We start from the raw sequence: 72,089 nt of genomic DNA on the forward strand, positions 1-72,089 counted from the left end.
AAATGAACTGGATTTTTAAAACTACTTTGCATATTTGTTCACTGGCATCCTCCAGGACACGTTCTTGGCATGTCTTTGGTCAACGCACAAGAACAGGAAAGCAGAATTCAGATTGCAGATGCTACAACCTCTCTGCTTTCTGCACTGTACTGAAATGACTAGAAATGCCAATTGTAACAATCTGTAAAAGCCATAGGCGTGCACATAGGACATGCTGGTGTGCTTAGGCAGAACCTATTTTTTTTTTATAAAAAAACAACAACTGGATTGTGATGAGGATAGAGTATGGAGTGGCAACCCAGCTCCCCCAGCTGCCACAACCTGTGGGGAAGCAGTGGGGCAGGGAGAGACAAAGGTTGAAGAGAGGAGAGTAGGGAAGCGGATAGGAGGAGACACAAACAGGATTAAAAGGCTGGAATAAAATTGGAATGTATATGCAGTTTCTGCCTGCGTTTGTCTCTAGAAGCGGGCAGGTAGAAGTTGCATATCCATTCCAGCCTTTTCTTTCTGCTTGTATCTGTTTCTATTTCATGGCTCTGTCTCTGTCAGAGCTCCATTCACCACCTGTTACTCACACCTCGTGGGCAATGTCCCATTCTACAGGACAGGAACATGAAAAAATCTTAATCTGCTTTGGTCAATTTGGCTTAGCTCATTATACAGATCATGAAAACTGACTGTATTTTGTATACACCTGGTAATCACTACACCACAGATTTGGTATTTTGTGCCTCCTTTTCTACGTTTGCATATTTAAAGAAAGGTTTAGTTAATTTAAAAAAGTAAGTTTAGTTAAGTTTTAGTTTCCTTAGTTAGTTTGATAGATAAAAATAATGTGACTGAGTATGAGTATATATTCAAGAAATGTTCACCTTAAAAATTAAAATCCCTGGGTGCACACCCTAATGAAATGTGTTGTACACGCCTGTGGTAACAGTGCAAAGATTACAACAGTATTTAGCTGAGAATTATTAACATGTTTGCAAGCCAGCCATGTTATTTTCCCCAAAGGGCAGAAGCTCAAGCTATCTAGAAGGTCCAAGAGAAACATTCACTGCTTCCCAGCCCCGTTCCCTTCAAGGTTGGGCAATGCTCCTCATGTGCAAAAAGGTATTTCCATTGCACAAAAAGTGTATTCCCCAGAGAACTAGGCCTCCCCACAAAAGCCTCCTCATGCTGGAGCCACTAGATAGGTGCAAAAGCCCTCTGTGAACACAAGGCATGTCAATTGACTGGGCTTGTTTTATTGTAGTTCTGTGAAGGATATTTTAAGAAGAGCAGGCTTCTGCTTGTGAGGATGTTCAAGTGCACAGAGTTTATTGTAAAAACCCAATGTTATGTTGGAGCAACATATGTCAGTTAATACTGAAGACTATACACTGAGTCATGCAATATAATTGCTGTTTGAAGGACCTGTTTTGGACATACCAACATATGACCTTTTTAGATTCAATAAATGATACATCCATGCATAAGGTATGCACTTCCTGTAAAATGCCTTTTTCAAAAATCCCTGCTTTAAAAATCATTAAATACTCATATTTATTATACAATCTGCTTTTTCAAAATGCTTCATGCATATTTTAAATATAATCACTACAATAATATACAGAATTGTATACTGCAATTAAAACCTTTTAACAAATAGAGCATATCACCTGTCTTTTTTAGAGATCTCCAAAATGTACAGAATTTTCAATTATCTTTAGAAATTCAAAATGAAGGCTCTTTTTTAACGTCCTGTTCTCAATTTGGCAACAATCATAGCTGCCAACTGTTGTGCGTCTGTCATGTGGGGATTCTTCTCCATCACTGAGAGGACAACGCTAGCTGGAAAAATATTACAGAGATTCTTATAGGTTTGATACTGATGCTCTGGGATTATGTGTGGTTCTTGTGGGTCACCACAGATTCCAACCCAAGGATTCCTCCAGATCTGCTCCATCTTCTCTGGCACACTTCTCACCATTACAGGCTCATAAGATGGTTGCATGAGGTTGTTGCTCAGTGGGTAGGGATGGTAAGGGTAGGTATCAGTCGGACATGGCAATGGATCCCAACTGGCATGCTGCTCTCGACAGAGCGGTGGCCTTTTTTGTCGTGTGGGATTGCTTTCATAAAGACGCGAATCAGAAACGCTATCCATTCTCGTCATAACGAGGGCACGACTTGGCTGGGTAGTGGCTGATGGGTGAACGTTTGGAGGCACAGGATAGTCCCCTGGGCAACTGGACCTAGCCCCAACAACTGGGTGTTGGATGTGCAGTGCTAAATGGGAAAGTGAATGCTTGTGAATATGTTTAGACCCTTCAGGGCTATAGCTCTGAACTCTTGTTAAGGACTCATGATAACCATGGGAGAAAGGCTGAAGGCGGCTTTGAGGTGGGAGTCGATGAACCTTCACATTGTCTTCTGGGCTCCCATCCCCTAGACCCATATATAAGTCTGTATATGAGGAGTAAGAATCATTGCTTGTATGGCTTAAGCAACTGTCTGGACAGGGGCTTGAATTTCTTGAGTATAAACCTTGGTCTACATCAGCCCCATAGTAATCTGTGCTATGCATGCTACTAATACTCAAATTGGAGAAGTCACTGAGCATTGAATAATAGCCATGGTCCCCCAAAGACTCATACTTTGGGTACTGATCTGCATAGTTCATTGAAGAGCCATGGCTATTAGTGACCAGGATCGGAGGATACTGTACACTGGCCATGTGTTCTAGTGAGGATTTCTGATGTGTGAATTGAGATGAACCAGGTACAGGACTGCTTGCTGACCGGGTATTTAATGCCCCAACAGCGTGACTTTTGGAAGGTGGAATGGTTGGGACGCTTAATGCTGAAACAAGGGAGGGGACAGAATTAGCCTCAGACTTCCGCACCATTGAAAGCCTATCTTCGGGTTCCACAGGAACAGACCGAATGCTTGGATCTGACTGACGTTTGGGAGCAATGCGCTTCACTTCTGAAGTTATTTCCCCTTTGGAAAGGGCTGCTCCTGTGCCACATTTAGCCAGTGCTCCTTCACTCATCGTTTTCACAGCGGATAATTTGGCACTGATGCGAAGCTCATCAGCTACGGATCTCAGGGGCTGGTTTGCTCGTTCCGGATGGTAATATTTACACTTGTGTCCATAGGTGCATTTCTTCCCTGTTGGGGGAAAATCTCCCATATTAGGCATGGTCTTTGCAAGCAATATCTAGCTAAGCATAGGAGGTTGTGTCAGTCATACTCAAGACTAGACCAGGCACCCCCAAACTTGGCCCTCCAGCTGTTTTGGGACTACAAATCCCATCATTCGTAGCTAACAGGGCCAGTGGTCAGGGATGATGGGAATTGTAGTCCCAAAACAGCTGGAGGGCCGAGTTTGGGAATGCCTGGACTAGACCCACTGAAGTCAAGTTAGTAATGAGTAAGGGTTATAGCCAATGCTACCTAGCCCTACTCAAATTGCATTAATTGCAATTAATGAAAATGATTAATTTGGGTCCATTAATTTCAATGCATCTACTATGATAAATGTAGTTGGATACAATTCGTAACTTGTTCACTGATTTCAATGTGTCAATTTGGAACATGACATAGATGGATACAACCCAAGGTCCTTTAAATGCATTGTAACAGTCAATGCTAGAATGAACTATTAACAGCCATCACATTTCCTTTGTCAGCAGACCCAAATATGTGGTATTTATGTTCTACAATCCAGTCACTGTATCTATTTATCTTTCTTAAGTGATATAAACCTCCCTGAAGGTAGCAAGAGCAGGTACTGGTGTGAGTCTAATAAAGATTCAGGTTTAAATTCCCACTCATAGAAGCACAGGGAATCACCATATACAGAGTAGGGCCATTAATCTATCAAACCTAACACTGTCTGCTATGATTGGCAGCAACTCTCCAAGATCTTCCACATAATCCCTGATTTTATTTTTAAACAGTCAGCTTCATGCATTATCATATTTAAAAACGTGCACATGATGTGCCTTTGGGTCACCATCTCTCTACTTAACTTTTGACACAAAGGTGTTATGAAAGTGAAATGCAAGTGTGAATATGTAACTCCCTTAGGCTACAGGTCTATGCACAACGGGGAGTAATTACCATTAACTCAGTGGGACTTGCTTTTGAGTAGACATGCACCTTAGACTGTGTAGACTGTGCAGTAAAAGTCTCTCAGTCAAGACCACATAGTGTTACTCATTAGAAATTTAACAGAATGGATCTGCTGACTGTGGATGTGCTGAGAGCTTGAAAATGAGGTTTAATTGTCAAATATCCAACTGGGTTTTAAAACTTTATTTAATGTATACTGCCCTTCAATTTAAAAAAAAAATCAAGGGTGGTTTACAGCTGTTAATTGACTCTCTGTGGCCATAATACTGGATTAGTTAAATGACTTTTTGAGCACAGGAGAGCTTTGGAAATATTTCCAAACATCGAATTAAGTTCCAACTGTATTTTCTTCCAGACTTTCCCCAGAAATGCTAATGCATGTAAACATCCCTCTAAATCAGTGGTTCACAATTAGCTAAGTACTGCAAATGCCAAGCCATAGACCCCCTACTTTTGAAAACTACATCTGATACATCTGATACATTGATACATCTATGGTAGTTTTCATTATGTGATTGTGGTCTACAGATTGGGAACCACTGCTCTTAATAATAGAGCCAAGATGTGACATTAAACACATGATTGGCCCTTCCATTCTTAGTTTCTGCAAGTGCAAGAGAAGGGAAGGATGGTTCTGGGTCACATGTGGCCCAGTAAGAGGAAATTTAACTCTTTGCCCAAACTGCAGTCCCTCTCTTGAGTCCTCCTCTTTCTTCCCCACCATGCTCCTAGCCACACGTACGCAATGCCAAGATCAAGCAAGCAAGAGCCAGTTACCTACTTAATACCATGTCTTTGGTTTAACCATGAAAGCCTTTTTTTAAAACTTAGCAGTGCACTCAGTAGAGCCAAACAAAATCTTATTTCCCCACACTCCTAGAAGCATGCTACACCTTTCTGTCCCACTCAAGCTTCTTACATGATTTCCAATACAGAAAACACCTCAGACGACCCACTATGATTTTTTGCTTTTTATCAAGGTTATTAATTTTATTATTCTGACTCCCAAAATAGTCAAGTGTGACACACTCACCATAAGGACAAGGTTGCTTTTTGTGTTCAGGAACAACAGGCCTTTTCCTTAAGAAATTTTCAAGGCTGGGGCCATGGCGTCCTAATGGGTCGTCTGGTGGCATAAACCTAGAAAAACCAAGAGACCAGTTTTACCTGCTAGTATTAAATTTACGTGACAAGGTAGACTGGTAACAATACAATGGTTAGGAATGGGCTGGGAAGTACCCAGTTTGAACCTGGCCATAGCTATGAGCTTGGTAGGGTGCCTGAAGGCAAGCTAATCTCTATCAGCTCCCCCCACCCCATCTCAGAAAGGAAACTGTAGAGTAGGAACCTGTGGAGAAAGGCTGATCAAAATCAACAGGGGACTGGGGTCCCTTATCTGTGCAGAAAAATGAAATAGGTTTGTGGCTTTCTAGTTTAAAAGAATAACAAAAGGGAGTCACTAATGGTCCTACCAGGCAGCTACTGTTTAAGGATCTATGAAAATGTAGACAAAGTGCTTATAATACTCAAATCTCACTATATAAATATTAAGCATTCCACTTGTAAATAAAGAAACCTACTTATCATTCACAAAAGAATACATCAGGAGCCGTTCCTCTACAAATTTCTTCCATTCTGGCTTTTCATTTTGAAGGTCACGATAATTGTCATTTGACACAATGATGCCATCAGACTCACACGCCAGTTTCACTATGAAACGGTCATCGTAACAGACAACCCGTCTCCCTTGAACTCTTCGAGATGGGGTGAAAACAAGAATTTTTTCCTTTTCCAGTTTGTGTAAAATATCTTGATCTGAAAAACCAGGGTTATATAAGAAAGTGTTAATAGCAAAGTCCCTTATATGGAAATATTTGTTGAAGTTTCTCATTCTTTGCTACAACTATAACAGTAGTTGTAACTATAATAGTAGTAGTAGTAGTAGTAGTAGTAGTAGTAATAATAATAATAATAATAATAATAATAATAATAATAATAATAATTCTATCCTGCCCATCTAGCTGGGTTTCCCCAGCCACAGAAAGGAGTACTTTCTGAATAAGTATTCAGATTGTCCAATTAGATCAGCCTTCCCCATCTTAGTTCCTTCTAGATGCAATTCCAATTGGCTTCTGCCAACCACGTCACGGGAATTGTACAGTTTCATCTAAGCTGTATTAAAAGACTGACAAGGTATTTTATAGAAAATGGGCAGGATTCACAACACCATCTAACGTGTAGGTAGCCGTGTTGGTCTGAAGAAGTGTGCATGCACACGAAAGCTCATACCAAAATATAAACTTAGTTGGTCTTTAAGGTGCTACTGAAGGAATTTTTTTATTTTACCATCTAACGTGGTTAGCTTCTGCTATTTATTTAAATTCATTTTTTTATTAAAGAATTTCTTGGTTAGTTTTGTTATTTACCTACAGAGTACATCTCATGTGATTATACTCACACTACAGATTTTGGTACACAATTGCAATACCTGTTTGAAATAAATACTAAGAGAAGTGAAGTAGTATTTCGCCTGAAGTGAATCCCATAACACTAATTTATTTTTTTTAAGGTAAACCACTTTGAGGGGGGGTGTTTTTAAGAACAAACAAACAACCAAGCCGAATATAAATTTTATGAAATTTTAAAAAACGTAATAAATTATTACACTACCCTTGGGCGATCTGAAATGTGATTTCACCACCTCTGTTTATTCCCCATTTTGGACGACCCAAGACAAAAAGTTCACCACACGCTGAAAGTATATATAAACTCTCTGCAACAGGAATCTGGATGTCAGGGAGAAGCATTATAGCTTAACCAAGTCCCTCCCCGAAATGCTTGCTCTCTATGTTGATCTCAGTATCGTGAGATATTCTTCAAGGATTTTATAAGAAGAAGTGTTTGCACACTTCCCAAAAGCATAAAATTTGGTGTGCCAATGCTTTGCTCTGTAACAGTGGACTTCAATCTTGGGTCCCCAGATATTTTTGGACTGCAACTCACATCATTCCTAGCCAGTGCCTAAGATGGCTGGACATGATGGGAGTTTTACTCCAGCAACACCTTGGGGCGCAAGGCTGAAGAGTCTCCCTTCTGAGGAATCATCTCACAGTTAGGCTTGTTTCAGTTTATACACCATGCCATTTTATATTATTGTTCAGTCTATGCAAGAAAAAACTGTAAAGCTGCCTTGTATGGAAAGACATTGCAGACACAGGTGAGGGGAAATGCATGCAGGTGAAGTGGAATGGCAGAGGAGGAATGGAGCATTCAATCCCTCCCATCCTTGCCCAGAACAGAAACTAATAGGCTACTAGAGGAGGGAATCCCACTCCTCTACTCCCAGCATAGAAAAGCCAGACTTTTGCTCCTTTGTCATTCCTCAGAAAGATAGTTAGCACTTCTGCAGGCTAGTAACTTTGCGGGCTTATGTGCAGCACGGATGTAAAGTATAAAGTGTAAAAAAATTAAGATGAAATAACAATCTAGTGGCTTAGAATATGAGCAACTACCATGTGTGTGTGTACAGAAAATGCCTTGGCCCCATTCCAAGAAAAGCCAGTGTCTAGCACAGTAATTATCCTCATCCTAGTAATGGCAATTGAAGAAAACAAATGTATGTTTGATTTGCCACCTGTAATTGGTGCATCTGGTCGAGATTGCTCTTTCCTCCATGTAGGCACAAACACTGTAATATCTTTATGACCTTTCTCCAGAAACCAGTCGACAGCTAACTGAATCCCTCGACAGGAAAATGCTTCTTTATTCCCATGACTGAAAAACAGAACAAGTTAGTTTAGCGAGTACTGGTCATAAGTACTGCAATGAGATTTTTTCCTTTCTAAAATACATAAAACCAGAGAAGCTAGTGTTATGTAGTGGGACAGAGTGTTGGACTATGACTAGGAAAATCTCAGTTAAAGCCATTCACTGTCTCTCAGATTAACCTACCTCACGTCAGACTATGTACACCACCCTGAGCTCTTTGGAAAATGGATGGGACTAAAATGTAGTTTAGCAAACTGCGTTAAGCAGACTTATAGAGGAAAATAAACCTTTTCTGAAAGTTTAGTACCCACTTTAGAAAGACACAATTTTATTTCAATGGTTTGTAACCACCCCCTGCTACAACTCTTGTGCTCAGCAAATTGTCTGTAAATTTTAAACTGCTTTTCAGATATGTATTTCAGAAAGAAATAAACCTCTGAAGAGAGTGAATAATGCCTTGAGAATTTACTAAAGTGATTCCATTCTTAACTATAAGAGTAGGAATTTAAATTCCATTGAACTTTAAACTAATTACTAAAGTAAAAAAGAAAGATTTTCCATTCTGTGGTACACTGTACAAGATGAACAGTATAGTCCTATATATGTCTACTCAGATGGAGCCCCACTGAATTCTCTCAGAGAAACATATATAGGACTACAGCCCTAAAAATCCATTAAACAGATCAAATTTCAGTTTTTAAATACAAGTGTGTAGAGACTTAAGGCTCATCTTCTTCAACAGGTCTTTGAGCTCCCATGGTTGATTAAAAGGGCTATCTCAGTTGAGTTACAGATGCTCCCTTTTAAAATCTATTATGCTATCATTATAATTTTTAATTGGATGTTGTTTTTAATAACAGACTAGCAGAGTGTGTATATTAAATAAAACAAACAAATGCATATGCAGCATAATCAGTGCATTTCTTAAAGGTAAAGGTCAAGGGGCCCCTGATCATTAGGTCCAGTCGTGACCGACTCTGGGGTTGCGGCACTCATCTTGCGTTATTGGCCGAGGGAGCCGGCGTACAACTTCCAGGTCATGTGGCCAGCATGACAAAGCCGCTTCTGGCAAACCAGAGCAGCACACAGAAACGTCGTTTACCTTCCCGCTGTAGCGGTACCTATTTATCTACTTGAACTTTGAAGTGCTTTTGAACTGCTAGGTTGGCAGGAGCTGGGACCGAGCAACGGGAGCTCAACCCATCGCAGGGATTCGAACCGGCGACCTTCTGATCAGCAAGCCCTAGGCTCAGTGGTTTAACCCACAGCGCCACCCGTGTCCCTAGTGCATTTCTTAGAAGTATTCTATTACTGCTAAAGTACCTCATTGCGACATTACTTCCATCAATAACGATTGGCCTTAAGTTGTCAGAGCTGTCTACCACCTCATCTTCTAGAGACAGCTCAGGACTGGAAACCTCCTTTGTACCAGCAGGAACAGTGGCATTTCCAGTACTTGCTTGTCCTTCATTCTCAACCTTGTTTCCAAGTCTCACAAGCTCAGCCAAAATGTCATTGGTAAGAGCATCTGCCCCCAGCTTGTTCAACACAGCTTGAATCTGATCTCCAGGATATCCCAGTTTCAAAGCAAAATCAAGTTTAGATTGATATTCTTGACTCAAGTTTGCTTTATTCTCTTCCGGTTTCAAATCCTGAAGGAGGCTACTCTGTGAAAAACTCGGACGATCCAAGCAAGGAGAGCGGCAAAGTTGCCGATGTGGTTTGTAGGAAATCTCTTTATCCCTCAGCTGTGCGTTGCTGCAGCTGTTCCTGAAGCCAGGCTGCTCAGGTTCACTCTCAGAGCTTGTCCATTCCTCAGATTCAGTGCTACGATCCCCACCATCTTGCTCTTTAGTCCTCTCTTCTTGGGAGCGGCTCTTCTCCATTTTCAGCCTTTCCACCATAGACCAGGCCGTCATCACGTTCACCTTCTGGCCAGATTTCTCTTATGGCCAAAGTAGCCCAGAAGTTGTACACCACTGCATCTTGTTGACTCCACTAGGCTGGGTTTGATCTGTGATATACCCCAAGCCAGTAATATGTTCCTGCATTATGAAAATACACAACATGCATAATTAGATTTTACTGACTAATGCAAAATAATTAAGAATCTTACAAAACACATTTTTAGATAATTTGAATACAATAGAGTTTGTAGTAAAGGAAAAGGGGAAGTGACCCCTGACCATTAGGTCCAGTCGTGACCGACTCGGGTTGCGGCACTCATCTTGCGTTATTGGCCAAGGGAGCTGGCGTACAACTTCCAGGTCATGTGACCAGCATGACAAAGCCGCTTCTGGCGAACCAGAGCAGCACACAGAAACGCCGTTTACCTTCCCGCTGTAGCAGTACCTATTTATCTACTTGCACTTTGACATGCTTTCGAACTGCTAGGTTGGCAGGAGCTGGAACTGAGCAACGGGAGCTCACCCCATCACGGGGATTTGAACTGCTGACCTTCTGATCAGCAAGCCCTAGGCTCTGTGGTTTGACCCACAGCGCCATACTTCCAAGTAAATTGTAGTACTTCCAAGTAAATTGAATTTACTTACCCTCACCCTCCAAAATAAATGCATTTAATATAGAGGCTTGGTTTGCACATCACATTAAACTTTAACTTAAAACTAACATTGGTTAACACTCATTTTGTTTCAGGGAAAGAAACACAAACATGACAAGACTCTGGCTTGTTTCATCTGCAGAGGAGCACACTTGGATTCCTGCATTGCAGGAAGTTGGACTAGATGACCCTCAGAGTTCTTTCCAACTCTACAATCCTATGATTCTGTAATTCTGAGCAGCACGATGCTCATTCATATTAAAGTTTATAGTCTTAAATATGGTTTAATGTGGCATTTGAACTGGGCCAGTGATTATACCAACACCACCCACACAGTAAATTCACTGTTTCAAGTTAATGCCCTGTCAGATAGCTACTTGTCACAGTGGCTGTTGTGAATAAGAAACTGTACTCACAAACCAGAAAAAACGAAGAAGGTTCACTTTCACACACTGAAAAAGAATGCATAAAGAGGATGTGGGGGTGCACTGAATAATCCTACTACCCCAGGACAACCACAATACCATGCACATTTCTGGTCACCACATCTCATAAAATATACTGTGTAGTTGGAAAAAGAGCAGAAAAGGACAACCAAAATGAGCAAGTCCACTAAGGTGAAAGGTTACAACATTGTAGACTTTTTAGTTTAGAAAAAAGGAATACAGTACAGTAGTGGAGAATAAGATATACCATAAGTTTATAAAACTATTCATGGAATGGAGAAAAGAGACAGAGGGTTTTTCCTCACTCATAGTACAGTGGTGCCTCGCTTAACGAATGCCCTGTAAGACGAATTTTTCGCTAGACGAATGGATTTTGCGATTGGAGGTTGCCTCGCAAGACGGCGAGGTTTTCTATGGCCGCCGCTTTGTCTTGCGAAGCGTGGCCATAGAAAAACAAACCTCCAACTATGGCGGTGCGGGGGCTGCGAAGGCAAGCAGCTGTGTGCCAGGCGGCTGGGGGAAAGCAGCTCCCGCACTGCCGCACTTCGGCTCCGTCCCCCAGAGCCGAAGTGCAGCGGTGCGGGGGCTTTTCGCTTTCACACCGCCGGGCTTCGGCTCCAGGGGACGGAGCCGAAGCGCGGCAGTCCGAAAGCCCCCGCACAGCCGCGGGCTTTTTGCCACCTGCCTTCCCCTTGGCTTGGGGACCTGGCTTGGGCACTTCGGCTCTGTCGGGCGGGGGGAGAGAGAAGTGGAGGATCGGACCGGTCCTCCGCTTCTCCCTCTCCCCCGCCCGACAGATCCAGCATTTCGCTCTGTCGGGCAGGGGAAGGGAGAAGCGGAGGATCGGACTGGTCCTCCGCTTCTCCCTCCCACCACCCGACAGATCCAGTAACCCCGGGATCTGTGCTTTCTGTCGGCGGTGGGGGGGGAGAGGAACGAACGGGGAGAAAGGGCTGCTTTCTCTCTGTTCGTTCCTCTCCCCTCACCGCAGACAGAAAGGACAGATCCCGGGACCTGTCCTTGCTGTCAGCGGCGGGGGGAGAGGAACAAAGGAGGAGAAAGGGCTGCTTTCTCCTCCTTCGTTCCTGTCCCCCTACCGCCGACAGCAAGGACAGGTCCCGGGGTTCGGAGAAGCGCTGCGCAAGCGTTTCTCCGAACCCCGGGATGTCTCCTTCCTGTCGGTGGCAGGGGGAGAGGATCGAAGGAAGAGAAAGGGATCTGTCCTTGCTGTCGGCGGCGGGGGGAGAGGAACGAAGGAAGAGAAAGCAGCCCTTTCTCTTCCTTCATTCCTCTCCCCCTGCCACCGACAGCAAGGAGAGCTGCAGGGCTGTTGCCGCCTGTCTGCCTGCCTTCCAGGGAGCCAAGCGAGCAAGCGCCACCACTGCCGCCAGTCCCCCAGAGCCCATAGGAACGCATTAACTTTTAATGTGTTCCTATGGGAAACAGTGCCTCGCAAGACGAATTTTTCGTTGGACAAATTGACCGGCGGAACGAATTAAATTAGTCTAGCGAGGCACCACTGTACTAGAACCTGGAATCATTTAATGAAACTGAAAGGCGAGAGATTCAAGACAGGCATTTAACTATGTAATTTGTTACCACAGGATGTGATGATGGCCACTAACATGGCCAGCTTTAAAATGGGATTGGTAATAGCTATGTGTTGTTTGTTTAAATTCAAATTCAGAACAAGCAGGGAACTGCAACCACAGATTGGTCCTGGCTTGTTCTCACTAACCATAATTAAGGCAAACCACACTTCTTCAAGTTTGGACATCTTTTGAAACCATGTAATTAGTTTAAAAGGAGAAGGGGGTGCGCTTCTGCTTTTCTCCTTGTGGGTGCAAAAGAAAAGAGGGAGTGTAACAGCCCACAGCTTAAAACGATTTGTTCACATAATGCAGGGAAGGGAAACTTGTGGTCATTCAGGAACTGTTAGAGTCCCACTCTCATTAGCCCTGACCATTTATTTAGCCATGCTGGCTGGTGATGATGAGAACTGAAGTACAACTACTGCTGCAGGGCCAGAGGTTCCCCATCCTTGACACTGTAAGGCTTATCATGGTACCTAAGCATGGCTAATGCTGCACGATAGTGTGCAGCATCTCTGTTCAAAGAAGGAATCTGAAGGTTGGCCCATAAGCTATGCAGTGATCCGTATGTGAATAAAGCATTCCAGATTCTATGGCTGATGACTGAAATGCATGAGAAGGGCCCCTGCAAGAAATCCCAGCTGTATTTCTAGAGTACTTCTCCCAAACCTTTTCGTATTATTTTCTTTCCTGTACGCTCTGAGGTATTAAGAAACAAAGACCTATTTAGGAACTCAGAACATTTGTATATTTTATATTTACTCAGCAGTTCATTATTTTTTAAAAAATAAATGAACTGTTCATCCACACTGTTAAAAAGCCAAATCAAATGTTTCATTTCAAAGTATAAATCTTTGTTCATTCTTCCTCCAATGGAGAAAAAGAAGGCACACACTGCAAAATCAAAGCAAGTCACTGGAGTCAAGAGGAAGCATGGTAAGAATGAATTCTGCTAATGCAAATGTTCCTCCCTATAGTAAAAGCATCTTATTTACTGTACGTACTACTGAATATCAGTACAAGGGCAAATAAAACATAATGGCACCTTTCCTCACTTTCCTTGCCAGAGAAACATAACTGGAAAAATAACTGTACTTGTGGAACCTCTTCAAAACTGACATTAATCTTTTGAAAAACTTCTTTTCAATGGCCACTTTACATCCATTATATGTGGAAGCAGATCTTTGGCAAAAACAACCATAAGAGGGGAAAGGTAGGGTGCTCTGAATGACCAATGTTATATCATAACATGTATTGGTAGACACTGTTTGTTTTAGCCCTGTCTGTTTTAGCAGCAGACCAAAAACCAAGAAAGATAATTGCAATAGCTGTTTAAGGGAACACAGAACTATCTGGGAAATGGCTGCTGAGGGGTAGCCAAATATGCTGCCACCCTACCTGCTACCTCTCCCCCCACCCCAGTATATGCTCCCCTACTCCCTCCTGTTCACACAGGAGATCAAAAGCATCTGTTTTGTGTTTAAGTGTCCTCCACAAAGAACTTACAATTGACTTAGGTTTTTTTCAAGGGATAGATAGAACATTCTGAGCTGCCATGCTTTAAAATGACTGACACAATCCTATACATCCCACAAAGCAGCAAGTCGCATTGAATTCAATGTCATAAGAGTACATGGCACCTTGTCCCCATATGCCTAGTGACTGCTTCCAGGAGCTTTATATATTTACTAAATAGTATTAAGGATAAAATAGTGCCATGCACCTTCCCAATGCTCCTCTCCGGGGTTGGTGTCCCCAATTTCCATTCCACAAGGATACCGTTAATCTGGGGTTCCAATCAGCATCAGTGCACACCATTACCACAAACTGGCCAATATGCCAATACTCATTAGATTCTAGTCAAGGTTTGATTTTGCTCAGTAGCAACCCAATGGAATGGGGGACTTATGACTGTAAGAAATCACTCAGCTTATTGCTATAAAATAATATGAAATGGAATAATGAATGCTATAGATCTTATGTAAAAGTTATATAGAAAATGAAATCTATAAAACCAACACAAAATAAAATATTTGAACATGAAGCAACATGCATAATTAGATTTAAAGCAACTTAAAACAACTGGATATAATTTGCATATGAACTACTGAGTGGCACTTCATTTTCATTTCACTTTTAATTTGTATACTACCTTTCTATATTGGTATGCAGAAGGCAATTTATAAGCTGTAGAAACAACAAAATATACAGCAAAGATCACACATCATAATAATCTGATTTAATACAATTAAGTCATATTTAAAAATGACTTTAAAATGAACAACTTATATCAAATTAAATAATATTCAATAATCCATATAGGATATAATAATGCATACTAAAATTAACTTTCAAAATACCATGAAAAATTAATTAAACAAAAATAAATCATGACTATGCTGTAGTCAATAAAAACAGCAAAGTGCCAATACCTAAAATATAATGTAAAAATACTGAACTGAGCAATGAAGTCACATAGCTTATAAAATCACAAGATAACTGGTCCCCTTTCCAGGTCCAATATCTAACAAAGCTGCCAAAGCAATCAAGGTAAATAGCAAAACTGTAGCCCATCCAGCCATGAAACATTTTTTAGCATATTGAGTCAATAAAATTTCAGTCACCAGTCTTAGGGAAGTCAGATAGGCCTCATAGTAGCTTAAGCAAAGCCAAGCAGATAGCAGGCAGCAAGGAAGAAGAAGAAAACAAGCAACCTCCTCGCTCTCCCCAAAAGAAGTACTACCGAAAAACTGACTGCACCTTTTATATTTTTCAGCAATGGTTCCAGGGGGGTGGACCTTTGTGCATAAAATCTAGACTATGAGTTACTATCATAAACTATCTGGGAGGGAGAGGAACTGGGACTCTGCTTTATCAGGAGTTCCCCATGCAAGGCACCGTGACACATTTCCAGCATTGGTTTGCCAGAACAAGTTATGCTCTCACTTTTGTTTTGGCACAAAAGTTGCTGTTTTTCCACTACTCTGCTGATAATACCAAGGTTTCCAACAGCCTTATCTAAAGAAGCAGTGTGTACGAAGATCCAAGAATCTTCCACATTAAAGATACAGGCATGGAAGTGTCATTCATTTTGATCCATCATAGCTGCTCTATTCGTGAAACCTACCAAAACTGATGGTTCTGAATATGTAGTCCTAGCAGGGCCCATATTAACAGGTCAATGGTGTCAAAAGTCACAAAGGGATCAAGAGGCAGGAGCAAGGTAACACTCCCCTTGTCCCTTTCCCTGTAAAGGTCAGAGTTGAGGATCAATAGTTCAATTGGATCAATTCCAATCCAAGAGGTCCACAGTAAGTTTCTTTAGGAGTGGACACACCATCTATTTCAAGGCAGCATGCTCTAGTCAAACTAACTCTGATAGGTTGCATAAGCCAGCTGGGACTGAGGTCAAGAGAGCAAATGGTCAGACGTACAACTGCTAGCACCTTGTCCACATCCGCTGACTGCATAAGTTCAAACTGATCCTACAGCACATCACTGACTGTGGCACTGGGTACCTTCATCTGGAACCACAACTGCAGGTCAATGGTACTCCATGTGTTAAATTGCAAGCCAGCCTGTGATCCTCAGATGAAGGGCAGTGTAGACATTTAATAAACATCAACAACACTCTGAATTCGAGCCAATTTATCATCAACATGTGTAACTAGTTGGTCACAGCAGGTCCTCAAATGCTCCAGATTCCTCCTCTACAGTGGGAGTCATCATCATCATTTATCCATACAAAGTTAAAACATCTGAAAGGGTTTTTAAACACAGGCAACACTTTAAAAGGGCTAAACAGATAGCCCCAAATCAATATAGTCAATTTTAGTCTTACGACGCTTGAAAGCTAAAAAAAGAAATTTGGCCACCAATGAGGCTGTATTTCTAGTAGCATTATTCAGCAAGTATAAAACCTGATTTTCTCTGGGTAGAAAGCTAAACTGGAGTAGAAGTGGAGCTATAAGATTTTGCCTAAGCTCTGAATAAGAAGGGCAAGTTAGGAGAATATATTCGGTGGACTCGACCGCCCCATGGCACAATGACAAGTTCTCTGGGCGTATGGTACTCCCCCATACCTTCCCCACAGTACCGCAGAATTGAGGGCATTTAATCTAGCCGCTGTAAGAAGTCTACGGTATTCCACAAAGTGGATTTCCGCAAGGTAGGGGGCTGGTATGATCTGGTAGATCTGGTCCCCAAGAAACATCCCTGGTTTTAGCTGAGCTATATATTCTTGCCTAGCAATATCACTCAGTCTCAGGGAGATCACAGCTCTGGCTTGAATGTACGTCATAGACTGGAAGTAAAGGTGTGACAATCCACAGGACTGAACCTCATTAGTGACTTCCCTTTCCCACGATGATTGAAAATCATCCCTCAAAATCAAGGGTGCGATACCCACTGGTTTAAAGGAAAGCTTGAGCCATAGCCAAACCTTCGTCTTCAGGGCCACATACCGTAGGGCTTGCCAACCGACCTCCAGTCTCATAGCCCCGCCCGCTACAGAAGGAGGAATCCTAAGAATGGCTCTGAGAAAGCTTGTTTGGATAGAATCCAGTTTCAGAAAATCCCCACGGGAGCCCAAAGAGATACCCACCAAAAGAAGGACTTTCATTTGAAAAAGTCTCAAAGCTACCTTCACTGATTGCGCCTGGTTCTTAGCATATAGAGATCTAATCTGCCTGGCTGCTTTAGATGCATTGGTAGTTATTTGGTCTCTATGGGCCAGAAAAGACCTATTTAATTGAATTACTTGCCCCAGATATTTAAAGCAGTTAGCCTGCTCTAGGGGGATCCCGTTCATCGACCATTGATGGGGTCTCGGACGCGTGGTCTTGGCATAGTTAGGTTGGAGCTTATGTTGAACACAGTATTCATGTAAAGCTTGTAACATTCTCCTCAGCCCAATGGGGGATCTAGCGAGAAGGGCGGCATCATCTGCATACAGGAGAACATTCAGAGAACGGCCTGCTAATTTGGGAGGATGAAAAGCGTCATTGGCCATATGAGTCACCAGTGAGTTAATGTAAAAGTTAAACAATGCTGGAGCCAATAGACAGCCCTGTCTTACCCCCCTAGAGGTGGTAACGGGTTGGAGACTAGGCCATTATTGTCTAGCCTGATTCTCAGCAAGGTGTTAATGTGCAGGTTGATAATCAGGTGAAGGAGGCTGCGATCGATTGTTATAGCAGCCAATTTTGAAGAACTTTTGGGGCTTTGTCGGCATACTTTTCCGCCAGATGGTACAGAGTTAATATTTGGTCCATTGTAGATCTCCCAGGGCGAAAACCCACCTGCTCATCAGCAATGATTTTGTCATCCTCCATCCATTTTGATCATTTGTTTAGCAAGTACCCAGAATAAATCTTCAGTGGGAGTCATTAACCTCTGGACTATTCAAAATAACTGTCTGTTGACCACTTGAGGATGCAATGAAAAATGTGCCTTCCTCGTAGCCCACACTGGAACATGGTAGGCATGTTTATGCATACTAGCCAGGGTTCAGTCAGCTTTCAATAAAGAATTGTATCACTTGAGCTCTAGCCTTCATGTAGTTTGCTTCATAGCCCAAAGCTGCCCAAAATTCTAAGGAACCACATGAGCACCACTAAACTGGAGAGGAGGCTGAGGAGTGATTGTGTCAGCTACCCATTTCATTTCACCATTTTATAGCTAGACAGGGGCTTTGATAGGATCATCTGCATTCTCCCACTAGCAAAACATTCAGGAAAACATCATGTTCCAAGGCAGGCCTTCAAAATGGGCCCACCACCCTTACAATATACCTGTTTGTTCTAATTTTAAAAGTATCCTGTTGCTCTTGTTTTCTGAAACAGCAAGTGAAATGCTAAATTATTGAATAAGTGAATCCCTTCTTTAGCAATTCAAGCTAGCAATGCAAATAAGGGGGGGGGGATTCTAAACAAACTTCCACTTGCAGTCAAGTTACTATGGGACTCTTCTCATTTCCTAGACACAAATCATGCAGTATTCCACACACCTCTGGTTGTACGAAGGCCCACACCCAAGTGTACTGGCTATTAGAATAGCAGTTGTAGAAGTGTGATAATAGCAGCAGAAAAGGTCACTGTGCACAGCGTTCTGTGAATGGATGTAACCTTCACATTACTGATTCTATCTGTGACAGCAAAAGTCAGCATATGCAGCAACTACCTTGCTCCAAGTATGACTGTGTTCCAGAAAGTTTCCTTCCAAAAAGGAAGACACAGACAACTCTGCTGTAAAATTATTTATTCTGCAAATCCAATGTCCTAAGGCAGTGGTGTAGAACTTGTGGCCCTCAAGATGTTCAGTGAGACTGATGGGCTTATGGACTCCCTCCCCCCGATTTCTGCATTTGGTATAATCTAAGTAAAGGTAAAGGGACCCCTGACCATTAGGTCCAGTCGTGACCGACTCTGGGGTTCGGCGCTCATCTTGCGTTATTGGCCAAGGGAGCCAGCGTACAGCTTCCAGGTCATGTGGCCAGCATGACAAAGCTGCTTCTGGCAAACCAGAGCAGCGCACGGAAACACCATTTACCTTCCTGCTTGGAGAGGTACCTATTTATCTACTTGCACTTTGATGTGCTTTCAAACTGCTAGGTAGGCAGGAGCTGGGACCAAGCAATGGGAGCTCACCCCGTCGCAGGGATTTGAACCGCCGACCTTCTGATCAGCAAGCCCTAGGCTCTGTGGTTTAACCCACTGCACCACCTGCGTGCCTATAATCTAAGTACCTTGGCTCATTTGTGATTCACATTTCACTTCAAGGCCATTTGGAAATCAAACTCAAGAAACTGGACAGATTGATGTAACTTATAGAAGTGTAAATATTTATTTTATGACTTTGAGATGCCTTGGGGGTCCAAAGGTTGAGGGTGCATATGCTTCTACGAATATAAATTTTAAAATGCTGAGGTTCACCAAATGGATTGTTTCAGCTAAAATAAAATGAAATGTTTATTTTCACTGTAACGGAATCCTGTCAGTCACCATGAAATTTCTGAATGCTACTTAAGTTTGTGACAAATCTCAGAAGTATTTAAAAAGCATCATAGAAGATGTTTACTTCTGGGTCAGCCTTCAGGAAGGTGCCCATCAAATGTATGTTTTTATGTATTGATGTCTGTTGATATCCTCAGCCTGAGTGATGTGAAGACCCTGCCACCTTTGGACACTTAGCATTTTATATTGCCCAGACCTGTTACACAAGGACACACTTCCAGGCAGAACAGAAGATACAGCTTTGTGACCAATGAAGACACTACAACAGAAAAAAGAGAGCTGGGGACAGGACTCTACACCATTGATCCTCATGGCTCATTTACCTTGAGTCAGAAGTACCTGAAGCTCCCTGAAGAGATAGAGAAAAAACTGGTTGAGAGAAGTGACTTTATTGTGCACGTTGCTAGAAGGGTGGGGATGCTGGTTAATGATGATCAGTAACTGATGAGCTGACATACGACTAGAGTAAGATATATTCATTTAGTCATGAATAGTTCTGTGTAAGCAAGCAAACTACCTTTTTTTACATCATGAAACCATTGAATAGCAATTATAGCACTGAGGGTCCCTTCCATCTCAGCCTAGCAGAAATCAGGGTCACATATGACCATACAACTTACTAAGAATCAGAAATTCTCTGCCCTGGAAATTTACTTTGCCGTTTCCTCTCCCACATGGGCAGACTTATAATAGGCAATGTGGTGTAGCCAGATATCTTTTTAGAGAAATAAGGGCACATGGTTCAAGAGGAAGCATAAAACAAGCATGCGTGTACAAATCAAAAGGGCTGGGCAACTCCATAAATATCATGATAGCCATGAAGCTTTGAGCTGTTGACCCAAAGTTAATGGCCTGGGCATGGACAGAACAATCTGCATTAGTAGGCAGCCAATATTCAGCTTTCTAAATGGGTTACAGCAGACAAGTAGTCTTCAGAAGGGGTTTTCAGTGTGATATGTCCCTGAAAGTAGTTTAAGTGTTATCAGACTGGACCTAGTAAGTGTTCCAATTCTTACTTTCGTCCTGTGAAAGTTTGGGATGTTCCATGTGCTACCAAATTCTTTGATGGAAACCACTTCCAAGTAGGCTACAGTAAAACTTCCACAAGTAGATTGTAACTTGTGAAGTGCCCATTACATGTGTAGATCACTGAACATACAGAATGTAATATACAACGCTTTCTGGAATTTTGCTACAGGGATCTGGTAGCACGCAGAGCATCCCTTAAAGAGGAGTAACTTTTACACAAATTGGGCAAGTTATCTCCAGGTGTTTCTTCATTCAACTCTAGATGTGCTTCGTCCCAGTTGTTATCCTCCTTTTTTAAAAAAGCTGATTTTGTGCAAGTCCTACAGTCACTACAGACCTGTTTCCCCAGCACATTTATACTGGGTGTAGAGGAGAGGCTGATGTGTGACCCTACACAACTCTTGTTATTTACAGTCACCCTCAGGCTTCTCCACCTTTGTTTTGTAGACTAAAATAAATTACTTGTGTTTGCTGCAGGGATGTAAAGCAATAACTGCACAAATCCCATATTATTAAAATAATTTAAAAACCTAAACACATAATTCTTAGCTGAGGAAGGAGACAAACAGAAATGAAATGAAAAGCAACAAAAGGATGCTTGCACAAACATAACCTTAAAGAACGATTTAGTTGCTACCTCACCTGCTCACTCATTTACTGTTCTAGTTTTTAGTAAAGTATCACAGCGATGTAAAGTTTGAAAATTTGTTGAACACCTGTAACATGTACCATCCAATACCTTGTTAAGTAATCATATAGTATGTTTTATCTTTACTGGTGAACTTTCCATTTGACATCCTGTACCATAAGCTATACGGATGCAGATTGACCTAACCTAAAATAAGGGGTATAAAGCGCCGGAAGGTTGCTTGTTGAAAAGCAATCTCAAGAAGGGGAGCACTTATCCATTCCCCTGTCAGCCATATCTCCCCCAAACCCTTTCCCCAACCAGCTTTTATCCTTAAAGAATATCAAATCTCTAAGGTAAACAATGATAATGAATACAAACAATTAAAAACACTGTGAGAAGGGTACAAGGGTAAATACTTGACAAGGAAGGGTTAAAATACTGTTTTTCCTCCTGTCTTTTCTCTTATGCAAATTGTTCTTGCCAAGTGTTAACTTGCCGGGCATTAGATTCTATACACTCAAAAATTAACAAAAGATCCTCTTTTTTCAGCATTAATCTTATGCACATGTACATTTTATTTTATTTTTGCATCATGCACACTTTCAACTTGTTTCCATATTTTAGGACATCAAGCGTGGTGCAACAATGCAAATCTCTCTCTCTCTCTCTCTCTCTCTCTCACACACACACACACACACACACTACTTACTGAACTCTGCCTCCTTTGAACCACAATATTATGAATAACAGGCACTTAAGCTTTGTCACATATCAAAAACAAGATTTGAAAAGCAAACTACAGGGGGGAATTCATCTCCAAGCACATGTTGCCATTACTGCTAGCATACTCACTTCCACTTGCCTCTAAGAAAGCAGCAGCTTAGCTGTAACTCACATTGGTAGTAAAGAAGATAGCTCTTTGCCAAAGCAGAGCCTGTGTGCAGGGGTGTTCTATTCTTTCGACTCTGGTGACAGATTGGTGGATTGGTGTTACGAAAGCTGCTCTCTGCAGAAACACACCCACTTCCATGACTCACAGGAGTATCTTGCTTCTTCTTTTTTTAAGTGATTGTCAACTGTGGTTGAAAGACTATTAACAAGAAAATTCAGCTGTGTCATTTTTTCATTAAAAGGCGACAGGTGGGGGGAGCACTTTGATGTGAGAATCACAACTGCCTCTAAATCAGTGATTATGAGGGAGTAATTATTTAAATTGTTTTTTTTAAATGTTGCTATAGTGCTACGACATCTTAATAAATAGGGGGAAGTTAGATCCACGCAGAAAAGACAGCTTTATCAACCTGATTTAACATATTGACTGTATAACAAAATCAATAGGAATTTTCTAATGATAAGTTCTGAGGTGGTTGGACAGTGTTCTCGAAGCTACGAACATGAGTCTGACCAAACTGCGGGAGGCAGTGGAAGAGAGGAGTGGCTGGCGTGCTCTGGTCCATGGGGTCACAAAGAGTCGGACACAACTAAACGACTAAACAACAACAACAACAACAAGTTCTGAGATGTAATCTGTTGCTCCCAAATGTTCTTCTGGAGGCAAAAACATTTTTATTAAATGAAGGGGTTAGAATTTTTACTCAAGCTGTCTACAACAATAGAAACCCATCACCAGATTCAATAGTAACTGCATGGAAGATCCCTTTGCCTGGATCCCACATGGTTCCAAATATCATGTAAAGGATGGAATCACATCGAAATCATGCACAACAGAGTCAGCAACCTGTATTAGCACAGTGGTTGTAAGGATGCGGCATGGGTATCACTCATGTGACCAGCCTGTCCCACATGGAACAGAAATGTGCTTTTCTCTAAAATGCAAGAGTTGAAAAAATATCTGGAAACTTTAGTTTAACTATTTGCACCACAAACTTCGAAAAAGCATTGCACTTCAGATGACAGTTAAGTCTCTGTCACATCTAAGCTTTAGCCTTAACAAAATTTGATCAAAATTATTATTAGCTATCATAATCATACTATTATTTGATGGTAGTAGGGAATCCCCCAAACCTCAGGTAAAATTGACACCATCAAGGGTAGATATACCAAAGGGGATACTTGATTCCAATGGGATTTTAAAATCTATTATTATTATTATTATTTCTACTACTACTACTACTACTACTTCAGGGCTACTAAAAAGCCTGGGGTAGCTAACACAATGCTCTTCAGAGGTTGTGAACTACAACTCCTTGATTACTGACTCTGACTGAAGGTGATGGGAATTGGAGTCTAAAACATCTAAAGGGCATCAGGTTGGTTATCCCTACCATGACTATTTGTTTTTAAGTAGTCCTCAAGAGCTTTGCAAGAACTTTTGGACTCCCTGGAAGAGAATGGTGGGGGGAAGAGATTCTCTTTCTCCAAGTCTTAAGCACCTGCTTCTGTCCAATTTTTCCATGGCTCTCCTCTGTCATCAGGAACAAATACACAATTTCTCCAAGAGAACAGAAAGTGTTTGTCTAAACTAAAGGACAATATGTGTCTTAATATAGCTGGTGTGGGACAGTGGAGAGAGGGCAGGAAGGAGCTAATCAAGAGTGTACCATTCTAGCTTTAAAATACATTTCTGACTTCTAAGTTTGCCTATGCTGATTCCCTACTTTCATGAATGGTTGTCATCACACTAAATTCCTACCTAAAACTTATTTACATAATTATATCCCCAAGCACTAGCAGACAAGTGTAAGAACATAAGAAGAGCCTGCTGTATCAGGCCAGTGCCAGTTGCCCATCCAGTCCAGCATCCTGTTCTCACAGTGGCCATCCAGATGCCTGTGGGAATCCTACAAGCTGGATTCAAGCACAATAACCCTCTCCCCTCCTGTAGTTTCCAGCAACTGGTATTCAGAAGCACTGCAGTCTTAAACTGCAATGGCACAGCACTGTTATCATGGCTAGTAGCATACATGCTGCATGCATGACTCAATGGTTCCTGAAATATTAGAAGCCTTGCTCTCCAAGCCATGCTACTCAACTATACTGTAATTCTAATGCACATGACATATTACAGAACAATATAAGCTCCCAAAGGGGTGGGGCTCTTCCCCAGTGAATCTACTACCTAAATTTCAAATGGGGAAAATACAGAGGAATAAAATGTGAGCAAATGCACCCTACATGTAATCAAGGTGTGTTTCTTCTGCAGATGAGACTTCCAAGCCAAAGGATTTACAGAAAAAGGGGTGGGCTGAAGAGCAGGGGGCAATTAGATTATCAAACAGGATGGGCAAAGTTGGTTAAGGAAGCAGAAGACTTTTTGGCAGGTGTTAAGAGTTAGAGCTTGCTATAATTAATCGTCTGACAGGCAAGCCAGCATGATCATGGCGCCTTTCGCTTTGGAAATACAGCATTATATGGCAGTCTACAAATATACTACATTTGCTTACAGAATAGAACAGATAAAGTGCCATATTTTTCCATCTATAAGACGCTGCCATGCACAAGACGCTCCCTATTTTGGGGGACTCCAGTTTAAGAAAATGGGGGGGGAGATACTATCCGTGTATAAGACGAGCCCAGATTCTGAACATTATTTTAGAGTAAAAAAAAAGTCTTATACACAGAAAAGTACGGTAATTGTTTTGTTTACCTCTTGCTTGCTCCTTCTTCCCATACTGATTTTATCTATATGGCATACCTAATGTTCAGCATGTTTCTTTCTCCCTTCTCTTTTCATCAAGGTAGAGAACCTGTAGTCTTCAAACTAATTTCATGTCTGTGGGGGGAGCCCAAAGGAAGAGAAGGGTGAAGGGTGAAGAAATAAAGCCAAAACAGATGGGGATGGAAATAGAACAGGGAAGAAGCCCTGTGTAAGTGGTCGGTTGATATTTCTGGCCAGAACAATCTGAAAAACCTTCTATTTCCAAACAGAACTGCCCAGATGTTGAGATTTTCAGGAGAGGCCATGTGAGCAGTTGCATCACCATGCAAAGCTCATGGTAGGGCTGTGTGATGTCTGGTATTCAAGATGGTGATATATCAAAGGCTAAACATCATGATATCACAATGTCTGAAATAAGGTTGGAACTATGTAAACACCAGAAAACAAAAACATTTCTCTCTCCTTTTTAGCCAGTGGGGGTGGGAGGGAAGAAAAAGGAAGAAGCACATAAGGAAGTATAGGATTGGGGGAACAAATGTGTGAGAAAGCAAAGGGGTGAGGGAAGAATTGGGGAGAGTTCGAGGATAGGGAGGAGAAAATAGGGAACATTACGAGGGGGGTGAGACACAGACACCCACACAGACACAGAAGGCAAAAGGGGAGGAAAGGGGCTTAAACAACAGGGCAAGGTTTATTTTTATTTTTTTAAACTCAGGGGTAAATAACCCGTGTATTTTTCCACAGGACAAGCAGCTGTTTCCAGGCGCTGAGGGCATCAGCTATTCAAAAGGCAGGGTTGGGCAGCAACATGGGGGTGGGCTCTGGGGAGGTGAAGCAGAAAGACCTTCCTGCTCTTCAAAGACCCCCAACCAGAGCTTGAGTATCAGAAGGCGCCCTCAGGAAGGTTCTGCTGGCAAAGAGAGTCCAAAAGGAGAAAAGAAAGGGGGCTCCCAGAAAGAAGCCCAGAACCAGCTTGGACCAGCATCTCCCTCAAGCATGTACCAGCCTGGCACCTGTGCTTTAAAAAAGAAGCTTGTGGCATCTACTGTACCGGTATATTGCTAAGTTTCTGGGTGGGCTGCTTTCTTCAGCGCCTGCTCTTGTGGTTTGCTGCCCCCTGCAGGAGGCAAGGAAGAGCTGAGGCAGCACAGCAATGGGGCGACAAGAATCATGAGAAGTGATAACTAGCTTCAAGGTTTTCCCCACATCATGATTTTTTACAGCGCGCACACACACACTGTGTTTCGCGATATATTGCCATGTTGAATATTATGAAAATGTTAACATGATGTGGACTTCAAACCCGCTTTGAACTACATTGCCCAGCCCTAGTTCATGGGATAGCAATGTGTGAGAGGGACTTCTCTGTGTTGACCCCCCCCCCCAGACTGTGGGATGCCCTCACCTCTGAGGTGCATCTGGCCTTGTCATTGTATATATTTCAACAGATCAACGCACAGGCCTTTGGGACTGGAAGATGTTACATAATTTAATTGTACTGAGCTCCATGTAACTCATCCTGGGATCACAATGTGAAGGATGGGCTATCAGTGCCCAAAAATATATATTTTTAAACACCTTGACCTTTCAACTGTGACAAATTAACTCAATCTTCTTGGGTGCCTTGTGCAACATAATGATGGTACTGTTGCTGCAGTGGACCCTCTGCTAGTCTTGAGGCCCAAGCAAACACCTGACATCACTCCGGAGCCTGCAATGATTTGAGGCATCATAAAGCTGGATTAGAAGGGAATTCAAGTATTTTGTAGAACATTTTATTGGTCAGTTGCGTTCAGAGGTTTGGACCATATAAGTATTTGAGTTTGGTTTTAAAACAAACAAACAAACAACAGTTCCATCAGACAAGTGTTCAACTGCATGACATCATTCTGGCCAAAGGAGGGAAAGGCTAGAGCTTGAGAGACCAACAGGACACCCAATAGGAAGTCCTGGGGCTGAACAAGTCTTGAACACTGTAGGTAGGCCCAGTTGGGCCTCACTGAACAATGGAGAATATTCCTAGCCACCCTACATTTTCATATTCTTTCAGCAGTAATCCATTCTGACCTGGGACTTGGAGTTTTTTTGCAATGTGTTTTCTTGACACAAAATTTAGTTGCTAGCTAATGGATCAACATATTTGAATGACAGGTCAGGGGAAGGATAGAGATTTCCAGTTATTTCCCTAACCCTACTTCCCAATTTCTCATTCATCACTGAGGTCCCTGCCACAGGCAAGCCAAGTCTACTTTTCTTTTGCAAACCTGGTCTTGCTCACCATAGCACATTATCCAGGTCCTGAGAAAGAGATCAGGAATATGTGACCTGTCAAGGCACAAAACAACCCTCTTCTATTTTTCTTTTTTCTTTTGACCAAGACAAGTAGAGATTCTCTGCTCCCTCTTGCTGACCCATCGAGTTATCACCTTCTGCAACTGAAAATGTGAAGTGAAATAGACGTGATCAACTTTTGCATTATCTCTAGCATGAGCTGCCAAACAATCCCTTAGTTTCACCTCCATATTTAATTGTTGCTGCTATATATTGCTTGCTAATACTGAAATAAGCAGAATTTTTAAAATGCCTAAATTTACGCCAAAACTTGGGTAAATTTTCCCCATCTGTAAGCAACAGACTAAAAGATAGTAGGAGACAGTAATAAAAATAAAATCATCTCCAATTATACAAAATTTCATAACTTTGGTGCTATTATAGTCTTCCTTATATAAAAAACATATTTAAATAGCAGTTTAAGGAAGAAAAAACCCAGTATTAAAACCTTCCAATTTGTAACATGAAAATATCTCACGCAAAGGGAGAAACTTTGCACTACAGCTTTAAACGTTTAAGCCTCTAATGTCCATTGCTTAGCAACCGGGCATCCTTACCTAAACACCATTTTTCAGCAGAGTCACGACTGACTGGTGGGGCTGATAATGCAATTCAAAAAGAACAAATGTTCCCAAAGTACTTGAATTCTGTTCACATAGTACTGTATTTCAAGTATCAATACACCTTTCTGTGTAATAAAATAAAAATGCTTTCCCAGTAATTATATACCACAACAGGATTTTAACAGGATGAAAAATAATAATTTTTCAATTGCACAATTTCAGCTTCAGTTCTTAGAAGAATTAAGGGATAAAGGCAGATAATCATTATTCACAACACTGTTTTATCTTGATGCAAAGTACATTTAAAAAACCATTTTATGAAGAAGGCATTTGATTTAAACTTTTGATTTAAACTTTTTAAATGATGATTTAAACTTTTTCAGGCAGCCCATGATCACTCAGAGTCCAGTGAAATCATTAGGAATTTTTCAGTCACAAATTCTGAGCAACCAGTTTCTGTTTCAAAAGCAACCAATCACAAGAAAAAAGAAATACTGTAATGTGAATATAAGTTCTTCGCAGGCCAAAACTACCGGTATGTATTAAATTATAGGTTTGGAATTTCATTCAACAACAGAAGACTATGACCAGAGTCTTATGTTACTTGAGCAGCATTGCTAGCGTCCCTTTGCAATATGGATCCCACCTTGCCGAAGTAATGTGTGAAGGATAGAATCATCCAAAAAATGGATGGGGAACCTGTGGCACTCCACATATTGCTGGATGACAACTCCCATCATCTCTAACTATTGACCATAGTGGCTGGACTGAGGGGAGTTGGTGTCTAACAACATATGAAGAATCAAAGGTTCCCCACCTCTGCTGTAAGAGAATGGCCAGGCACTGTCAGGAGTAGTGCCAGCAACCTGTACTGGGACAGCAATGGTTATAGGCATGGAACATGGGTACATAGTTGCCAAGTCTCCCGTTTTTCACGGGAAACCCCTGGATTTTAATCCGTTTCCCGCTGTTATCCCGAATAGGAAAAAATCCCGCAATTCCCCTGATTTCCTACCTGCCAGGGAGGCTCCTTCTGCGACTTCCGGTGCTGCTCTGCCCTGCTCTGTCTGGGCATCGGAAATTGGGCAGCACCGGCACCGGAAGTTGCTTCTACGCATGTCCAGACATGCATAGAAGCGACTTCTGGTGCCGTGCCGCTGCTGATCCCAGATTTTTCAACGGGAGACTCGGCAGCTATGCATGGGTACTACTTATGCAACAGCCTGCCCCACAGGACTCCATCGCTCAAATGTTATTGGAGTGATGTGGGATTCTGCCAGAGAACTGGCAATATCCTTGAGACAGAAAGAGTGTAAAGTTGATCAGAACTTTAATCAATTATCTGCATCACAAATTACAAAAAACATTTCATTCCAGATAATTCTTATTCCTTCATTTAAAAAAATATCTATGCTTTTGCTACTACAGAATTTGCTATGTACTCCTTAATAAAATGCCTATTCCTGCCCCCCTAACCCTCAAGAATTTTGCAAAAAAAATGCACTTCTTAAAAGAAGGGAGGGATCTATTTCTTCAGTCTAATTATCTAACACACCTATCCCCAATTGTTGTATCAGGAAGAAACATGATTCCAAGAGAATTGAAACGGTGCATGTCTAAAACATGAGGCAATGGCTTGAGAAAAGGGGCAATTCATGACTCATGTGGCGTACAGAAGGAGGCTAGTCAGGAGCAAATATTTATTTATTGCATTTATATCCCACCTTTTCCTCCAATGAGTTCAATGTGATGTACATGGTTCTCCCCCTCCTTGTTTAATTTACTCTCCTAGCTCTAAAATATTACTTCTACCATGCAAGTTTGCATTTGATAATTTCCTACTGAAGATGGCATCACACAAAAATTTTACCTAACACTTATTTGCATGCTTGAAACTGCTAGCACTAAACAAACAACTGCTACACATTCCATGGTTCATGTCTCAATGGGAATTCTAAATTAAAAAACAAACAAACCTGAGAGACACTCCTAATATTTGCATACCAACTTCAATGGACATGAAGCAACCATTTTTTTAAAAAAATATGCAGTTTTGTTTGATTTGTTAAATTGTCTAGCGTTAATAATGCAAATAGCATAATCCCTCTATCCAAATCTTTTGTTCCTTAACCAGACAGGTGGTAACATATGTATTCTCTTAATTCATTTTTGCCCATCAAGGAAAAAATGTATTTAAAGGATACAAGAACACTGACAGACTACAAAGGCTGCAGTCCTACACTGCATTCAAAGATGTTTTAATTATGTGATTGAATCCCCCATCTTAACATCACTATTCTACATCAAGCTGTCCCCTTGGCTGCTTGGGAAAGGACAACAAACTAAAGCCTACTTCTCATAAACCTCAGATAAGGCATTAAGCTTATGTCTGTACTGCAACACTTCCTGCTCTAGCTGCGGGCTCATATGATTGAATACCACCACCACTCAATAAATAATTCTCTGCACTATATACTAGTAGCCAAAATTGTAGAAACCTTTTGGAGAAAATGTATTTCCAAGGTTTGATGCCTCCACTTTTTTGGAGTAATACCATAAAATTATATATCAATGGAAATATAATTTAATGAAGAATGTAATGAAACAAAGATCGTTCAATTATCTATATTATATCAAAAGTTATAGCCAAATAACCAGAAATAGGAGTGTTTAGAGAGTCAATCAGGTGTCATCTTGTTTTGGCAATGATGGCTCATAACACCACTTTTTTTTCAGCAATACCATAAAATTATATATCAATGGAAAGATAATTTAATGAAGAATGTAATGCAATAACTGTTGTTGTAATAAATAATCCTTCATAAAAGTTATTGCAATACATTCTTCATTAAATTATCTTTCCATTGATATATAATTTTATGGTATTACTTTAAAAAAAAAGTGGTGTTATGAGCCATCAGACCTCGGAAATACACTTTCTCCAATAGGTTTCCACAATTTTGGCCACTAGTGCAGAAGGGTTCCAGCCTAGCCTTCTTCCTGGCATGCTGTGTGTTAATCCTTTTTTCCAAGACCACCCCTATTCCCCTTCCATATTTGATAGTTATATACCAAAGCTAGTTAACCAGAGGTGTTGCCATACTCTGGTATGATCAAGCAACAGAAGCCAAAGCCGATCTTAGTTTAAAGCTCCCAATGGCTTCCATGAAGTTCTAGGAATCAAAATATGCTTTCTTTAATTGACTTTACTTCACAATTTTACAAAAGACTGGCAACTCAATCATGGAAATCTCGGCAAATTTGGGAATATTGTTTCTTGTTCTACTGGATGAAATAAGAAGCAATAATAAGTATATTTACAAAAAAATATGCAGGCTATGATCAGGGTATATTTAAGGGAGGCTAATAGAGAAGAAAGAGGTAAAAACATGCTTTCTTCAAGAATTGGAATCATTAAGAAAATACTACATTTGTCCAGGGTGGGCACAATGGTGTCTCAGAAAAGAGAAGAAAAAGAGAAGAGAAGAGAAGAGAAGAGAAGAGAAGAGAAACACACTCCCCTTGGAGCCCTCACAATGAAATCTAGGCCTGTACTGAGAGCGGAATTTAAGCAGAACCTGCCTCCTAGTGGAAAGAAGGGAGGGCATTTCAGTACTGTATCTAGACCACTGGAGAGGGACAAGTAGGAAGATCAATTTAAAAGTTTAATTTCTTAATATATCATTTAAAGTGTTCATACATGCTGGGAACAGATGGTACAGTCAACATCTTGCCCCAAGTGGCATTCCTACTTGTGGCTCTTTAGTTGAGATTGTCCCAAGATAGTCATTAGTACCTTATTAAAGAGAGAATACTTTCCCAGTACAGTACATCCTGTCATGATTGCTAGACAGATATCATGAGATGCACTGGAGCTAACAAGCTTGCCATGAGCAAATTTACTTCACACTAGGTGAGCCAACTCACCATTTTAAGCAGCAAGTATTGTGTCTGCATGGATATAAACTTAAGTTTCAAGTAGAAAGGCCAGCTGGAGTGTCTACTAACAGATAAAAAGTTTGTTTGCATCAGACTTGTAGTTAAGAATCAAGTAATAATCAGTTATTGTACATTTTCAAACGAAATAATTTAACTTACAGTTAAAGCTGGTCTCTTATATTTCTTAAAGTTCCAGAATCATATCTTGGGTCTCTATACTTCAGGCTCACATGGCGGCTACAAACATTCCTAATTTAAAAAAAGGAAAGGAAGTTTAAAAAAACACAGACCTAACTAAACCAAACAGCAGATATTGGTAACAGCACATATTTAGATTTGCTTTCAAATATTTGTTGAAAATGATATTTTGAACCACTTCATTGCTCCCTAAATGTTACATAGACACAAGGGGAGAAACCTTTAACTAGAATATCATAATACAGTATACTATATCAATAGTATATTCTATCAGCCAGTCAGTGCCAAACAGCAAGCCAAGTTTTCATTTCCAGGTATGAGTTTCAGGGGGACACTGCCTTTATATTTTGCTCTCTAAAAATAAGCACAACTGTAGAGATGATCCTTGCTGCCTTTCAACTTGAAACTAGAGTGTAAGGCTAGGAACTATCCCAAATTGTCACTTGCCAGAGGGTGATAAAACACCTGCCATAGTAAGTGGAAATGCAGACCTCTAAGTCAACAAATATATGGACTGTGTGCCACAGACTCTTGCCATGGTGAGAGCTAGTTTTGTCATGAGGAACTACAAATTGGGAGGGCTGAAAAGTGGCAATTGTTTTAATCATCTTGCCAGGGAGTTAAGTCTGGATTTTGAATTTTGGAATTCTGCTTATCCTATTCCTCACAAAATGTCTGTTAAACTTTTGCATTTGTATACAATCAAAGTATTACAAAGGCACAATAAGTCTTCAGTTGCTTCTCTTCCAAAAGGAAACTGATCCTAAAAATGCTACTTCAAATTTTCACCCTTAAGATGAGGAGAAAGGTGAAACATTTTGAGTTTGCTCAAAAAAATAAAAATTCTATCACTTCAAATGTATGACCCTGAGGTCAATGCATCATCTCTTTTATTCTGTCCAGAGGATGTGGTCTCAATCTTTTGTTAGAAAGCATCCTATTTAATATTTGCTTTTGTAATTACAATACGTAGATATTGTGACACATTTTGAAAATTTTACAGCTTTAGTTAAGATTTAATCTGAATCAACCATAGCTAGAACAGGCTACTCTCAACACGCCCAAGGGCAGTTCAAGGATATTATTTCTGCACAGACTTTTTTGAGGCAGGGGTAGATTTTCTTTTCTCAACCACAAGCTATTCAAACAAAACAGGTATCATAGAATGTTTCAACTCCTTGTTTTACTTTGTGGTGTAGAAGACTGCGGACTGTTATAAATTGCTTAAGAGTTTTTAGGTTAAGCAGGAAAAAACATTTATAGACAACCACCTCCACCCAACAGCAAACTATACAAATTGTAATAAAGAAGAAGGCACCTCAGGTTATGCCTGCTCTTAGCAATTTGCATTCAGTTTGTCTAAGAGGAACGTCTTCTTCAGCAGGACTCTCAGATTAAAGTAGTTTGTTAAAGTACATTTGGCTTTGGATGAGTTTTCGCAACAGCTACTGATTCTTATTCTCCCACAACCACCTCCACAGTAGAACAATAAAAATATGTGCCTTAGCACTCCCTTGATAAAACTACAGCAAGAATGACAATGAGTCAGTTGCTGTTAAAGGAGTTACAGAAAATGCTTCATAATATCCAAATATCGGCAGGGCTGCCATTCAGGAGGATGCAACTCTATGGAAGCAGTTCCACATGGAAAGACTCTGTGAAAGAACTCATTGTGCGATTCCACAATAAATAAGGGTCGTAGTACATAGCTGAGGTTATCAGAATTACTGAAAGCCATTTCACAAAAATGTCTTGCCGTGTGAGCAGTCTCCCACACAGATGCATTTAGAAAAAGCTGTCACACCATCACTTGCTGGTAAAATATAGTCCTTTGATGCCAGAGCACTAGTAAGCCAATTGCTTCGGTAGCCAAAAAACATAATGTGACTAGCAAATTCAAACCATGTTTATTATGTTTTTATATGTGTTGGAAGCCACCCAAGGTGGCTGGTGCAACCTACCCAAATGAGCGGGGTATAAATACTAAATTATTATTATTATTATTATTATTATTATTATTATTATTATTATTTATTCTGAAAAATTCAGTTTTCCAAACCTACTAAGGTAGACCTCAACATGGAACCAGCCTTCCACACATATGAGATGAGCATATGCAAGGATGGAGATCTACATCACTAGGCCTGACTGGATGCCCATCTCCATTCAGAGCAATTAGCCATAACAGGCCAATGTGTCAAGTCAGAAGTACTACGGGTGCAAAGATCACAATAATATTGCTATAAAACACACTGCTGAACAGAATAATATACAATTGCCCTACAGAATTGTCAGGCATATTATCTACATGTCATTTAGGTACTAGGCACAATTTCATTACTAGCAGAAAAGGAAGCAGGTTGCTTAGAAGACATCAAAGGGGTCCATAATTTTTTTTTAATAAGAAAAAGATAAACCTTTTAAAGAGAGAGGGAGAGGCATGGCAAAAGTCAGGCAACAGAAGGCAGTCAAAACACACAGTCTTTGTGTTGGAAGTGCTAAGTGGAACATTCAATTTTGCTCAAGTTACAGTGCGACACCTTTTCAAATTGGCTGCCTGTAGTTTCAACTGCAGATTCAGAGCATTTGGAATAAAATAAGCTTCCTCATTAAAAGGCCAAAGAAGAAAATTCATAATGTAGTCTTGGCTTTCCCTATACTGGAGGTTTGGTTCACTCACCAGGATATATGGATTGTTCGACTAAATTGTTCTGGCATTATTAAAAAGAAGAAGTGAAACAGCACAATTGTTTTCCTGTTTCTCTTCTTCTGGCACACCACAATCGCTGGAAAAAGTGATATATCAGTCAGGGTCATGTGGTTTAACGTGTGCAAGTTTCTGTCTGAAGGCAAAGATATGGATTGCATTATATTTCCATCCTTTTTAGCCTTCCTCTTCTAAAACTGCATATGCATACTTATTTGGAAGTAAGTCTAACTGAATTTAGCAGAATTTAGTTCAAAGTAAACATGCAAACCAATGGAAGTTGGAAACCAACAACATTTGGAGGGCACAAATTATACATTCCTATATTAAGGCACTTAACACTGTGCCATCACTGCCAGTTCTGTGCTTGTCAAAATTTCTTTAAAGTTCTGGGTAGAGTGATGAAGAGGTGGGATACCAAACACAAAGCCCAAGATTCTACTGCTACACTGGACCTACACTAGTTTTGTAGGTACCATTCAACTACAAACCAAACAACTATTCTGACTAAGTTAATTGCTCTATGGATAAAATTCTAGAAAAAATTTCAATTCAAGTTCTGCAATTGCAGAACTTTTGCAGGAAGTTACTGCGAAAAATACAGCAAAAGCACATGGATAAAATTCATTTACCAAATCACCAGGTTATATTTGACCTAACTAATAACAGACTCCAAAAACTGATTCTTCCAGGTGACAGTGTGCCACAAGAAGGGATTAAGAAGGTATAGATTAGAACAACAAAGGTAAACAAAGGCTTGTGGGAAGAAAAGCAAAGTGGGAAGAAACGGAACATGTGCTGTTTATACTGTGTACTAGTTCTCTGAATTGTTCATATTGACCACAAATTGTCATTTGGATGTCAATGTGGGCTACGTAGGCTTGTGAAAAATTGTAATTCATGCTTATGACAAAACTACTTCACTCCACACACAAATGCACTCTAATGAGCTTGCTAAAGAGTAAAAAAAAAAAAGCATACAGTATTTTAAAATGTGATTGAAGTAAGTAATCAGGTTAAATCTTTGAACAATACAAAGTATTAACACTGGGGTTCTTTTTTAATGTTGTATCTCATGTTCTGAAACCAATAAAAATATTGTCCTGCAAAATTTTTGGGTAACTGCACACAGCAGTGTTTATATTCTCTCAGTTACAGGTAGGTAGCTGTGTTGGTCTGACGTAGTCGAAACAAAATAAAATTAAAAAATCCCTCCAGTAGCACCTTAAAGGTAAAGGTAAAGGGGTTCCTGACCATCAGGTCCAGTCGTGTCCAACTCTGGGGTTGCGGCGCTCATCTCGCTCTATAGGCTGAAGGAGCCAGCGTTTGTCCGCAGACAGCCAACATGACAAAGCTGCTTCTGGCGAACCAGAGCAGCGCATGGGAACGCTGTTTACCTTCCCGCCGGAGCGGTCCCTATTTATCTACTTGCAGTTTGATGTGCTTTCGAACTGCTAGGTGGGCTGGAGCTGGGACCAAGCAACGGGAGCTCACCCCATTGCAGGGATTCGAACCGCCGACGTTCTGATCAGCAAGCCCTAGACTCTGTTGTTTAACCACATGCACACGAAAGCTCATACCAATGACAAACTTAGTTGGTCTCCAAGGTGCTACTGGAAGGAATCTTTTTATTTTATATTCCCTCAAGAGTCCTGTTAGTTGACACTAAAGATGTATCAAATCCAACAGACCATTTTCTACAGTGGCCATGCAAATGCTTCTAGGAAGCACACAAGCAAGGAATAAAGGCCATAACTATCCCCTGGTGGGATTTAGTATTATGGGAGAGTGAGAAAAACCTCCCCTCTGCACCATTCAAATTTTTTATAAACCTCCATGATGGTCTCCTTTCTAAACTAAGTTCCAAATGCTTGTCTTTCTTTTTGAGGAACTTGTTCAAACCTGAATCATTTGATCATTTCCATTCTGTGCTGTCCACTTTGAGATGTGGTGACCTGTACAAAGTATTTTAAATATAAGTTTTATAAAGGCATTGTGATACTATCGATTTTGTTTTCAGTTTCTTCCCTAACAATTCCTAATAAAGAACTCACCTTTTTCAGTAACAGACCACACACATTTGTTGTTTACAGTAAGTGTTCGACCACTGCTCAAAGATCTCTTGTCTAGGGACAGATTGAATAAATGAAAGGACACAATTCAGGGCAGGGGGTTGTGTCCCAAGATCAATCACTTTCCGCAATCTTATGTTGTATCTTATATGCCATTTGATGCCCATTCATCCGTTCTTGAGAGAATCCTTTTGGAATTCTTCATGGTATACTTTGAGCTTCTTGAATAATTTGGTACCCCTTTAAGATTTCTAATGATTCTATGTTCTGTAGCATGCAGAGAAACAACTCCTATAAAATAACATTCCTTGTTCTTTCTATAGATTTTGCATGCAGCAATAAGTGGATATCATTTATTTTCACCATTGCATCAGCTGAAGGATCAAGCCAAAAGCCCATCTAAATGACACCCCATTTTCCAGAGGCTAGACAGATGATTGGGGACAAGGCATGATTAGATCAGTCCACTGCTCCAGTGTTTGGAAAAATATTATCTATGAACCTAGGTTCTAAATAGCTACAAAAGCTAATAGCTGAACCTAGACTTATCCCCATATAATTATCATAGTTGGAAGAAACCTTGGAAGTAATCAAATCCAATTTTTATTGTTATAGTCCATGACCAGCACCCTCTAAAACAGTGATGGCGAACCTATGACACGTGTGTCAGATGTGACACGCAGAGCCCTCACTGCTGGCACACGCCCCATCGGTCCATTCACGCTTTTGTTGTTGTTTCCCCCCCCCCCCATTTGTTGCTACAGCTTGTCTCCGCTGTTAAAACCTGGATCCTTTTTTGTTGTTGTTGTTGCTGGTAGCCAGAGATTGGTTTTTTAACCCTCTCTGTGCTGTTTTTTTCTGGTGCTTTGGCAGACGATGATTGGATGTAACAGCGTTCGTTTTTTAACCCGTTCTGTGCTGGGTTTTTTGGCGCTTTGGCAGACTATGTCGATGCTGCATGTTAGTTCCAGTGAAGGTATTATTCGTCATTTACTTCTGTTCTCTTCCCCCCCCCCCAAGAAATACAGCAGCTTTGGCATCCCCCAAAAAAACCCAGCAACTTTTGCACCCCACAAAAAACCTCCAAAAATTTGGTCAGTAGCTCCCCCCAAAAAAGCTCAACAACTCTGGGCACTTTGCAAAAAATAAGGAGTTTTGGGTTTGGTTTGGTTAAATAATTAGTTTTTGGTTTATTAAATACAGTTATATATTACAATTATACATTTTTGTTATTTAAACTATAAATTTCATGAAATTATGGGTTTTTTCTTGAGGTGACACACCACCCGAGTTATGCTAGGTTTTTGGGCGAATTTTGACACACCAAGCTCAAAAGGTTGCCCATCACTGCTCTAAAATAATCTAATCCAGTGTTCTTCAACCTTGGATCCCCAGAGGTTGTTAAACTACACCTTCCATCATTCCTGAACACTAGCAAAAAATGGATGGGAATGATGTAGAGCAGCAACAACTGGAGACCCAAGGTTCAAGAATACTGATGTTGTTTAACCTTCTACTCAATGCAGAATGCATCCACAGCATCCCTAATAGATTGGCATCTAGCTTCAGCAAAAGAGTCCTGAGACAATGTATTTCACTGCTGAAAAACTCTTACCATAGATTGTTTCTCCTAATGTTCTGCAAAAATATGCTTCCCTGCAATTTCTACCCAATAATCTGCCCCAGAAACACATGGCATTCACCCACCTCCCTAAAATCTCCCCATGGCAGTTAGTCATGTCAATAACTCTGTAAACAAAAAAACAGCACCTGGTTTTTCTTTTTCCTCCTCCATCACAATCCTGCCTTCTTTTGTGCTGTGTCTGTTCAGAATGTAAGCATGGACTGTTATGACTGACATTTAGAAGCAGAAATGACAGCAGGGGTTATGGATGAAGAATGGTGTAAAAGTACCTTAAATAAAATACAACAAATAATGCCTGACATTTGCTAATTATTATTTTTAAGTCATTTAAAATCCCAGCAGCACCCAGCAGTATACTATATCTAACCCTAGAGGATTGTGCTGAGTTATTTGCTTTAATCTCTTACACCCTAACCAGCTTTCCATACATATTTCCAGCTTGCAAGCTGAAGACAGACCTCCATTCTGCACCTAAGAATTTACTTAAACATATACCGGTAACCCAACATTTCCATGTAAAAATTCACAGGGTGATTAGCAATAAAATATATATATAATTGGCACTATTACAGGTACCACATAATACCTACTCTGCATTTGTAAGAACTTGATTGTTTAGTGTGGTGGCACCTACACTTTGGAACTCCCTGCCTGTTGAAATCAAGCAGCTGCCTTCACTGTACTATTTTCGGCACCTGTTAAAAATATTCTTGTTTAGACAAGCCTACCCAGATGCTTAGAAAGTTGAGGTAATTTGGTATTTTAACGTTTGCATATTTTAAAGTGGGGTTGTGAATCTTTCTTGATTTTACCATTTCATGTATTTGTAAACCACTTTGAGGGTTTTTTTAAAAAAATTGAGTGGTGCACCATTTAAAAAAATGAATAAATAAATACTGAACAACAAAATTTAAATAGCGTTGGGGGTGCATGGCAGAAGGTAAGAGACCTTATCATCATGAATATATATATATATATATATATATATATATATATATATATATATATATATATATATATATATAACAGTAAGCCTGCAAAAAGGGGGGGGGTTCCAGGGATCGTGCTTAACCTTAACGTCAAAATCGTGTATAGTCAAAACACATTGGATTCAATGGTGTGTGGGCTTGCCAAAGTTTTTTTTCCCAGGCGCCTGCCCTTCTTTTTATTCCTTTTTGGGGTTTGCTTGGTTTAGTGTGCGTTTTTGCCAAGTTGCGGGCTAACAGAAGAGAAATAAATGAGCAACGATTACGATATCTTAACACGCGCAAGCAAGCACACAAAAGCCTAAATAAGCGCGGATAAGCTCCCTAGCCCCTTAAAAGGAAAATGCTGTTTTGAAACCCCAAGTGCTGCATGTGGGCAGGCAGGCAGGTACACTGCCCCTGCAGCGGGAAGCTCTCCCAAGCCATGAGGAAGCCTCGACGCCCTCCTCCCGGGTCTACCGTGGGCGAGGGGAAGGGGGGGGAGGCGACATCCTTTCCCCACCCCACTCCTCCCGAAGGTGAGGCTGGCAGGCGTCGGGTACCCACCTGTCCCGGAGGCCGCTTTGCCGCACAGAGCCTCCGCCCTCCTCACCGGTCTCTTCCTGGGCGCAGCGGCGGCGTCTCTGCTTGGGGGGCCCCGCCGCGGCCGCTCCCGCCCCGCGGCGCCCACAGCATGAGGGATGGGGCGGGGGCGTCCTTCCCGGACGAGGAGGCGGGGAAGCGGCCCCCGGACGGAGCAGGAGGTGGAGGAGCCGGCCCGGCCTGGCCTGGCCTCCGCCGCCGCTTCTCCGCGGCTACTGCTGAGGCTGCTCCTCAGAAAGGCCGCTCGGGCGCCGTCTCTTAGCAACCGTGCCCGGGCCCCTCCCGCTCCTGAGAAAGAGGCGGCGGCGGATTCGGCTTGGCCGCGAAGATGCTATCGCGCCGTCTGCGCAGGCGCGGGCACCCGCTAAGCTGCCGCTGGCCCGTGCGCGATTCGGGCGTGCGCTGCCTAGGAGGTTAGCAAGTGGGCTGCTTGCTTCAGGACTGGGCTGCTGCAGTGCGCCCAATGGGTGGCTGGGAGGGCGGAGGAGAAGGCGGAGGAAGCGAGCTGCTGTTGGTGCAGGATGCTGCAGCACAATCGCTGACCCTTTCAGCTTGTAACAGCTGTGCTCGGAGGTCTACACTGGCCGCCGGTTCGCAACCGGGCTAAGTTCAAGGTGTCCGTATATAAGAAGCCGTTAAGAACTTAGGACAGGTTTGCCTATGGGGCCACCTTCCCGGCATAATATAATACACCCACTCAGCCACTTCAGTCAACAGAACTGGGATTGATACAGGTGCTGCAGGATACCTGTTCCACATTTCTAGTAACTTGATCTATTGTTGTTATTATTTATTAAATTTCTATACCACCCTTCATCCCAGGATCACAGGGTGGTTTACAATATAAAAATACATAACATAGTAATACACAAAAACAGTACCCCCACCCCAATTTAAATAGCTGAAGGCCTGGAGAAGAGGAATGTTTTTGCCTGGCACCTAAATATATGGATTGAAGGCAACAAATGAACCTCAACCACAGTGTAAAAGTCCATTCTCTCATGTTGCCACCCTCTAGACCTCTTGTGGGTGAAGCACGCAAAGAAAGGCCTCAGATGATGATCACACGGTCTGGGGGACAGATGGCAGCTACACTTTGGAACTCCTTACCTATTGACATCAAGCATACATTTTTTTTCACTCTCTCTGTTCTGCTAAAAACATTGTTGTTCAGACAAACCTACCCAGATGTGCCAAATGCTGGTGTGTGTTTTGATCAGTTTGTAGTTTAGTGCTGATTTCGTTAATGTTTAAATAGTTCCTTGTGACGGTTACTAATAATTTTATTTTTTCATTCTCTTTGTAAACCACATTGAGGGTTGGGTTTTGTTTTGTTTTTTGCAATTTTATGAAATATAAACAAACAAGGGTATCTCTGCTATCAGTGGATGCTAGCCACTATGGCTGTGTTCTGCCTTCACTGTCAGACACAGTTGTTGCTGGCCTCCACACGTCCTGAGAGATAATGGAGTGTGCTCCTGGGTGTAAAGTCAAACCACTGGAGAATCACAGCGCCTTCTTTGTACAGAACAGTAACTCAAAATCTCTAGCTCCCACATTGTTTTTGCTGCATTAGCAGCACTGAAGTGACCTCTTTCATGGGGGGCAAGCCTGGGCAGTGTGCACGGAGGTCCTGGGCTGCCCAGATAACAAGACTCCCCTCTTGATCTCGCTGCTGTGGTTGGTCCAAAGGAAAGCAGAGCAATACAATTGGCACCAGCTTGGCTTCCAGACAGAGGTGAGTTGCCAGACAGAGGTGTATAAGTCACCCATCCAACTCCACTCTGGATTTGTGTAGAGTTTACTGCTTAGCCTTTTCTTCTCCTGAAAATGTCCTGCAAGACAGCATGTACAGATTTTTCCTCAGGATTTACTTCTGAAGCCTTTCTCAACAGAGGTTTAGGATCAGAGTTTTCCTTCTCCTAGATGGGCTATCTTCCCAGGTTGATGAGCCCCATTCGCCCCTCATTTCCCTCTATAGCACAATCAAAAACTGTTGGACCAATTATTGGTTTCATTCACTCAAGCCCTCTCCAAGGGTTTGAGACTCATCTGCTACCCTTACCTGGCTTAGCTGGTCAGTCGAAGCCATTCCCAGGGTGTGACCACGGTCGCATGCTGACAGCTTCTAGGAGCCACACATAAGAGGTGAGAGCAGGGTGGAGACCAAAGGTGGAAAAACTACCCCAAAAGGAGCATGATCTCCCCCCAACAGAGGTGCTACATGTCCCCTATACACCCCATATATATACATAGGTAGTTACATTTTTGTGTTGCCTCTTACTGCTCAATCATAGATCCTAAAGTAGTTTACAGAATGAAGCAAGGATTCTACTGAAATCAGATGAAACAGATGTACAAACAAACAAATAAATAAATAAATAAGAAAATTGAGGCACAAGGCGTCACCGCCAGAAAGCCAGCTGGACTTATTGATACAATCCAAACTGTGCTAGCCCCCCCCCCTCAGTTTATTAAATGAATATTATAGTGACTCATTTTATTTCTCTGTTATCCCGTATTGATTTGCCCTTTAAAATTAAAGTGAGTCAGCTATTTCATGATTCTCCTTTAACCTTTATGGAAAGTATGTCTCAATGACTTCATATTTATTAATTGTTTTCTTAAATGTTATTAGAGAGAGAGAGAGAGAGAGAGAGAGAGAGAGAGAGAGAGAGAGAGAGAGAGATCACCGACAAGCCCATCATTCTGCATGTACATAGTTTGCTGTATTCACAAATATATCTACTGAGCATGAGCAGGATAGCAAACATCCTGATGCAAAGCATCATCAGTTCCCACACCACCCACCCAAAGCAAATAGCATCCATTGGCATAGCTGCCAAGTTTTCCCTTTTCTCACGAGGAAGCCTATTCAGCATAAGGGAATTTCCCTTTAAAAAAGGGATAACTTGGCAGCTATGTCCATTGGGAGTTTAGTTCTGTGTTCCTTCTTAGCCACTTGCAAAACCCATCTTCATGAGCCACACTGCTGCTTTAAAAGGCTTCTACAAACATGTGGGATGTGCCTAGGTCAATAGCCACCAGCAATGCTGATTTTTAAAAAAATGTATCTAGCTATCACAACTCATTGAAGTTATCTACAATGTGGATAGCAAACCAGTGGCCCGTATAATCCATATGGGATAATCAGCCTCATATCACCAAAATGCTTAAGTCTAATTAATTCATGAAAGCCTTAAGGCAATGGTTCTCAAAGGGTGTGTGTACCACAGTAGTGTGGCAGGAAAGGATGGCAAGTTTAGCAGAAAGATTCAAGGACATTTAAACATTTCAGTGTAGTATAGTATGGTATCAAAGTAATATTTATTTTGCAGAATAAGTGCATTTTTTTAAAGAAAAAGAGGTGCTGGAACTCACTATGAACACCTCTCATTCTCTTAGAATGGCAATGGCACCTACCTGAGAGGGGACAGAACTGAGTCCTGGTGAGTTCTGGCCGAAAAAAGCCCCCAAAATATGGATAGGTATCTTTTCAAAATCAAGCACTGCTAGCAGTTTATTCTTTTTGTTTTCCATTGTATTTATTATCAATAAAAACATTCAGTGTGGCACAATGAAATTTTTATTCTAAACATGTGGCCCAGAGAAAAAAGTTTGAGAATCATTGGGTTAAGACCATAGAGCAGAGGTCCCCCAAACTAAGGCCCGGGGGCCGGATGCGGCCCTATCGCCTTCTCAATCCAGCCTGCGCACAGTCAGTGAATCAGCATGTTTTTACATGAGTAGAATATCCTTTTATTTAAAATGCATCTCTGGGTTATTTGTGGGGCCTGCCTGGTGTTTTTACATGAGTAGAATGTGTCCTTTTATTTAAAATGCATCTCTGGGTTATATGTGGGGCATAGGAATTCATTCTTCTTTTTTAAATATAATCCGGTCTCCCACAAGGTCTGAGAGATAGTGGACCGGCCCCCTGCTGAAAAAGTTTGCTGACGCCTGCCATAGAGTAAGCTGTCCTGCCAGGCTTCGCTAGGTCACTCCACTTCACCTTGGGAGGTAGGGTTAGCAAGCCTTTGTTTTCTTCCATTCCACCATGTCAATCCTACCAGTAAGGAGTTCTGAGCTAGTTGCTCCAAGTTCAGAATGTGTTGCTTAAACAAGCAATATTTGTGATTCTAAACAAATAATTTAGAAGCACTCACCACATTGGAACATAAATTTTCCTGCCTGTGTTTTCTAATTGCTATATGGAAAAGCACGTGAATCTGACCTTTGAAGGGTTTGTAAGTAAACCATTTTTAACTTGCCATCCAACTCAGTATTTTCTATATTGATGTTTCCCAAACTTGGGTCTCTAGCTGCTTTTGGACTACAATATTCATCATCCCTAGCTAGCAGGACCAGTGGCCAGGGATGATGATGGTTTAAGTGGGCTATGGGTTGCAGTCTGACTCATATTACATTCATTGATGTGACGGGGAACTGAATAAACCCATTAAGAAATAAATCCAACTTGAAAATGTTACCTTGGGCTAAAATAAAAAATAAAAATAACAAGGGGAAAAAATGAGTTTTGTTGTTGTTGTTGTTGTTGAAGGTGGATAAGCCCCTTGCCATTGCTCATGTTTTGTGCATTCTCTGTGGAATCTTAATTTCCCCTCCCTCCTCATCTCCTCAACCTGCCAGTTCTCGTTCCCTCAGTGTCTTAGCAACCAGAGGAGAGACTCACTGGCCCACTGCAGCTAATGTCCCTCAACCCCCTCAAAGCAATCACATTTAATTTCTCTAATTAAATCACACATCAAAGGATACTGAATACTCCAAACATATAGCCCTAAGCTGACCTGGGTTTTTAAAGTCTTCTTCTGAAACCAAGGATTATATTACTAGCTCAGCAAAATGGCAGGAAGATTGCATCTCCTTCACCATTCCACAGATGTTTATTTAGGGGTACCTATTCCTGCACCAATAATTTCATACTACTGAAGGCACTTCCTTGCCTGCTATGCATTGCATTTATTTGTATTTTTATTTTTGCCCTGCAGTGGTTTGCCATGACTATGAAACTGACCATAACAGTTTCCTCAGAAAATGCAGCAGAATATTTAATCTCACAATAGATCTGGTTGTTGTTGTTGTTGTTGTTGTTGTTGTTGTTGTTGTTGTTGTTGAATAATAGAATCATAGAAGTGTAGAGCTGGAAGGGACCCCCTGCAATGCACGAATCTCAGCTAAAGCATCCATGACAGGTGGTCATCCAACCTCTGCTTAAAAACCTCCAATCAAGGAGAGACCACCATCTTTTGTGGGAGTCTGTTCCACTGTCAAACAGCTCTCACCATCAGTACAAGGTAGCTTCCTATGGTCCTAACCTAGTGTCCTCTAAATGTTTTGGGCTACAATTCCCATCAGCCCCAGGCAGCATGGCTATTGTATGTTATGTTCACTAATATATGTGCTTTTAATGCACACTTTACTCCAGTATATGTCTTATTGAATACATTTTTGGCTGAAGAATTGCAATGCAAAATTCAGAACAGGGTGAATTCCAAGGGGTGTCTGTGTTTCACTTTGCATATTGTTTCAGATTCTATTTCTCCCACATATGTATGTGCAGCTAGCTTTTTAAAAGAATGTGGCATGTGATATTGTGAGATGAATAAAAGGTGACAGTGTTGCCCTATTGGAAGTCCTGACGCAAACAAATTTAATTGTTCCATCTCTTTCTGTTCACAGCTACGGTTACAGGCCTCTAGACCACTAGGGTAATGGGCTTTTACCCTAATTCCCTCTGTCTTGGAGTGGAATAATCTGCTGCACTACATTAATACATGGTGCATTTTATCATAAAAAGGAACAACTAAAAGCAAATGCTTTGTGTGAACCAATAGTTGGTGGAGGCAAGAACCACAAATTGTGAAGGAGGCAGGAGCTCCTCTTTTTTCCTTCCAGAAAGGAGGCAGGGGCTGAAGAGGGGAGGGAGGGAGTAAAACACCCATTGCCTTGGTTCAGTAAGGACAAGGAAAGGGCTTGTTGGGCAGGGCTGCCAAGAGGGAGAATGGGGGTATGAATGTACAGAGCCCACAGTGAACAGCAGCCCCCAAACCTACAGCTTTCATTTTAAAAAGTAATTCTCTTTGAGAATGAAAGTTACGGAACAAAATGTACAGATATCTTTCTAAGTGATTGGAATCCTTAGTTTATATTTCACAAACACTATGTTGCACAAAGCTCTCACAAAACGATATATTCTCACACACATAGCTTTGTGCAACTTGCTCTCCTTTCGTTCAATATACATTACTCTATTCTACTGTCTTTTGACTATATATATAGCACAAAGTAACTGTAATTTTTATATGGCATTTGATCCAAATTTTGTCATATAGAGGTTGTAGCTTTTAATTCATTTGATGAAGCATTCTTATAGAAAGATCCATAATCTCCGCACTCCAATCTCCACTAAACAAAAAAAAAAAAACACTCTAGGAAAACGCATCTCACTCATTTGCACTCCTAACGACCACTGGACATAATTAGCTGTGACAAATACAAAGAGAGGATGCCGGAAGAAAGAGAGCAGTAGCTCCGCGCTTTGCATTGTGGGCCTTGTAGTCTTGGCCGCCTAAGTGAGCCTGGACCGCTATTACAATCTGAACTCGAAGTCCCGAGAGGTCTCGCTCTCCCCTACCGCAGTCTTTGCGCTCAGAAGCACGGTCGGGGCGGCTACATTGTGTCTATTGTATTGGATTTTCCTTTCTCCCTCCTCTTTGCCTCCTATTATTTTGTTCATTTCCACGGGAGGTTAAAATCGCAAATGAGAAAGCATGGCTGATGAACAGGAAATCATGTGCAAACTTGAAAGCATCAAAGAGATCAGGTAAGGCTTTCGTTGTCTGTGTGCCGTTTTTAGAAAGGATGGTGATATATAGCCCGATTCCACGCATGTTTACTCCGAATGCAACCCTTCTGTGTCTAGCGTGGTTTACTTCCAGGAAAATGCGTGCGTCGGACTGCAGCTTAATTTCTCCCCGCCCCCGTTTTCTTTTTCCACTGTGAAAGAGTGACTAATTTATGCTCGTGTAAAAGTAGCTACTATGAATGTCACACAAAAGGTCCATTGGGTTTTAAAGGGAGCTTCTTTTGAGAGCAACAGACGGGGGACAGGGGAGGCGGCCCCAGACTGACTTATCATGAATCCACATAGAATATGCACAGCGGAATTGTGGACCATACATTTGCAGAAAATCGTCCATTATTATCATTATAATTGCTTTGTATCAGCCTCTACCAACCTAGTCCCCTCCAGATGTTAAACTATAACTCCCACCAGCCTCAGCCAGCATAGGGAGTTAGAGTTGTAGTCCAATAACATCTGGAGGGCACCTGGTTGGCAAAAGCTGTTCTGTGTTAAAGTCTGCCTTGCTACATTCGTTTTCGAAGAATGCCTCAGGAAACAAATTAATAAGCCTGATGCTGTGCATGCTTACTCAGGAAGAAGTCCCACTGGGTTCAGTAAGGCTTGCTCCCTTGTAACTGGGTTTTGGAAACAGTAATTTTTTAAGCAACATAAAGCAGTTCCTGGATGAGCAGCTCTGACAATGAACAAAGTTGGAAGATAGATTTCTAAGTTGAAGATGTGATTCCTCCTAAGCTAAAACACTTTTGGAAATGGTCAAGGTAGAAGGCAGGTGAATTTAGGCATATCCTTGCCAAGAGAGGATGAGGCAGAATTTGTACTGTATTGGGGAAACCTTCATTACAAGTTTTTATCTGCCTAACACAGGTGTTGCTTCCAGATGACCTGTTTGTTGAACATTCATCCTGATTTGTTTGCACAAGTTTGCAGGGAGGTTTAGTCACCAGATATTTATTGAGCATTTATTCTGATTTGTTTACAGAGAAGTTATTTGACATTGTGCCTATCCCACACATTCCAGTGCAAAAAAGTTTGATTTGGGGGAGGAAGCAGTTTTGTGCAGGAGTTCCAAATAAACTTTAATTTCACAACCTATGCAATTTGCCTGTATGCGATTGAATCTCACCAAAAAATAGTGTCATTCTAGATGCACACTGTGTTTCCCTTCTGTGGAAAAGAGAAGGGCCTTGGTAAATATAGGGATGCAAAGCATAGTCAGTTTTATTTCCTTTGTCTTATTTGCAGGGGGATCAACTCCCCTCCTTATTAAGGGAGTAGATTGCACATTGGAGACACACAAAAGAAAATAATAATGGATGAGCACAGCTGCTGCAGTTTTCTAAAGCCTCCCTCCAACACACACACACACACACACACACACACACACACACACACACACACACAGCTGGGAATGCCCACCCTTCCATGCAATGGAACATTTTACATTTTTATAAAGTGGACAGTAGTGCATGTTACTGCTTGCATGTTACTGGTTGCAAAGCACCATTCCTCTTTCACTTTTAATGTGGTGTTTTATATAATATGAACATCATGCTCTTCTTATTGTTTCATTTACCTTGTCATATCTTTTTGTGAAGGCAGAGTCACATTTTGAAATGGACCATAGGAAGCTGCCTCATACTGAATCAGACCAGAATGCCAACACAGTTGCCAACACTGATTGGCAGCAAGTCCCCAGGATTTCAGGCAGGGAGTCTCTCCAAGCCCTACCTGGAGATGCCAGGGGTTGAACTTCTGGCCTTCTGTATGCAAGGAAGGTGCTCTAGCTCTGTTGCTCTAGCGCTGTTGTATTAACCTATAAAATCCTAAGCAATTTGGGCCAGGCTCCTTGAAAGATTGCTTTCTCCAATGCATACATGTTTGGATCTTGAGATCTTCTGTACAGGGGTAGCCAACGTGCTCTCCCAGTTTTGGACTACAACTCCCATAATTCATAAATATTACCTGTGCTGGCCAGTGCTGATTATGTTGTAGTCTACAACTTCTGGGTAGCTGCCTCTGTTCTACAGAGATCCAATTTATTTGTATCTAGTCATCAGAGCATGAAAAAACAAAAGTCTGTTCTACAGAGGGCCTTTTCCAGGGTCTCCTGTCCTCAGCCTCTAACAAAGTGAGGCAGGTGGTTACTGGGGAGAGGACCTTTTCGATGGTAGCACCCTCTTTAACAGAAAGCGCTCCCCATACACTTGCCTTTAAAGGTGTCATTTCTGTGATTCCAAGGAACTCCTCCAGGGGTCTTGTTTATTGAGATTTCATCCTGATTTCCTTGTTGGGTACATATAAGATTTTCTCCTATTCACCCCACTCTTTCCAGTGCATTTTCCCATCACTTTTCAACCTGCAGAAAGACCATTTCTTTGTTGTGCTACGGTGGCAGAACTCTTTAATCCAATTTAACTGCATAAATCCCTCACACAAAAAATTGACAATCTGGAGGCACTCTGTACCTTTTATTTACAGTAGGCACATTTGTCTGGTGGGTTAGATTCTGACACCACACTTCCCTCATGCTGGATTACAAAAAAATGCTGTTGTGTTTATGATTTCAGATGGATTTTAATGTTCTATAATTAACTTCAGAGTTTTTATTGTGTCAGATTTGAATTGTGCTTGGATTTCTAACACAAAATACCCAGAGAATCTAGTTATACAGCCAGCTCAAGAATTCCCAAAATAAAAGTGAAACACCATGGGAGTGAGTTTTTAGGCATGATTTGCAAGAGGAGTGTGTGTGTGTTACATTGATGGATGAAGGAGGAGATACTGATCGTTCTATAGCTTTTTCATTATTATTATTATTATTATTATTATTATTATTATTATTTTGAAGACTATTCTGGCTTCTAATGTCCAAAGCTCTCCTCTTCTTATTTAAGGGTGGGTTATTATAACCCACTGGGTACAGATTTACTTGTAGGGATAACACAGGGCTTTACAAGTAGCCTTGGATGAAAAGTTGACCCAGGAACAGAGAAGGGCATAGGGGAAAATCAAAACTGATAAATTAATGGCAAATTGTTATTATTTTATTCAGTTTCTAACAACAGCGACTTGACCGAAAGCTCCCCCCTTCCCAGGTTTCCTTCTCTCTTAGTTATGATCCTCTGTTGTACCTTAGTTCCTCCTCTGACATCCTAGTTGTGCTAGAGGTAGCCTAAACTTTTCTCTCTTTTTCCATTTCTTCTATCATTGTAAAGAACACTATTTTCCCCAAAGAGATGAACCCTCTGAATATATAGGGCTGGCAGAAATGTGACCGGAAATATGGTCTACTCTGAATGGCAGGAAACCTCCCCCCCCCAATGTCTCGTGTAGACTCCTGCCCTCCTGTTGGTGGAGATGATGCAATAAATTGAACTTGGGACTCTTCTGAAGAGAAACCAGTCATTTTGTCACTGAGCTCAGGATTTTCTCTCCTTCTGCCACTGTGCTACATGTTCCATTCTGAACAAAAAGATGGCATTGCTGCAAGTCTTCATCCTCCCATTTCTTCTGAGCTGCGGCAAAATGTGCTGGGGAGACCAGGAAAAGTGTGTGCAAAAGTGTGCTCTTTTGTTCAATGTGTTCTTGGAAGTGTTGAGTGCATGAGGCTTGAGAGAAGGGGGCGACAGAGCTGATGGCAGAGCCATTACGGCATTGTAGGCTGCAGGTGACGCCGTAATGAGAACAGGGACGGCATCTCTCTGATCATTTCCACTGCAGCTGAGGAGGCCCATGCAGAGCTAGGTGGCAAAAAATATGATACGACTCCATTTTCTCCTGTTGTTGAAGCCTTGGTGCTAATGATGTGCTGTAAAGGGAAAGAGAGGTGCAACAGAAGCAGTGCAGAAAATGGAAATCTAGAAGTTAATGTGTATGGAGCAGGTTTCACCAGGCAGAGGCTACAAAGAAGAGTTGGCTGCCTTAGATGTGGTGGTGCTGGGAACTGAGTTCCAACAGGGTAGGGTTAGAGCTAAGTGGTGAAGCACCTGCTTTACACGCAGAAAGTCCCAGGTTCAATCCTTGCCATCTCCAGGCAGGGCTAGTGAAGACTCCTGCTTATCAAAGTGGAGAGCCACTGCCAGTCAGTGCAGACAGCTCTGAGCTAGATGGCCCCAACTTGGTATAGGCAACTTCCTATGCTCATAAGTAGAGCCCTGTTATTCCAAAGGCCCAGCTAGTCCAGCATTCTTTTCCCACAGTGGCCAACAAGATGCCTAGAGGAAGCTTATAAGGTTATCAGCACAATAGCACTCTCCCATTCATGTTCCCCTAAAACTGGTACTCAGGAATACTGCCTCTGATACTGGAAGCATCAATGCTTTTTCTTCCCTGCTAAGTCACTGAGTTGTGCCCAAATATCTTGCATTAAGTAATCTGTTAAGCAAGAAATGAACCATGTGCCGTTAGATATGTTGGTTGTACATTTGACATGCCAGTCAGTTGACTGGTCAAAAATTGCCAAATTGCATTTGAAGCAAAAAATGGCAGCTACATATGTGGCATCTGCCCTTTAAATTTTCAAGTTTTTAAGCAAACTTTAACTCTTCATATCCTGACTTGATTGGAAACCATTAAACATTGTTTCCCAGTTGGGTGTAAGAGGAAGCCATGGTTGACTGTAGATTTGGGGGTTGTTTTGTATGAAGCAGGGAATGACGCAGGAGCAAAGGGGCTGCATGTGTGAAGGTTGTGCATCTCTCTGCGTATGACGCCCAGATTTGAACGTAGCCAAAGCTTCAAATCATGGCCATTCTATGTCCCTGCTGCCAAAACCCACTTTCTTTGGAGCTCAGCCTCATCACCTGACATTTATGACTGTGGTTGGAATGATTTAAATGCCTCTTGGCAAACAGGAAATGCCACCTCAGCTTTACTTTGATATTTTCTGTGCATTTGTGCCTGTGGGTGTCCCCTCCCTCCCCCCTTCCCCAGAAACAAGACTTTGCAAATGGAGAAGATCAAGGCCCGCTTGAAGGCTGAATTCGAGGCTCTGGAATCTGAGGAAAGGCACCTCAAGGAATACAAACAGGAGATGGACCTCCTGCTGCAGGAGAAAATGGCTCATGTGGAGGAACTGAGACTCATCCATGCTGACATCAATGTTGTAAGTGACAGCCAGGCATGGTAGTAATGAGTTTTCATGATCATTAGAGTTGCAGTCTTATGCATGCTTAGTACTTACCTGGGAGTAAGCATGACTTTTGCATTCGTTGGGTGTACCTCTGAGTAACCTGGCATAGTGTGAAAGCTTATCTACTACTAAAGTTGTGCTTTCCCCCTTAGATGCTACTCCTCAGAAACGTGTGCTTCATTTGCTTCCCTGACCTGGTTGCAAAAAAATGTTGTCTGTCCAAGATTTGTTATTTCACTTTCCCCCCTGACAGGTTAGGCAGAAAGGAACTCAGAGCAACTTTTATGTGAACAGAAAATTCAACTATGGAACTTTCTGTCACTGTGCAAAAAGGTGGTAGAGAAGATGTTATGTTAATTATTTATTATCTTGCTACAATGCTTGATGTGGGGCGGAGTGGGGAGGAGAGAGAGGGACAAAGAGTGAGAGAGAAAGAAATGTTGAGGTCTAGAATCCTGACCAATACGAATATTATTGTTAATATTTTATGGCACCATCAATGTATTTTATGTACTCACTATGAGAGGATAGCTCAGCACTGGGGAAATGACAGAAGAAGGGGAAACAGTAATAAACAGGAAATGAATTTGTACAGGGAATCTTATTCAGCCAACTCTCTGGTTCCTGATACTGCAGCAGTCCACAAACATCTCTTCACAACCATAAGACCTAGAAACTTGATTTTTAAAATTGAGGTTCTCAGGGCATTGACTTCAGCTTCTGTTCCCACAACCTGTGCTGTTTCTGCACTCCTGCAGATTCCAGCATGGACTTTCTGTATCCCAGATGACTCTCCTTATCACAGTTTCATTGGTCTCTTTTAAATATTCACATGAATGTAAAAACCTTAACATTGTGTGGGCCCCCTAGTGCTTTTGTTGCAGCTGCATTTCAGGTGGGGCTGGACAAACCTAATGAATGCTGCCTTGTTCCTTCTCCAGATGGAGAACACAATCAAGCAGTCGGAGAATGACCTCAATAAGCTCTTGGAGTCTACCCGCCGTTTGCATGAGGAGTACAAGCCTCTGAAGGAGCATGTGGATGCCTTGAGGATGACTCTGGGCTTGCAGAGGCTGCCAGATTTGTGTGAGGAGGAAGAGAAGCTCTCCCTTGAGTAAGCTGACACATTACTTGTTAAAAGCTTGGGCACCTGCTTTCTGGTCCTGAGAGGCAAACAGCTTCTCAAGCACAATGAAGAGGGGATGTATATACAGGGTGCTGTGATGGACTATGTCCAGTATTCTGAAGGCCCTTTGGATCTCTCTTTGCTTGAGGATCATGCTTTTGGAGGTTTTATTTATTGAAAACAGAAACTCTTATAGCAAAACATTCTGGCTTCTGCATTTATCAATTGCTTTGACAAATATGATACTATCCCCAAGCCAGCAATTATAGAGCTTTGAGAATGGAATGCTCAGAAGACCCTCCTTCGCCGAAGCCTAGAAATGGTTGAGGCCATGCTGTGTTAATGTGTCCAGCATGTGCATCCAGAAGTTCTCCCTTTATTGGATCTGCTGACATCTCTAAAGCAATTATTGAGAAGTCTGCCTGGCTGTGCTTCTCAGAACTGAAGTGTTTAGTAACAGCAAGGGGGTCCAATATGCGGCCCTTGGGGCCTTTTTGTGACCCTTGGCAACATTTTACACCCACCCACCCACTTGCAGCTCTCACATTGCCTTCCCAAAGCCTAGATAGCACTTCCCTAGCCTTGGCAAGGAGGTGGGAGGGATTGAGGACCCTGCCAGAGCCTCAAGCATGCTTCCCAAAACTCAGCACCTCACTTAGCCAGCTTTGGGAAGGCAGCAAGAGGGTTTCACTTCCCCTAAGTACTCTTGCGGTCCATTTGGTATGGAAAGTTGGACCACCCTGAGTCACAGGTTGCTCCACATGTGTGTGTGTAAAAATTGCTTATTTGTGGTTTCTAAAATGTCTGTGTAGGTCGCTTGTAGTTTTACCTATGTACTGGACATGACATATTGCAGTTCTGCGTTCGATGCTATGGATTGAATTACCCAGTACCTGTAGGTGATGTCCTGTTTGATGCAATATGTTCTACCCATCCTGGTGCTTTTGAAAGTAGCTGTCTGAAGGAGACACACACAGGTGATGGAATGACAAGGAGGAGATCCAGGATTGCTGATAGATGGCTTAAGTACAGCTCTCACTAATACTTTGCATAGATTGGGAAGCTGCTGTAATGGGACACTTGCTGATGGCATGCAGTTTAGAGTTTGCCAACTGCGAGTAGCTTTCTCTGATTGCCAGGTGATAGTTAGGAGATGCTGGATGGAAATCTACCACAAATGGTATACACGGTTCTTTGTTAGCTGACACCTCATTTTGACAGAGAGATTTCCATCTAGCATTCTAACATCAAGAGTCTTCCTACTGATATCAGAGATACAGAGAAGCACCTGTAGGGATGAAAGGAGAAGCAGTCTATTCAATACCTGAACTGTACACTTTATACTTCACATGATATATTTTGAAGATAGTAGTTCAAAAACTTTAGGAACAGGTACTCAGGATGGAACATGACACCTGACACATGGCAGGTGTTCAAAATGGCAGCTCTGAGTTGACTACTCCTAGAAGTTGAATATTCCCCATAATATTTTGGAAGAATCTTTGGCCTCATCTGCCCTATACATTTAAAGCAGTATCAGACAACTTTAAAATGTCATGGCTTCCTCCAAAGAATCCTGGGAGCTGTAGTTTGTCCCAGCCTTGTGCCCTCCAGATGTTTCAGACTACAGCTTCCATCAGCTTGTGCTAGCTGGGTCTGATGGGAATTGTAGTCAAAAACGTCTGGAGTGCACCAGGTCAGTGAAGGCTAACGTAAGCTCCCCGAGAGAATCAGAGTGGCAATAATTCTGCATAGCCTGTATAAGTTTTTCTTCTTTGTTTAGCTACTTCGAAAAGCAGAAAGCTGAATGGCAAACAGAACCACAGGAACCTCCTATCCCAGAATCTTTGGCTGCAGCTGCAGCTGCTGCTCAACAGCTACAGGTGGCCAGGAAACAGGACACCAGACAGACAGCAACATTCAGACAGCAACCCCCACCCATGAAGGTAAGGACACACCTTTTGGGTCACTGGTGGTCAGGCAATTCAGCAGCAAAACAGCACATTGTGGCACCCTTCACCTTCCAGAAATTTTAGAGCACAATTCCTGATATACAGTTCTTTCACATAAGTCATGGATCATGCGTCAGTTCACAGAATAAATTCTAAGTATAAAACTCTAGGTTATTAGTCAGCATTTCCTCTCCACAGGCCCTCTTGAGATGTGGGAGGGGAAACTTTCCCCTTTATTCACAAATGCAAAAAAAGAGAAATCCGCAGTTCATCAGAATTATCCATTTTTGTAACCCCTTTCACTGCTCCTCTACGTCTCATGAGATGGTCTGAGAAAACCACTTCCCATACATTATTGATCCAATAATCCCCTCTTTCCATGACCGATGTTGCACAATTTCAAGCTGGGCTGCAGTTAATAAAAGACATACTAATTCCTTATGCTGAAGAGATTTCTAATATTAATGTTAAGAGAATGCAGCACAAGTGTTGGGGCTGGCTCTACAGGTTGGCTATTGTTTCAAATACCTTATGCCAGAATGCTTGTGCTACCTCATGCCTCCACTGTATATGGAAATATGAGCCTATGTTGCCACACTCTATCCAGCCTTGTTTATTTTCGCAAGCTTAGACATGGCCCTGGGCCATCATAGAATAAACTAAGAGATGTTTCTTGCAAGTGATTGCACTTTGTGTGATGAGGAAGTCTTTCTTTCATCTGTCCTGTAACCTCCTGCTGCCAGTTGTTTTAGAAAAATAACTACCAGACTTTTAGAGGACATCTGAAGGCAGCCCTGTTTAGGGAGGCTTTTAATGTTTAATCGATTATTTTATTTTATTTTTCTGTTGGAAGCCGCTGGGGAAACCCAGCCAGATGGGCGGGGTATAAATAATAATAATAATAATAATAATAATAATAATAATTATTATTATTATTATTATTATTATTAATCAGGCTCTTGAGTTCTAGTATTATGAGAGAGTTCCTCACAGTTGACTTCTGAGGAAACTTGGCCAGGCTGTGTCTGGATGGAACCATCAAGGTGAAGAAGCTGCTCACCCTGGCTTTCCAGGGAAAAACCACTTTCCTAATGGGATGGTTTTATTGTATTTCAGGCTTGCTTGTCGTGCCACCAGCAGATCCATCGGAATGCACCAATTTGCCCTCTCTGCAAAGCCAAAAGCCGCTCTCGGAATCCAAAGAAACCCAAGAGGAAGCAAGACGAATAAAACCTGCCATGGAAGTTTGTGACCCAACCATACCCCAGCCATGCCCCATTTTTCAGTAGAACCATAAATGTGACCAGCGTCCACCCGAGTGCAAAATTACAAGCCTGACTTTAGCTTTTGCTTCTGTTTATCATGATGTTAAGCACAACTGTTTCATTTGGACCTTATTTTCATCTTTTGATTTTCTGCTTTATAGGAAGTTATTAAGAGGCAATGGTGCTACAGTTTGTGACATGTTGGTCATCCCACCATTTGGACTCCTGCACACAAGTAGAACTTGTACCACCCTCAGGCTGAAGAACACCTGGTACAGAGAAAACAAAAGCTTTTATCTGATCAGCGATAACATGCTTAATGTTGTAGAAAAACAAACTGAATGGTTTTCTACTCAGCTTGCTAAAATATCTTCGTTTTCCATTCCACGTTTCATTTCCATTCCTCCACTAATTTTGTATCAAACCTTTATGCTAGTTTCCAGAGATGAAGAGTCTTTAAGTGGGCAAAACTGCGTATGTCTGATTTTATGGGAAGTGTGTCTTTACTCACCCATTCCTCTTCCAGTTATAATCAGGGGTATATGTTAAGGGAATCAGTATTCTGCACTACCTGGAAACACTGATCAATTATCTTATCTGTTCATGTAAACTTGCATTCGAGTGTGCTATTATTTGCAATTTTTACTATTTGGACAATGCACCCCATTTTTGCTAATCATGGGGAGGGCCAAGGAGCCTGTACACAGGCTTGCCTTGTGGCTTAGGAAAATACTATTCAACCACTATTTCGGCATCCAATGTTTTAGCAAATATTGCCCACACAAAGAAATTTTTTTATATGTTTTCAACGTTAAGGACGTAGGCACTTGCTGAAAAAAAGCTGAAACTTGCAATTCTGCAATACTTTTTGTGCTCCTGCAGAGACATAGGAAGTTGATTTTCACCAGGTGGCTATGTTCCCCCTCCACTGTTGGAGGCAGTATGCCTGTGAATACCAGTTGCTGGGAACTGCAAGTGGGGAGAGTGCTGTTGTGCTCAGGTTCTCCTTGTGGGCTCCTGCTGGGCATCTGGTTGAACACTGTGAGAACAGAGTGCTGGCCTTAGATCAGGCATAGGCAACCTTGGCTCTCCAGATGTTTTGGAACTACAACTCCCATGATCCCTAGCTAACAGGGCCAGTGGTCAGGGATCATGGGAGTTGTGGTTACAAAACATATGGGGAGCCAAGGTTGCCTATGCCTGCCTTAGATGGACCAGCCACCAGGCTCTTATTTTCAGGTTAGACTATTTGCTTCCTTAGCCCAGAATTGTGACTGACAGCCTGTGACAAGCAGGGTCCCCAACAGAGAAAGGCCTTTTCCCATCACTTGTTCCCTGTTCCCTTTTAATTTAGGAGGTGAAGAATCTCCCATCTGCAGGCCAAACATGGCCCCCTCTTTCCAACCTACAGGACTCTTCACCCCAGGCCGAACTCTCACCAGCCTTGATCTGTGCACACCTTGAGTGCTTTTGCATGACTGGAACCTACTCCTGATCCATGAGGATGCCTCTTGCTTGCCTGGTTGGTAGATGAAGAAAATTAGCTTACTGTACAAATGTAAGAGGCTCCTCTATTCTGCCCGTTTGGTCTGGCATGCAGTCCCAGGAAAGTTGCCCAGAAGGGAGTACAGCTTTATGGGTGAAAAGGTTCCATACCCCTCTTTTAACTGCAGATATCAGGGTTTGGACCTAGTGTCTTCTGCACTGGTGGTTTGCACTGGTGGCTACCACCTGAGTGATGCAAAATGAAGAAAAGTAAAGCATCCATTCATTTTGCTCAAGGAACGAGTGCAGGAAGCTGCCTTTTACTGAGTCAGACTACTTGTACAACTAGCTCAATTTTGCCTACACTGATTGACAGCAGCTGTCCAGGATTTAAGATAGCCCTCCCTGGCATAGCTGTCAACTTTCGGATTTGAAAATAAGGGATCAGGAGCATCACCTGTCCACTTTCGGATTTGAAAATAACAATCCAGGATAGCAGCGGGAAACGGCGCTGGAATAAGGGAATTTCCAGCAAAAAAAGGGAAAGTTGACAGCTGTGGCTTGGAATAAGGGAGTTTCCCGCAAAAAAGGGAGGGTTGGCAGCTATGCTCCCTGGAGATAGAACCTGGGATCTTCTGCATGCAAAACAGATGCTCTACCAATGAGCTACAGCATTTCCTCAGTAGTCTGCCCCCCCTTTTGCTCAGTAGTGTTGCTGTTACTTACCCCCTTCTAAACTCTCAACAGACAAGACTGAGTCAGCATCGAGACGTTTATTCAGAGTGGTGATGCCATGATGGCCAGATTAGTTCTCTGGCACGGACAAGTGTCAATGAGTTATTTTAACACAGTGAAGAGATAACTTTTGTTGTTCTTGGTAACATCAGCTACAAAGCAAGCAATATAAGTAGGCTATGTGATTTGAGTATTAACATTTGGGCTTACACTGCCCATGCACAGTCCAATGATTTATATAAAAGGCTATTCAGCATAAATGTAGGATTATAAATGTCTCTTTGCTTTACATTTGTGCAGTATTTTTTAAAAAGTGTGAATCTTTCAGATGCTTTTCATATTTCTAGTCCTTAGATGTAATGGGGGGAAGTATGTGGCCCTCCAGATGTTGCTAACTACAACTCCCATCATCCCTAATCATTGGGCATGCTTGGTGGGGCTGATGGCAGCTGGAGTCCAACAACATATGGAGGGCCACCGATTCCCCACCCCTAATATAATGGGATCAACTATTAGCCCTTTTATAGCCTAGAAAGAGTCTGATTTAGGAACAAGTGAGTATTGTTAACATTGGAAAAATGTTCTTTTCTGTTGCTACAGAGATGTCAAGAATAGCTATTAAAGGGACAGTGTATTAAAACACCATTTTTGTTTACCTATCCTGTTTCACATGCTGTTGGCATTGGGATTTTTGCATTTTTAAAAAATTTAATCAGAAACATATAGTGCAATAACATTAAAATAAAGCCAAGGAGAAAACAATACAATTGCATGAAAATCAAAATTACACACACACACACACACACACACACACACACACCGCAAATGTTGGTTGCACTCACAATTCCTGGAAAAAATAATTGTTGATTTGGATGGTAGTAACAAGTCCTTTAAAAAAGATTTCCTTTGTTCATAAATATTGGGATGTTGTCCTCATGTTCTTTTTTAAGAGTTCAGTTTAAGCTGAAAAGCTTCTAAGAATTCAAGATAGTAGCATATTTCAAAAAGGCATTTGAACATTGTTATCATCATTTATATATAAAATAAATTTTTGCTATGGTCGATAGCTATGGTCCTGATTTGACTATACCATAAATCCTTATTTAATCTCTAAGTATTCCCATTTTTAATTTATTTTATTGATAATCATCCTGGCAGCAAACAAAAAATATAAATTCATTTCTTTTTCCAAACTATTTGATTTGGCCCATCCCATATCCCCAATAATGCTAAATATAGGATTGGTATAAATTCTTGTTTGTTTATTTAAAAAATATTAAATAAATTTCTAGGAGCAGCATTTCATGAAAAACTTTCACTGAATGACATTCCCTCCATAATTGTAAATATGCACTCATTTGGGGGAGAGGTTGGTGATTATCACCAGTGGCACCTTAAAATGATCATAAGGGCCATTTCATGAATTCTTGCTGAAATTGATTTCATATGCCCCCTGCTGCATTTTCTTTTCCATTTTATGGGATCAGCATCATAACCTAAACCATTTCCCCCATATTTTTATAATTCCATTAGATCACCTGCGCCTCATTTTGTTAATATTTTATAAATTGGGGTCATGCATCCTTTGGCATTGAAATTATGTGCCAGTATCAGGTTTTTGGATGGTTGCAATTCTCTTTTTACTTGCTGTTTAATAATATATTTTACTATAAAGGAACGAACTCACCTAAGCTCAAGCCAAGAGTACTCTTACTCATTATTATTGCAGAAATTCTTAATTCTATAATATCCCTTTATTAACCTTTTTTTTAAAAAAAATTCTGGGTTCTATTATTATAGAACATGGGTTCTATTATTATAGATCAGTGGATGATGCAAATGGGAGTAAGCAAGGTCTTAATTGAAATTGGATGCTTCCATCTAGACTGCAAAATTGTAACTCGTTTTTATGAAAAGCTTTGAACCCAATTCTACATCCTTAAGGTTTTTTACTAAGGAAAAATGCTGCCAGGAATACATCTTGACTATCATTTTCCATACAGACCCCACACTTTAGCATCTTCTTTCTTTACTAATAGCAGAATTTGTCTTAATTGGTTTGCTTCATGATGTTAAATGAATATTGGGGATACCCCCCATCTCTTTTCATCTTTTGACTTTTAAAATTTGTGGTCTTCTCCCCTCAATATATAGTCTTCTATTAACTTTTGCCAAGAGTGTATTGCTTTAGTGGAAATAAAAATTTGTAAAGCCTGGAAAAGATATAGCACACTTGGATGCATTTTATTTGCTGCCATTTCCCCTAATAGATATGTGGATTTAGATCTACTTTTGATGCTGATATTTTTGGTAGACTCCCAGCTTTGAGTTCAGATTATGCTACGCTTCAGGTTGGATTCTGAAACCCAGTGACTTCTGAAGTGAGTCCCCCATGCTCTGAAATGATGTCTTGAATAGCCATTCAAATGTGCTATATAGCAGTGGTGGCCAACTTCCAAGAGACTGCGATCTACTCACAGAGTTAAAAACTGGCAGTGATCCCCCTTTTGGGGGGTTCAGGTCAAAGTTGTTGAGCTACTTTAGGGAATAGGAAAGTGACGCTGAGTGTTTTTTTTTAGGAAGGAAAGCCCTGTTTTTGGTGATTCAGGTCATTTTAGGGGTGCAGGGCAAAGATGTTGAGCTTTTCTTAGGGGAGACAAAGTGTTTTAGCTTCTTTGGGGGGAGCCACTGATCTACTGGTGATCTACCACAGACGTCCAGTGATCTACCGGTAGATCACGATCTACCTGTTGGACAAGCCTGCTATATAGAAAGAGCTCAGCCTATTGTACTCTCTGGGCCACTATTGTCACATATTGCAATGCAGTGATGCAAATTAATGATACCATCAACCCATCTGATGTGTTAGCAGCCTCTATGTATGTACCCCTTCATGGATCAATGCCTTGTCGTGGCGAAGGGGCTTGAATAACTCAGAGAAGCTATGAGCTATGCCATGCAGGGCCACCCAAGATGGACAGGTCATAGTGGAGAGTTTTGACTAAACGTGATCCACCTGGAGAAGGAACTGGCAAGCCACTCCAGTATCCCTGCCAAGAAAACTCCATGGACAAAGAATTATGGTGCTGGAGGAGACTCTTGAGAGTCCCATGGACTGCTAGAAGATCAAACCTATCCATTCTTAAGGAAATCAGCCCTGAGTGCTTCCTGGAAGGACAGATCGTGAAGCTGAGGCTCCAATACTTTGGCCACCTCATGAGAAGAGAAGAATCCTTGGAAAAGACCTTGATGCTGGGAAAGATGGAGGGCACAAGGAGAAGGGGACGACAGAGGACAAGATGGTTGGACAGTGTTCTCGAAGCTACGAACATGAGTTTGACCAAACTGCGGGAGGCAGTGCAAGACAGGAGTGCCTGGCGTGCTATGGTCCATGGGGTCACGAAGAGTCGGACACGACTAAACGACTAAACAACAATGTATGTGCAGCATTGTTGAAGGGCGTCCTAGAGGCAAACAAGGCTTCCCACCAAATTCTGGCGGCCTTGGCTTTGATTCTCCTCTGGGTTCTGATCAAGTGTAACCTTAAATCCCCTAAGAAAATATGGCCTTGACAAAAGGCATTCACTGTTTTGTGTTACCCATATTTTAGAAACACCCTTGGGATAGTTAATTCTCTTATCATTTACAGTTTTTTTGAACTGATGTGAGGCTTCAGCTGGGGTGGAAGAGTGGGGCAAACAGTGGACAGTGTGCAATCAGGGCAGCGCCTTCCCATTTCACCTCTAAATGGGATGGGCTGCTCTTGCTGCCTATAAAGATCCAGTGGTCAGCCTGGGTGGGCAAGGTCCATTCAGAAGGTTTCCTTGATGAAGCCTGCCACCTGCAGTTCAGTGACTTACCACACGGGGCAGCAGCCACCCAAAAGTGCCACCAGCTCCTGAGAACCGCCCTCATATGCTCAAGAGTCAAGTTAAACACCTTCGGGCAGAGAAAGTGGGGAGGTGACAGTACTAGCAATGCCTCCACACCCCAGTATCGCTCATAAACATTTAAGCAGGGAGTGCCCCTGCTCAGGTGCTTGTGACATCCCAGCTTAAAACCACCAAGATACAATGTGGTCTGGTGAACCAGAAAAGGCATAAAGGCATCCTTATATTACACACCATTATTTATTTAGAGCATTTGCACACCACTACAACTAACCCAGAATGCGGCAGCTAGACTGGTGACTAGGAGCGGCCGCCGAGACCACATAACACCGGTCCTGAAAGACCTACATTGGCTCCCAGTACGTTTCTGAGCACAATTCAAAGTGTTGGTGCTGACCTTTAAAGCCCTACACGGCCTCGGTCCAGTATACCTGAAGGAGCGTCTCCACCCCCATCGTTCTGCCCGGACACTGAGGTCCAGCGCCGAGGGCCTTCTGGCGGTTCCCTCGCTATGAGAAGCCAAGTTACAGGGAACCAGGCAGAGGGCCTTCTCGGTAGTGGCACCCACCCTGTGGAACGCCCTCCCACCAGAGGTCAACGAGAACAACAATTACCAGATCTTTAGAAGGCATCTCAAGGCAGCCCTGTTTAGGGAAGCTTTTAATGTTTGATGGATTTCTGTATTTTAATATTTTGTTGGAAGCCACCCAGAGTGGCTGGGGGAACCCGGCCAGATGGGCGGGGCATAAATAAATAAATAAATAAATAAATAAAAATAAGTAGTAGTAGTAGTAGTAGTAGTAGTACTCTTCAGCCAAAAGGTCTCCCAGAGTGGCTTACATGCAGTCAATTAAGACAAGACTGGATAGCTCAGTTAGAGCGTGGTGCTGATAATGCCAAGGTTGCAGGTTTAATTCCCACATGGGACAGCTGCATATTCCTGCACTGGGTTAGATGATCCTCACAGTCCCTTCCAGCTCCACAATTCTATGATTCTAAGACAGCCCTCCCCTGCAGGTTTACTATCTAAACAAACAAACAAACAAAACACAACACACAAGGGGCCAGGAGAGCAGAGGGGGGAAATCAAACCCAGGGACCCGTTCTTAAACAATCTTTATAGTGACCAAAATAAAAATAAAATAGAAAAATTCCATCCAGTAGCACCTTAGAGACCAACTAAGTTTGTCATTGGTATGAGCTTTTGTGTGCATGCACTTCTTCAGATACCACTGGTGCTACTGGAAGGAATTTTTCTATTTTGTTTTGACGGCAGACCAACATGGCTACCTACCTGTAACTAGATTTATAGTGACCAGTTCAGGGAGGAGTTGCCTGATGGAGCTGGGCCTCCAGCAAAGTTGATGAAAAGAACCATGTTTCCCAGCTTTCCTACTGAGGGAGTATTATACCCTCAGGTGACAGAGGAGGAGGGTGAAGAGGCCATTGCAAGAGAGCTGATAGAGTGAGCCATGCTTTCTGAAAAATATTCTGATAATAGAGCAGATTCTTGACTCTTTTAGGGTAGCTCAAAATAAAAGAAAGCATCCAAAGCTGTGTACGGAAATAGACTGCTTTCCTCCTAAATAGGCCTTTTCAGTGTGCCTTGCTCCCCCCCCCCCAAGATTATAACGCAGTTGTCTTGTTTCCATTATGAATATGAGTATAGAAACACAACCTGGAAAAGGGACCAGAACTAATGTTTGCTATCAATCTGAGGACAAGGTTGACTGTTTCAAGTCACAGACCATTTGACAGCAAGCTTTAAGTGGATTCGTCCAATCTTTAACTCAATTATACTTAATACATCAAAGCCAGCCACAGCACTGACAAAATTAGACCTGTTTAATTCAGTGAAACACAATTGTCTTCAGACCTGGAAATTTTGTCTTTGTAAATAGTAAGGAAGACAGACTGCTTCAATTATCTCTCCATTGCCACCTCCCTTGCTTAAGAAAGAAACATTTTTTCAGCAAGCTTTTCTATTCGTCCAGAGCAGAATTTAAGTGGCTTATACTCAAAAGCCACCAAATGGCTTCACTTAATAATAAGCTTACACATCTATACAACCTAAGCATAGGGTGGAAGGGCTCACAGCATTAACACTCTAGCAGATCTTATTAGACCATTCCCCAAAGATCTTGTCTCCCCATTAGGTTCCCAGGGAGATCCCCAAGCCATAGCTTTGGGTCCAGCACGGAGCAAGATAAGCCACTGTGTCTCCAGCTTTCAGTATTAGCCAAAACTGATACACACACAGCCCCCCTTGGCCTACTGTTCTCTATCATAGGATAGTATAGCATTCAGCCAAGTGCAAAGTTTATATCACACTAATCGACTCTGAACTGGCCATCTACTGAAGGTAAAAATATTTACTGAAAATAGTGATAGTGATCTACCAATGACCAGGAATTTGTAATTAATTAGCATGAAGGGCTGCAATCTAGCCACAGTTAAGCACTTAAAAAAATGTCCCAGTTATTCCAGTGGAAAAGTTCAGCAGGTGCTGAAATCCAGTTGAATTCAATGGGACTTAACTGAAGAGCAAAGTAACAATTTTGCCATTTTCCATTTCCATAAAGTAAAAGCAGAACAAAAACCTTCTTATAAAATACAATTCTCTCTTTCTGGGATATTAAGCTGAACATGTTCCATTACTATGTTGATTTTTGGGGGTCTTTGTTTGAAAAAGCAATTTAGTTTAAGCTGTATGGGAAATATGACTTTTCTATGATGTTAATTAATACTTGGTGCAGTTGAAAATCATAAGCCACAAAGTATATTAATATTCTACCTGTCCGGGGAAGGAAAGAAGTCTGCACGTTGTCATATTATAATTAATCATTCATTTCCATATTTGTAAAAGAAGTCATTGGCAAAGAAGAACATTTGGCAGATGGCCTGACTCCTTGTCCATCTGACTAATGCAAGCACTTTAGCTGACAGAGCAATTAGTACTACAGCAAGAAACTCTTTCTCACCGATTCCTCCATGCCAACTATCAGGTTTTCATTAATGGAGCATACAGCTTATGCTGTTAGGTAAAAGAAATGAGATCATGTTCTAGGACCAAGACGATGAATAAGAAAGTCAACCATACATTAAACACTAGACAGAGGTTTTCAAGTGGAAATTGTATACAGTACAACTCTGCACATGTTTCTTCAGAAGAAAGTCCCATTACTTCTTATCTCTTACTGGGATGAGCCTTTGGGCAGACAAATCTGTCCATTTCAGTCCCCCATTTTAGCTACAATTAAATGATTGGAGCACTGCCTATCACCCCCAACCTGCTCTCAGCCACCCCCCACTTGCCTGCTTCTTTTAAGTGACATAGCCTTTCATGACAGCTTCTTCCTCCTCAGTCGCTGTGTTGCTCCTTAGAAAACTCAGCAGGGAGGACGAGGAAGGGGACAAAACTAGAATTAGTTGGCTCCACCTATTTTGGTTCTGGCTGTACCTACTGTTTGGACTCCCTGCCTTCTGCCCCACTAGTGACCAAGGCATATAAAGTCTAATTAAACACAAGTGCTTCATATTGTGTACCAAGAACCCTCAACTGCCACGAACTCAGCTTGGTGACCACAACCCCCCATACTCACAAAAAACCCCACCACCCCTCCACAATGTGAGGTTAAATTTGACCCTCATTTTGCACAGGGTAATTGTAAGGATGTCCAGAGCCTCTTCAGAGGCATCTGAGGGCTGAATAAGCCATTCCTTTCCAGCGGCTCCACTCTGCTGAGAGAGCTGACTGCAATCCTTAAAGAGTCAGTAGCTGCTCCGTGACTGTGGAAGAGGAGGAGACTCACCCCCAGAGTATGAAGATGATTGCAGAATCACCCCCTCAGCTGGAGATGGTGTAGAAGGGGCACCCTAAGTATTTGTAATCCTTCTTGGGGTGGCATGGGGGCGTATGCTTGCAGGGAACATGGCAGAAATGAAGAGTATTGTGGCATCTTAAAGACTAACCACAAATGATGGCATATAAGCCTTATTTAGATGTGGGAAGGGCAGCTTGACAACTGAAGAAAGCCTTCATGCATATGCTTATGCCATAATAAATTTGTCAGTCTTTAAAGCAAGGGTTGGGAGCTAGGCCTGGGGGTAGAGGGCAAATGTAGCCATCCAAGGCTCTCCATTTGGCCCTCAGGAGTCACCCCACACCCTCTCCCCAAGCCACACTCCTCACTTGCCCTGATTCACACCCTCCCTTTTAGCTTGGCTGAAATGTGTCCTGGAACTCTGATCGTGCATCTTCCTTGGCTGGATCAGAGAGGTGTGTGTGTATGTGTATGTGTCAAAAGTAGTCTACTGTACAAAGGTAAGTTTTAAAATTTGTTGCTCCACCCACTTCTGCTTCTACCCCACCCACCACTAGCATGTGCTCCCAGAAAGTTTCCCAGAAGGAAATGTGTGGTCTTAGGCTGAGAAAATCTCCCTAACCTTCCTTTAAAGTTCCACAAGGCTCTGTGGAGTGGTACGTCAGTGGTATGGTTAGGAAACCTAGCTAATTTGTGTGTGTGTGTGAGAGAGAGAGAGAGAGAGCGCAAGATAGCGCTTTTTAGATGGCAATGTGCATTATTTCACTTGCTTTTGTGTCTGGGAATTCTTTTCTTCCTCATTCTGCTAGTGCAGTTCCTTGTCTTCGACTCCAGAGACCGGCCGTGACAGCACCACTGCATCGCCCTATTTCTTTCTGCATCAGGGAATAAGAAAGAAAAGCCTTTCCTTCTCATTTTGTTCACAGCAGTCCATTTATTTCTTTGATAGTATCTGCATTAAGACAGAAAATGAGGAATTGCAGGGTTTTTTTTAAAAAAAAAGGATGGGTGACTGAGAAATCTAGGACACATCTATTCAATCATTCACATTGATTAATTATTTAATAAAGCTCAGCATGAAAATGAGGCAGTGAAGAACACTGGAAGGTTACTCTTACCATAGAGGATTAACTTTTCACTTTGGTGTCTAAATGGGATCTAAATGCAAAAATTAAAATTAAATAAGAATCTTGTGGTCAGCTGAATCTCCTGTCCACATCTTCAGTCACTCCCTAGTTTCCCAATATGCAAGTGGGCAGCTGTAGAAAAAGTCATGCCAATTGTCAGGTCATCTCAGTCAGAGGTTTTCTTTTGCATTTACCCATGGTTTTGGTTACTTTGTGATTAAGGTGGTGTATCTATGTTGTGTAGAGGTAAAAGGAAAACACATCATGAAGAAGCAGGCCTCTGACACATAGCTGTCCTTTATTGCTACATAAGAAGAATGGAATAGAAAAACTAACTCTGGAGCTCTACAGCATGCAAACTGCAGGAGCGCAAGAGGTTTAAAAACTATTGCATTGAAGCACAGCATCCCCTGGCATACGTAACACCTACATTTCTTTATTTGGTGTTTGTTGCATCACACCAGGGGCAGACTTTGGTTATATTGTGCCCTGAGCGAGGACAAAATTTGGCACCTCTCCCTAAATATTTATCATTTTCACAATAATTGAGTAGGTACCCATATAAATACAGGCATAATCATCATCACCATCATTTTGCACCCCTTCAACTTGGCAACCTGTGCAGTGGAACTGCCCACACCACCCTAGATCTAGTGCTGATCACACCTCTCATCCAAGCACATTAAGAACAACCTTGGGAGGTTGGCCTGAGACAAAGTACTGCATGCTTTAAGCAACCCACTAAGTTCATCGGCCAATGGTGATTTGAATCCGTGTTTGTCATGTTTAGCCCCAGCTATTCAGCAACTTCAATACACTGCAATCTGCAGGTGGCTAAACCTGAAAACAGGAAGCTTTCAATTAATATTATACAGGACCTTTCCTGAATTTAACTTACATGTAAACAGGCATTAGGGACCCGGGTGGCGCTGTGGTTAAACCACTGAGCCTAGGGCTTGCTGATCAGAAGGTCGGCGGTTCGAATCCCTGTGACGGGGTGAGCTCCCGTTGCTTGGTCCCAGCTCCTGCCAACCTAGCAGTTCGAAAGCACGTCAAAATGCAAGTAGATAAATAGGAACCGCTACAGCGGGAAGGTAAACGGCGTTTCCATGTGCTGCTCAGGTTTGCCAGAAGCGGCTTTGTCATGTTGGCCACATGACCTGGAAGCTATACGCCGGCTCCCTCGGCCAATATTGCGAGATGAGCGCGCAACCCCAGAGTCGGTCACGACTGGACCTAATGGTCAGGGGTCCCTTTACCTTTACCTTTTAAACAGGCATTACAGAAGGCTCCTGGTGAATAGCATTTCTGGATAATCTAGGCTACATCAAGTAGTTGATTTTGGAACCACTGTTTTATCTCCACTTCCACTAGCTGTGGAAAGGGTTATAGCTCAGTGGTTAAAGCATCTGCTTTGAATACAGAAAGTCCCAGGTTCAGTCCCTGGCATATTTGGATACAGCTGGAAGCCATCCCATCTGAAATCCTTGAGAGCCACTATCTACCAATGTAGATAATGCCAAGCTAAAGGGACAAATGGTCTGATTCCTGATTCCTTTCCACAGTGATCACTTTAAAGGGGGAATAATAATAATAATAATAATAATAATAATAAATTATTGTTTATACCCCGCCCTCCCCAGTCAAAACCGGGCTCAGGGCGGCTAACACCAATAAAATTACAATAAAACATAAAAAGCAATTAATTAAAATACAGATTAAAATACAATATTAAAATTTAAAATGCAGCCTCATTTTAAGTAGTCCATAAATCCAAACCATGAGGGAGGAAAAACACAGGAGTCAGACTTAGTCCAGCCCAAAGGCCAGGCGGAACAGCTCTGTCTTGCAGGCCCTGCGGAAAGATGACAAATCCCGCAGGGCCCTGGTCTCCTGTGAAAGAGCGTTCCACCAAGTTGGGGCCAATACTGAAAAGGCCCTGACCCTAGTAGGCCAATCTAGCCACCTTATGATTAGACCAATTCATGGAAGACACGGCTATTGATGGCTAATAGCAAGCATGGCTAGGGTCTGGCTCCACAGTTGGAGGCAATATTAGTTGCTGGAACCACAGGAGGGGAGAGTGCTCTTGTGCTCAAATCCTGCTTGCGTGTTTTCCATTTGGAGCATCTAGCTGGCCACTGTGAAAACAGGATGCTGGACCCGATGGGCCAATGGCCTGATCAAGCATGCCACTCTTATGCTTTTAAGCTTTTTCCTATGCATGTTTTGTTTTTACAACACAAATTGTAAATTACATTTTATTCTCTTGAAATCAGGTTATCTGGAGGCCAAATGTGATTGGAGAGGGACAGGACTGCCTTTTTAAATCCTGATCTCACCACAGGTGTGTATAAGGCAATGGCTGTATGTATATAGTCCAGAGATAGCCAATGGGATGCCCTCCAGCTGCTGCCATCATCCTTGCACAATAGCCATGCTGGGCATGGCTGATGGGAGTCCAGCAACAGCTGGCGGCAATCATGTTGTCTACCTGTGGGTTAGCAAATGCTGATGAGCATGCTTTAGAGTGTGGGGGTGGAGGGAGAGAGGGGAGAAAAATAATTTCTAAAAAAAGAGAGTTAATATGATTATTAGTGAGAAGCACTTGAAAAGGGAACTTTGAAAGAGGGAAGCAAATCTTTTTAAAAAGCACGTTCTCTTTCAATTAAAGTGTCTGCAGAGCTTAGATACTTCAAGGAAGAAACTGCCGTTTGAATTGCCTTCTCCCTAGATCCGTTACCTCTCTGATTCTTCACCTTGAAGATGAAAGAAGTGAAAATGTTCTCCTTCCAAGTTCCAACAATTCATTCTTTTCATGGATTGTGCTTGACCCAAACTTAATAAGTCAAAGGGCGCACACTATGAAACCATGCTTTTTGGCCATCAATCACATCCCCCCACCCCAAAAGGAAGAATACTTTAAGCTGGTGTCTCTAGTGTCTACCATGTTTGTTTGAAAGGGAAATTACTACGAAAGGTCTATTGGGGGAATAGATGAATCCCCAGAGCAAGGAATCTCAGTGAATAAAATAAAATAAAATAAAATAAAATAAAATAAAATAAACCAGGAGTCTGGTGTTAATAAATGAATGTATTTGCTCTGGGACAAAAACAAAACAATGTATTACATCATAAACATCTATATGAATGCTGAGAGAGTTTTGGAATACGCTGTCAGCAATATGCTGATGACATACAGCTCTACTTCTCCTTTGCATCTGCAGGTGTCACAGTGGATGTGCTGGACCTTTGTCTTGCCTTGGTAATTGACTGGATGAGAGTCAATAAACAGGGGCTCAATCCAGGTAAGACTGAGCCACTGTCAGTGGGTGGTTCCTTAGACCGGATGGATGGGAGATTGCCTGCTCTTGGTGGGATTACACTCCCTCTGAAGGTGTACAGGTACATAGCATGGTGGTGCTTCTGGATCCTTTGCTGTTGTTTGAGACTCAGGGTGCCTCAGTGGCATGGAGTGCCTTCCTTCCATCAACTTTGGCTGGTGGCTCAGCTGCACCCGTCTGGGCAGAGATAACCTGACTTCAGTTGTCTATGATCTGGCAACCTCTAGGCTAGATCACTGCAACACATTTTGTGTGGGGCTGCCTCTGAAGACACTTTGGAAACTTTAGCTGATGTAGAATTCAGTGGCCAGGGGCTCAGTTGCACAGGTCAATTTATAACATTAAAAATGTGTTATATAAACGTGGCACCAGATGGCACTGTACAGCAGAATCCAAAGTCAATGGCAGATTGCCTAGGGAGCTCCCTCCCCAAAGTGTTTTTTAATAGTGTTTTATATAGCCCAGGTCAAGAGGGTTTACACCAATCCTGGCCCAACTGCACTGGCTGCTAATTTGTTTCTGGGTGCAATTCAAAGTGCTGGTTTTGACGTATAAAGCCTTCAAAGGCTTAGGACAGCAATACCTCAAGGACCATCTCTCCCCATATGAGGTCCGGAGGGTGGCAACATGGGAATGGCCTTTTCTGTGGTGGCTCCCTGCTTGTGGAATGCTCCCTAGGGAAGCTTGCCTGATGCCTTTATTACACATCTTTAGCCACCAGAAGAAGAAGAAGAAGAAGAGGAGGAGGAGGAGTTTCCAGCCTTTGGCTGTTTAACATTATATGGTCTATTAAATATGTTTGTGGGAGAAGAGGTTACTGGTTTTTGTTTATTTTGTGTTCTCATTTTGTATTTTTTGTTTTGAACTACCCTGTGATTTTTGGATGAAAGGCGGCATACAAATTGATTAAATAAATAAATACTATATAAATAATATATAGTTAACCACGTTGGTTGAATCTCAGTGTATGATAAAACATTTGTTTTTCTTTACTTATGACCAGAATTGTGTTTTTAAGAAACAGTACATACGGTACTTAAAACACCAGGGCAGTGTCATTCACACTTTTAACCGCTAAGTGGAGATCAAGTATCATTTATGCTACTTACACAGCTAAGAAATACAATGGAGATCTTCTTTCAATCAATTTATCGCTCCCAACAGAGATCCTTGGCAGGCCTGCTGCCAGCAAGTGAAATCCTTTGACAACTGCTCGCCCCTGTGCTGGTGTGGATGCAAAGACAGGGGAATGTATTTCCACATGTGGCAGACTTCTGCACATATATGTATATTTTGGGACCAAGTTTTACAGGGAATCAAGGATATAGTGAGCGCACCAGTTTACTTAGCTCCTCAGCCTTGTTTCCTGTCCATCTTTACCAACAGTAATGCCTCTATTATGTGCAAAATCCCTTGTAATTTATTTTCTTATCACTGATTGACTAACCGTTGCACAGACTGGCCCAAGACATTTTTGCATCTGAGGAGAACCTGCCAGGGAAGGAGTGATGAACTACCTTAGGA

At 41.9% G+C, this 72,089-nt stretch overlaps 2 protein-coding genes across 6 annotated transcripts; one reads left to right on the forward strand and one right to left on the reverse strand.

Moving 5' to 3' along the window:
* Positions 1-253: 253 nt before the first annotated feature.
* On the reverse strand, positions 254-40,256 carry ZC3H12B (zinc finger CCCH-type containing 12B). Of its 5 annotated transcripts, none has more exons than XM_088664650.1 (8): positions 39,765-40,124; positions 31,770-31,859; positions 27,056-27,212; positions 9,211-9,932; positions 7,754-7,893; positions 5,700-5,934; positions 5,153-5,259; positions 254-3,153 (listed from the first exon to the last, which is right to left on the reverse strand). In XM_088664650.1, exons 4-8 carry the CDS (start codon positions 9,804-9,806, stop codon positions 1,733-1,735), a joined length of 2,499 nt encoding a protein of 832 aa, XP_088520776.1. In that variant the 5' UTR covers positions 9,807-9,932; positions 27,056-27,212; positions 31,770-31,859; positions 39,765-40,124; the 3' UTR covers positions 254-1,732. The 5 variants fall into 5 exon arrangements, with proteins under 5 accessions (XP_088520776.1, XP_088520773.1, XP_034969776.1 ...); XM_088664647.1 differs by lacking the exon at positions 27,056-27,212 and adding an exon at positions 38,358-38,410 and having other exon boundaries at positions 39,765-40,073; XM_035113885.3 differs by lacking the exon at positions 27,056-27,212 and having other exon boundaries at positions 39,765-40,256.
* Positions 40,257-46,383: 6,127 nt separating this feature from the next.
* Positions 46,384-60,605, forward strand: ZC4H2 (zinc finger C4H2-type containing). Its single transcript, XM_035114134.3, has 5 exons — positions 46,384-46,644; positions 51,619-51,790; positions 52,759-52,931; positions 54,727-54,889; positions 56,012-60,605. The coding sequence occupies exons 1-5, from the start codon at positions 46,592-46,594 to the stop codon at positions 56,123-56,125; spliced, it is 675 nt and encodes a 224-aa protein (XP_034970025.1). The 5' UTR covers positions 46,384-46,591; the 3' UTR covers positions 56,126-60,605.
* The last annotated feature ends 11,484 nt before the right edge of the window (positions 60,606-72,089 follow it).

Source organism: Zootoca vivipara, chromosome Z2 (assembly GCF_965207765.1).
Source record: "Zootoca vivipara chromosome Z2, rZooViv2.hap1.1, whole genome shotgun sequence".
NCBI classification, from domain to species: domain Eukaryota; kingdom Metazoa; phylum Chordata; class Lepidosauria; order Squamata; family Lacertidae; genus Zootoca; species Zootoca vivipara.

Excerpts from the sequence above, each read along its gene's own strand:
- ZC3H12B (XM_035113885.3), bottom strand. The coding sequence starts at position 9,806 with ATGACGGCCTGGTCTATGGTGGAAAGGCTGAAAATGGAGAAGAGCCGC. Across the intron at positions 7,894-9,210 it reads GGAAGTAATGTCGCAATGAG|TCATGGGAATAAAGAAGCAT; the intron begins GTACTTTAGCAG and ends TCTGTTTTTCAG. Across the intron at positions 3,154-5,152 it reads AAAGCAACCTTGTCCTTATG|GGAAGAAATGCACCTATGGA; the intron begins GTGAGTGTGTCA and ends TTCCCCCAACAG.
- ZC4H2 (XM_035114134.3), top strand. The coding sequence starts at position 46,592 with ATGGCTGATGAACAGGAAATCATGTGCAAACTTGAAAGCATCAAAGAG. Across the intron at positions 46,645-51,618 it reads GAAAGCATCAAAGAGATCAG|AAACAAGACTTTGCAAATGG; the intron begins GTAAGGCTTTCG and ends CCCCTTCCCCAG. Across the intron at positions 54,890-56,011 it reads AGCAACCCCCACCCATGAAG|GCTTGCTTGTCGTGCCACCA; the intron begins GTAAGGACACAC and ends ATTGTATTTCAG.